Source organism: Halichoeres trimaculatus, unplaced genomic scaffold, assembly GCF_033239565.1.
Source record: "Halichoeres trimaculatus isolate MK-OKI-2021-1 unplaced genomic scaffold, fHalTri1.1 fHalTri1_scaffold_7, whole genome shotgun sequence".
Lineage (NCBI taxonomy): Eukaryota > Metazoa > Chordata > Actinopteri > Labriformes > Labridae > Halichoeres > Halichoeres trimaculatus.
This window is the reverse complement of record NW_027437185.1, coordinates 12,595,780-12,666,607: the sequence shown is the minus strand read 5'-3', so window position 1 is coordinate 12,666,607 and position 70,828 is coordinate 12,595,780. Positions and strand designations below refer to the sequence as shown.

Genomic DNA, 70,828 nt, shown 5'->3' with positions numbered 1-70,828 from the left:
ACGTCCATCATTACATGGAATGTAAGATTTATCTCTAATGAGATGGATGAGCTAGTGGTGCTAACCCAACACCAGAGAGAATACTGACGGAGTAGCATCATGCTATTCACAGACATTGCTAACACTGGATACACGCACCACATGGGAGGAGTTTCAGCTTCTGTGATCAGACAGGATACAGGAGAGTGAGCCTGTACAGACAGGTGGAGAGGTCCCCTGGACCCTGTGGAGAGTGATGGCCAAGCTGTCATCTCTGATGAATAACATCTCACCCCTATAAAAAAAAAAAACATCTTTTACCTTTATGTTAGGCTTAATATGTCCATTTTTATGGAAGTTGCTCTTACTATATTATTCTATTTGATGTATTCTTTTTATAATGCTTTTCACTATACAAATGAAGGTGTATCTTATCTCTTATCTTAATAGCCCAAGCAGAACAGGATCAGATTGTCTTCCATACATTATAAAAAAAAAAAAAAAATCCTATAACCAAAGAGTTTTTTTCTTAGAAACCTTTTGCTATGTAGCTTAATCACCTGGTTAGATAAAATATCACATTTGCTTAAATATGATGAAGTACTTTAACATGATTTCATGAACATGTATGGTCTTTTAAAGATGTAAAGAGATACTTTCTGTTTGCGCCCTCTGTGGAAAAAGTGTCAACTTTTGTATGTTTTTACTTTATTTTGTCCTGAACATAAGCAAGTTGAACCAATAACTCACTGAATACTCACAGAAAAAGTTTAAAAAAGAAGAATAAAAAGGCTGACTCTTTAACACAATGTAAATTATCTCATGAGACACCGAATCCCTTAAAGCTATAGGCCATACTGTAAGAGTAAGAGTGAATCATGTGCTTTAAAAAGAGGTATCACTGTTGGTTTCTGTTTCCTAACCAATGAAAAACCCTCTGATAGGAGCTCTATCAGAAAATGAAAAGCAAGAGAAGAGGGCAGCCTTAAATATCCAGAGGACAGACAGACCTGCCTGAGAATGGATGTTAGCTGCAGCGCTGCAGTAACAGACTGATGGTGTTGGAGAAGGAGAAATACAGTTAGAAACCACATACACTGGAGTCAGACACATTTCTGTTTTTGAGAACTCAGAGCCTTTCATGGAGGAGTTTCTGTGAATTGTGTGTGGGGTGGAAGTCACACAGGGCACCTCTGAGCGTACGGGGGTTAGCACAACAGCTCAGACCTCCTGCACTCTTTCATCTGGCTGTTTGAACATCGCTCCATCTCCTCCACTCTTTGCACTCTGAAACAAATCCTCTACTTTCTGACCATTTCAGTGTTCTCTCTCTCTCTCTCTCTCTCACACACACACACACACACACACACACACACACACACACACACACACACACACACACACACACACACACACACAAACACACACACACACACACACACAAAGAGCCCCCGGGCTAAGTGGTGACCTATTCAGACTTTGACCTGTGTGGGTGAAACAGTCAAAGTCCTCGTGGACCCAGATGTCCTCTTGGATTTTTAAACCACACAGTTTCTCCTTAACTTTCCTCCCCCTCCTCCTCCTCCTCCTCCTCCTCCTGCTCCTCGCTCACGCTCCTTTCCCTCCAGCCCCTCTCGAGACTCAGTGATAACCAGGGTGGACGGGAGGAGGAAGGGAGCAGAGGAAGGAGGGATGGAGGGAGGGGAGGGGGGAGAGGGAGTTGTGATGTCCCGACTCAGGGATATTTAATCCGCTCTGTGAGGGGCGCGCGTCTCCCTCCCTCTGTTTGGCTTTGGGAGATCAAAGAGGCAGTTCAGATCCTGGCGAGATCGTGAGCTCTCTCCTCCTGAGCAGACCAGAGACTGACTCTCTCTCTCCCTCTTTCATACACACACACTGACACACACACACACACACACACTCACACACAGTGGTGCACTTGGGCTGACTAGCGAGGACGTCTGTGGTGGCAGTAATGAGGCAGTGATTGATGCTTCTTTAAAGCACCGTCTCAAACCATCAGTATTTAAGTACACTCTAAAAAAATAACTCTGAGTGCAAACGACACAGTCTGCTTCTACCAAAAATATTATGTGATTTATTTTTTGGGTTGAACTCGAGCTTTTCTAACCTTTAAGCTAACTTCTGTTTTGTTTTTTGAAAATCTAATCTGTGACCCCCAAGTTTCCTCCTTTGGCCTGCCCCCTGATAAAACAAAACCCACGGCCCTTCACACCAGCTCTGTCTTTCTTAACTGAAGGCCAGACTAAACCTTAAACTGAAACTGGCTGGTCATCGAACGGTTTTATCTCTAACACTTATGCCTGTAATGCCTAATTTCCTTTGTGTGAAAATAACAACAGTGACACTGAGTGGTGAAATCATTGACCTCAACAAACAGAGATAATGGTATTGATGCAATTATCAGCCCGTGTGAAACACAAGAGCAGGAGTAGAAATCAAAGCTGTTAAACGTTTCTAGGAAGAGAGAGCAGAGGAGGTGCTGTAGACACCATCCTGATGCTTCAATCATCAGCTCCTCCTCCTTCAAGATATCCCATCCTTCACCTCCATCCAATCTACTCCCACCTCCAATCTTACGCCTCATCAGAGGCAGGAAGTTGTAAGTTTGAAACATCTCAGCTTGTACAACACAGTGCTGTAGAATACTGTGAGATTACACCTGTGATCAAACTGATGTGTTACAGCCACGGGGAGTCAAAGAAGAGACACTGTGGTCTCCAACAAAACTGTTCTGCAGCCAACACAAATTTTAACTCAGGAAACTTTGGAAAAACTCTGGATTGTTAAAGGGCATAGTGCAGGTTTTTTTTCTTAATAACAATAAACATGGTCTGCTAATGGCAGACCAATGGCAGAAGTCAATCACTGATTTTGTATGTTATTCAACAAAAAGGGCACAAATTTAGAGGAAGAAGTGGCTGTTTTTGGTTTGTTTTGGTCTTAGCTGTTTAAAATGCTTTTTTTTCCAACATGGCATCATCTGGCGTAATAAAAGGGACTCGCATTCCCTCACTCCGATTTGAGTCAATGTGAATAACAGGTTGTCATGAGTGAGATTGGGCATCTCGGGTCATGTTTATTGTATTTCTTCCAAAGTACTATTTAATTGGACCATCCATTAAGATGATTTAGCTGCGTTTGGATGGGTGGATACAGAAATACCAGCTTAACAGGACTCAATGAGTTAGCTTTCGTGCTCAGATCTGTTTTGTGCACCTGAGAAAACTGGACTTTAAAACTGGACAGTCATCCGTGGAGCCCATTTCTCAACAAGAAGATTGATATGATGGAGTCTGTTTTATAAAGTCCATGGATGGTGTTCATGATGGGAAACTGGAGCCAGGTCCAGGTGAGATTGACGCGGCAGCTCTACTGGCACCAGTAGCCTCAAACCTGGCTCCCGGTGTTAGACGTAAACAAGGATTGCCAGAGTTTCAACCAGAGACAGAAATGTGAGCTGAGCGCCATAGCTAAGTCTTGGTTTTCTGACTCTGGATCAGTGGATGGACCTCTGATAGACCTCTCTGTCTGTCTCTCTATGGGCTTTATCCTGACAGCTCAACGCACGTTGCTGTACGATCAGCTCTTAGACATACCACTTATTTTCAAGTCAGTGTATCTGATTTCAAGCTTTAAATATGTGGATGTGAACACAGCATTAAGCTACATACCACGGGCTAACAGCGGTCACTCACCGGGACACCTGCTCCGTCCTCCTCTGGTTCTCCTCATACCACACCTCCTCTGCTCTCCTAGCTGTTATTCCTCCTAATCCTGCTCTGTTCCTGGTCTCCATCTTTCCTAACAGGCTCATAATTATAACCCTGAAGACCATCATATGGATGAGAATGGAGATTTTCTTCCTCTTCAGTTACAGGAGTGACAGTCTGATCCATGTTTGTTATTGTGACGTCACGTTAAAATGCCAGTTTTTAATGTGGAAGTACAAAAACCCGTACTAAAATGTCTCCAGTGGACCCCATGGTATATTAATTTACAAATTTACAAATTTATCTCAGGATATTATTTCTAAGTTATTTTCCTATCAATTTCTTTACAGTTGGCTTTGACCTGCAATATGCCCTCTAAACGTCTTTAAGGTCAGAAAGAAAACAAATTTCCCATGTAGCTATTACTATGTTCATGTGGTGAGAGACAAAACAATTAATTTTTATCTCATTTCTACCACATTGTCAGTCCATTTTTGACAGTGACCTTTCATTTCACCACCACATTACCCAGCTCACTTAAACGGCCTTCTCCCACCTTAGAAACATAGCCTGCCTCCGTCCATTCCTCTCTTTCTCCGAAACACTTATTCATGCATTCATTACATCACGCTTAGATTACTGTAACAGCATCCTCTATGGTGCATCTTTCACAGTCTTCCATAACTTACAATACATCTAAAACTCTGCTGCACTCACCTGCTCTTGTGACTACATCATCCCTGTCCTCCAACATCTTCATTGGCTTCCCATCCCCTATATACAATTCAAAATTCTCCTCCTCACCCACAAAGCCCTCCACCAGCAGACCCCTTCCTACCTCACTGACCTCCTTCACCATCACATTCCCTCCCGTAACCTCCTTTCCTCACACACAAACCTCCTGTCTCCACCTCACAGAACGAAGCATCGCACCTGGGGAGACAGAGCGATCTCCATCGCTGACACCACCCTCTGGATCTCACTCCCCACTCATGTACAAAACTGCTCTCTCTCATCATTATTCAAATCCCTGTTTAAAACTCACCTTTTAAGTTAGCTTCTATTTTGTGATTGTGCTGTTGTTTGTTTGACTTGTGTTCATTGCTTGTTGCGATTTTAAAGCTGGGATCTACTCCCCACTCCCTCGCCACCTTCTGGCCTTGAGTCTTAAATTACTTTTAGTGAGGTTTGTGTTTATTTTGGAATTAAATGGAGATTGGATCAAAATAAATTTTCTTTGTCCAAAACAACTTTTTACTTGACACAATGCGCCAAGGTAAGGTTTTTATCAGTAGCGATACGATTTGAAAAGTGACATCAAGCAAACGTTTTGGTAGCCGGCCATACGTGAGCATTATCAACAGCCCAGTGCTCCGATGTATCTGTAGGCTAACGTGACAACAAGTAAACACTGTCAGTTTGTAAGTAGTTTTGAAACAACAATGTGTAGAGTTGAGTTTAATCCCTCTGTGGTGCTTTATTGTTAGTTGAGTGTACAGGTTGGTATTTTGGTAAACTTTGGTATACCTAAGTTTGTCTTTGAAAATTACACACTGACTCTGAACTGTAAACCCAACAAACACTACAGCCCCTGCTCAAATTATTACCCAGCCCCGTACACACAGCAACTCAACAACAGCACAGTAACAATGTTTGATGTCATCACACCTTTGTAATAAACACATCAGAGCAATATGAGTGTTCCAGTGTGTGTGTGATTTCACGTTACACACATAGACACACACACACACACACACACACACGCATGAACACACACACACACACACACACACACACACACACACGCACACACGCATGAACACACACACACACACACACACACACACACACACACACGCATGAACACACACACACACACACACACACACACACACACACACACACACACACACACACACACACACACACACACACACACACACATTCAGACATGATCAGAGCTAGTCGTACTGATACCTCTCTTGTCACTCAGCTTTCTTACCTAGCTGTGTCAAATACTTGAACCTGATTGGTCAAAAACGTTTTGACAAAGACAGAGGGAATCATTTCATGTTCAATATACTAAATCAACCTGCTGAGAGGCTGTCTGACTTCTGCATGCTCACACTAGGGTAATACTTAATTTTCTGTCCCCATGCTAAAAAATATAGACATAAAGATCCTGTCCTTCAAACGAAGCTGATATTTACTATGACATAAACATGCTAAGCACCTAATTTCTCACACATGATCAGCATACACTATACAGGCAGGGGGGGATTTTTAAAGTTATTATTTTTGAAGTAATTAAAACTACGAGTTTTGCCCAGTGTGAGGACAAAGCTGACTGGACTGACAGGTGGTCAGGTGTCCTGTAGCTGTCTGCAGAGAGGCTGAAAGGCCCTCCTCTTTACTTCATCCAAACTCAAACAAAGCTAATTTGAGTTCAGTGTTTTCACTATGGTACCTGTCAGCTATGGGCTTCAAAACTTTGTGTCAGAAATAAATATGTGTTGTTTCAGAGACTTAATCCACAAATTCATCAGTTTATACTTTTAACTTTACCATTCCCAATAAGAAAAAAAAAACATATCCTACTTTGAAATGCGAGGATGTAAGAGCCAGTAGTGGTGATGGGTGGTGGCAGGATATCCATCAACCACAATTTAAGAACAAATAATTTGATATCTACAGACAATATATGAATAATAAATGGGAAAACACAAATGGAAAAAGGAAAAAAAAAGTGTTCAAGAAAATTTTTATGCTTTTTTGTCCTTATATCGGCTTTGAGGAATTTCTACACAGATGCTTCTGCAGATTTGAAAAATAAACCATTTTTATTTTGATTTATTTTTTTATTTTTTTTAATGAACCAAAATTGGAGTATTGTTATCACATACTCTGATATGTAACAACCAACTGTAGCAGGGACATGCTTCCTTTAACAGGCCAAACTTTAACAAACTGAGTCGCTGATGCATGGCCATCCATCTAAACTATTTGGGTTTAAAGAGAAGACGCAGAGAGAAAAAGTGTTTGGGGGAATGAGAGAAGAAAGAAGCTTCTCTATGTATGCCCTGTAACATAAGACTGATCAGTGATACGTGTAAGGAGTGAAATTCAAATGCGGTTAGAGTCAAACTTGTTTTACCATTTTGTAAATGCATACATCAAAGGTCAGACACAGTTTCGCGGTTGCAGTATTATTTTATCAATGACTGAAATGCGTTTCACACCCACTGCTGTACTGCCGAGTGTTTGTAATGTTACTTAAAAGATATTCTCTGAGTCATGGAGTGAGCACGTTTCAGTGCTTTCTGTTTCATCACCCTGGAGGAGTGTGTGAACAGTGGGAGCTAAAAACCATAGAGCTGGAGATAACAAAAGTGATGATTCCAATGTTTCTTTTCTATTTGTATTTTAATTTTATACCAATCCCCTGAAACACACACACACACATACATACACACTGCACAGACTCATGCACTTACACACACAAATGTAAACCCACAGCTCCCCTGCCACTCGGCTTCTGAGCTTTGCAGGTCTCTGATAGGAAGCCTCTGAAATGGAAAAGAGATAAGAGTAAATAAACAAACAAATACAATAAAACCGAATTTGTGCTGGTTCAGTGCACACAGAAGGAGAGGGGGAGAGGGAGACTGAGGAAGCGCACTCTGCAAGGCCTGACGACAAACCTCACAAAGATGCTTTCTCAATAAAGCAAAGCAAGGTAAATACCTAAGTGAATTCATGCAACTTCCATTTATTCAGTGAAATCTGTTGAGACCATGCACTGATAGAGAGAGACGGCGTTTGGCTCTCTAACAATGAGGCTATCAGTTACTGCCTCTGTGCTTCCCCGATATGATCTCAGCCCATTTTATACAACCGCTCCAAAAAAAAGCATTTTATTTCCATCACAATGCTGCCATTTGGTGTTGTCAGCTAATTCTCTGTGGCATAACAAGCTTTCTTTCTGCCCCTGTTGATACCTTAGCAGAGGAAGCGTGCTAAACCAAATGTTCTGCACAGCCAGTCTGCCTTTAAAGCAGTGCCACAGGCTTTGATGTGCGCCCACACCAACATGCCACTCCAGCAGCCTTTCTTCTCAGATGTTGCTTAATTACACTATCATAGTCTGTTAATTACCTTATGAGTGCTGCATAATCCCATGGTCAGTGTCTGAACACCACGTATCAAAGCGGAGCTACGCTCTTTCATGTGGTTTCGGGTACTGATTAATGAATTCAGTTTCCCCAACGAGGAATGTTAAGACAACAAGTTGCAGTTCTGGGTTTTGAGTTGAAAGGGTTTCTTGATGAGGGGCAGCTTCATCTTTGGAGCAGCTAGAGTTTGGGTTACCAAGTGCTGTCTGGTTGACCAGTCTTTGGTTGTTGAACCTTTACAGGCTGGGTCACAACCATAAAACTAGTAGTTTATCAGTGATAACAAGAGACAGAAAAGCTGCACACAGTCACACTGAGAAAACCGAAAGCCAAGTGTTTCAAGATATTAAAATAAAAAAATGGTGCCATGAAAAATAAATCAATCTGCCAATGGGATGAGAAAAATTTGCGTGTTTCCAGTTTCATGGGTTCACTCATCATATCTCACCACTAGAGGGTGCTATCTCTGAAATTGTGGTATGGAAATTTAGAGACAACCTTTGACAAAGGATGTGGTCACACTGGCAAACTCTACCATGCTCAAGCGCTAAAGCCCAATTTGTTTGTCCAGTGTGAACACAAGTGCGCTGCGCTTAAGCGTGAGTCACTTCTCTGCTTTGGCACGCTTCAGAGAGGTGGGCTACAGCACAGTTTACTTCATGCACAAGCACAAGCACATGGACAGCGTGTATAATCCATGATGTATGATCGCTGTGACCGCTCCTCTTGATAATCATTTTAAACAATAGTGGGGTGTCAGAGGGCTGCGTCAGACCAAAACAACTCACTTAGACAAACAATAAACGTTAAATAAAAGCGCTATGGTTGGTATCACAGTAAGAAACATTTTGTAAGAGGCCATAGATGATGTCACCAAAAGGGTCTAAGTTACGCACTGGAAGGATATATCATAGTTTTGTTGTTGAGAGGGTTGAAGCTATTACAGGTTACTTCATGAAGCTAAGCTCCAGAAGTTAATGCTAGTTTAACTAGAGCCCTTTGGACAAAAGCAAACAATGATGAGTGATCACCAAAGAACAAACTTGAACAAACCAGACCGATGAACTCCCAACAAGCAAAGTGACATGATAAACAGTGCAGGTATGAGCTAATGTTAGGCTAACTCTAGCTAGCATTAGAGATGTAAAAGATAATTTTATATTTCTTTCAAGCAAATTCACAATAATCTGCCTCAAATACGATGTCAGCGTAGCTTAGAACAGTTGGAGACATCCTTGTTGATTTATGTGGTCTGTGATGTGGTCTAACACACAACTTTATCCAAAGAAGACATTTTTCTCGTTGTGATGTGACTTATGAAAGACTTCGTCCCCCAGCCTCCCAGGATACCTCATGTCAGAGCTCCATGTACCATATAAACACCATTGACCATTATTAAACTTAAAATCTCAGAAAAACTCCATTAAACCAAACAAAACCTGACTTTGTGCAATGCATTTCAATAGATGGCTGGGCAGAGAGTGTCTGAGTGTACAGGAATGGCTCTGTGATTGGCTTTTCATGTTTGAGGGCGGGACTTAACCAAACGTCATTGGGATCAGAGCTCATCAACATAGGCTGTTTTCGAATTTGTCTACTACATACTGCTTATAAGCAGTATGTAGTATGACTGTTCAGTTGGGTTAATTTTTGTAGTATGCTACGCTGGTCTTCAGTTTGAAGAAAACTGAAGTTGGCTACGGCTGACTTTTTTTTCCCAAAAAAACTTTATTGAAAGTGTTCAAAATAAACAAACAACGAGTCACTTGTTTGCAAATATATTGCCAGAGAGAGAATTTATATTGACTTTCAGTGGTGGAGATGATGAGGATTTAAAGATAACAAAGAAATGGCTCTTACATTTATATTCCTCTGCTACTGCGGTTGTTGTTGCTCCGCTCTCTGCCATTTTCACTTCTGATATGGGACCAGGCGCGTTGCATTGTGGGTAACAGTAGGCGAAGCAGACTGGTCCGATGCATAATGTGGATTTTTCCAGATTCAGTACGTCTTCTGGGTGTTTTTCTCATACTACAACTCTGACATTTGTTTGCATACTGCATACTGCATACTACATTTTGGTTGAATCAGTACGCACTGCTAGTATAGTATGCAAATTCAAAAACGGCCATTGTCTTTTCTGGAGTAAGACAGCCTAGCTAGAGGTGAGATGGCATTTTATGTTTTTCATGACAGATTGTAAATATTCTGTTCCTCAGTATTGTTCTTCCAGACTTTAACACATTTAGTTTAAAACAACAAAACAACTGTTACCCTCAAAAATGTGAGGGGTAAACTTTAGATTAGATTGTCATTAGCTAGCTAACTAGTTATTACACGGTTGTTAGCCTTGTTGCTACCATGAAATTCCTGTTGGGGTTGGCTGTCACACACTCATATTTATATATATATATATATATATATATATATATATATATATATATATATATATATATATATATATATATATATATATATATATTTACTGTATGCAAACAGTTAAGGCTGTACACCCATTGATGCGTACCACTGTATACCATAACCATAACCCTAATCTTGATCTAACACTAACCCCAACCCTAAACCTTACCAAATTATAGCCCAAACAAATCTAAACATAATCCGTCATCTAAACACGTCTACTCACTTACCGTAACCATGTCTCATTACAACGTACAGAACAAATTGTTTGGACATTTAACTACAGCCACCATTTTTTTTTTTGCATTTTAGTAAAAAGTATTTTAGAGGGTTGATAAAATTTGGGTGCAAAAAATTGCAGTTAGAGAATTTTCAGCAAATGTCACATTTTGTCTAATAAGTATAAAATTGTAAGGATGACTTTGCTAATGTGTTGCTGGCTGACTGAAAACACTCGACTGTTATTTGTAAATGTTTACCTTAAATACATCTGATGTGTTGTATATGTGTTGGTTATATCCCCACTCAGCTGTGCTCTGATGTGTAGATGATAATTAAGAAATAATTGGAGGGGCTAGAAGACGTTCCTCAACCGTGAAAGATGCATGCCTAAATGTTAATTCCTTTCAGAATATGTTAACGTATGCACAGATGTTAATGTAGACTCGGCGTCAGGCTCTTGTGTTGTGCACCTCGCTGCTTCCCCTGCGTGCATGTGTTCTCCCCCTCAGCTCTGCCAGCAGCCGACTGGATCTGTCAACTTGGGGAAAATTTCCATTTTGCAGCTAACTCTGCAGCCTTTTGATGGATACGTCTTGCCGACTTTTATCTCTTGCCGCGTCTGCAAACTAATTAATATTTTTTTCTCTCACTCTCTCCCTCTCCCCTTCAGGCAAATATTTGTTTCCTCAGAAGTGAGCGTGGGCAAACCTTCCTCCCAGCTCCATATGCTGCCAGCTGCCAATCAAGTGGGCTGGAACCCTGAAACCAATCGCAACCCCCTCCTCTCCCCTCTGTCTCCTCTTCTTCTCCTTCAGCAGAAATGAAAAGAGATGATGCCTGTGTGTGTGTGTGTGTGTGTGTGTGTGTGTGTGTGTGTGTGTGTGTGTGTGTGTGTGTGTGTGTGTGTGTGTGTGTGTGTGTAGGGGGATATATAAGGAAAATAAAGATGTACAGTCAAGAAGAAGAAAGGGAATGGTTAAGACACAAGCCCAAAGCAATGCCTCCTCTGTTTTGTCCATTCACACACACACACACACACACACACACACACACACACACACACACACACACACACACACACACACACACACACACACACACAGCCTCTTTGGTTAGCTCTATGTTTTTATGTTTACTGTTTTCTTGGAATGAAAATGGATTTTACCGTAATTAGAGCTGAGTTGAGTTGAGGATCCAGTTTTACTTTTAGATTTTTAGTGATCAGGTGTAGGTGAGTCATCGTTGTGTCTGACACCAAACATTGCTTATTTCAGGTTGACCTTGGACACATGTCCTTTCTCACATCCTTGTTGAGGGGTTTATAAGTTTGCATTATCCTCTGGTAGGGAACCCCTGAAGCAAACTCCTTTTAATGCCTCGTATTATGATGGAAATCACTAAAAATTAAATGTAAAACTTTTTAAATTAGGGCTACCAAAGTGCTTACTCTATGAATTACAGTTTTTAGTTTTGAGGATTCCACATTTAGAAATCAAAAGATGCAGGAATGTCTGTAAAAAATGTCCAGTGTGTGGTTATTCTAAGATAATTGTGATAAATTACCGACATCCTGTGCTAATGCCACAGGACTTGCACTTGTCAGTTCCAGTTTGGTTGTTTTCCTGCTTCATACAGTTCCTGCATGCATGAAGCTGTTAGTCCTCATAACCACGAGGCATATCACAACCTGCTGACCCAAAGATACACCTAGACCTACATTTTCTGAAAGGCTAGCACTGGAGTGAGCAGAGATTGGCACACCACTTAACCCTTTCAGGCCCAAAGTTTTAGTATCAGAAAAAGTCAGATATTTGGGGGAAAAAATATCATATGGGGTAGTTATATACAATTCTGACTTTTTTTGAGAGACCTTCATGTGCAATGCATTCTGGGATGTTGCAACATTGTAATAAAGCTACCCCTCGGGAAAAACCCAGAGGAGATAAAATCTACCAATCGGCGTGTACTGTATCTATATATATTCAGGATTTATCTTATGCAGTTTTGGTTTCAAATTAATGGAGGTTGGTAGTGAAACTTACATGAAATTGATGCCCAGAAAATCTGTCTCAGTGAAACCAAGGAGGCAGCCATGTTGGAAGTGACAAAGCTCTGCCAATTGGTGGGATAGTGGGAAACTGTTTGTTGCTAATGCACAGCTAAGTTCTGCAGTGGTTCTTCTGAGAAAAAAGGCTCATAAAAAGTGGATGTGGGGTAATTGGGTAACTAGCAATTAGCTGTTGCAAATCTGCAACGTCTGCTTAGAAAGGGTTAAGAGTGCTCAACTTATTTTTGTGATGAGGTCACACTTTTCTCTCTATCATTTATTTTTCAGAGTTACACCAAGGGATCCAGGAGCATTGGTTTGATGAGGAGTCTGTTGTGTTTTTGTCTAGTTTACATTTAATTCCAAGTATTTTTTATGATGTTTTTTGATGTTGTGTGCTTTATTGTAAATGTAACCTTGCTTTTTGGGCCCCAAACTTAACTTTGTATTTATCCTCTCTGCATGCTTATGTTGTTGGTTTGTTTTTTCTCTTCTCTTCACTCTTTTCAGAGTAGCTACTCATCAGGACCCTGAAGCCTTGGCTGAAAAGGAGTTCCTCTACACGCTCTTTTGTCATGACTGCAGACCTGTACATGGATCTAGCACCATCATACAGTTTGTGGATGACACCACAGTGACACAGTGACTGCCACATCAAGGACAAACATGAGTGGATCTACAGGAAGGATGTGGACTGCTTCACTGTGTCTAGTTACAAGAACAACCTGCTGCCCAACACCAAAAAGATCAAATAACTTATGATGGACTTTAGGTGAAACACTGAAACACACACATCCAAATCAATGGGGCAGCCTGGAACATGTGACTAGCTTCAGGTCCTCAGTGTCCACATCTTACAGGACCTCACCTGGTAAACTCACTGCTCCAATCTGATTAAGGAGGCTCACCAGTGCCTCTTTTTCTTGGGACATTCCCCCCCCCCCATAATCTCCCCAGCGTCCCCGCCCCGAACACAAACACAAACACACACACACATTCATCAACCCCCCAGACCCAACTGAATTTATCCAACTTCACTATTTAATATTCTGGATTGTTCTTCTTCTGTTTTCTGAACAGTATTTGAACCTTAAGTCATAAAACCTGGAAACTGGCTTTTACAGTTCTCTAAAGTTGCCAGCAGAGTGTGCGATCATGAACAGTTAGAGGTTGTTTTTTTTTTTTTTTTTTTTTTTTTTTGTTTTGTTTTCTTCTGGGGATCAGATTCAGCCATAAATAAAGATGTAAAATTTAAGACAGTTAAAACGTCTCACTGTGTGTTGTGCAAATTTTGAAAGTTTGACTCCATGAAGAGCTTTTCTATCCCTGCTTTTGTAGAAATAGTCAAACTTTACTAAACATAATCTGGACTATGAATTAGATAAACAGGGAACTTCTAAAATGTTTTCATCTCAAAAGGTATGTTTGGTTGTTAAAGGTCATTTGTGCTACTGTTAATTGATCAATAAGTTATAACAGTCCATATTTCTCTCAATGCGTTTGGTGTCAACAAGTATGTTGATCTAACTGTGCAGTTTTATTATAAGGAAAAATTTAAAAGTGCTCACAAAAAAGTGATAATTTAGCCAAGCAGTTTCAACTAGATATATTTTTACATATTCAGCTTCCCAAGACTTGAAAAAAGGTCAGTAAGTGAGCTATCTAAAAAAAGAAGAAGAAGAAGAAGAAGAAAAAAACATAGGGGGAATCAGCCCTTTTGGCCATTTGCTGGAGTCCTTTGAGAACTAACTTGTCAAGGAGAATTTATTTAACCAGCTTCATATCGAGTTTAAAGCTTCAAGAGACCAGAACGATTGGAAATTATTCAGGGATTTTTTATCTTTTTATTTTTTTTTAATCAACGGGCGTGGCTCTGTCAGCATGCATAGTTTTTTTTCCCCAAACACATTATTCATTATGAAAGTTTTGGCCTGAACACAACCATATGCTAACATTTGTTTATAGTCATAGCGCCCCCTGGCTGCAGTAGCAAATGTCGTGTTAGCATACTCAGAGCAATATTTTAAAGACAGAAATACATTTCTGCATCATTTTGGTCTCTTGAGAAGTGTAAACATAACAAACCCCAAACATTTACTTTGCTTTAGGGGAAGTGGTCTGCACAGAGCGGCGACTTTCAACTTTGAAATCATCTCTTGACGTTAAATTTCAAAATGATCCAGCACATCCCTCTCTGAAAGTTTAAAAAAAAATAGACAAACAAAAAAAAAAAAAAAAAAAAAATTCTTTGATATTAACGATTTTTGAAACTTGTAGTTTGCTTTTTTAACACCAAACCATATGAAAAAGTTAAATGATGATGATGATGATGTCTACAGATTATTTCAGGAGTCATATTTTCCCATATTTCCCATTAAATGCACATCATATAAATGAGAAAGAAACATTTTACTTTCTGCTGGAGCAAAGTGGTAACTTCTTTCCAATCCAGTTTATAAACAAAGACTAAAGTGAAAAATCTGAATTTAAAAACAAAACAAAACAAAACCAAACAAACAAACAAAAAAAAGACGTGCTTTTTTTTTTTTTTTTTTTTTTTTTCTTTTTTTTTTTTTTTTTTTGTAGAAGGAATCCCAATTTTGATACTGCCAAACAAAAACTCCTGATATATCATTTAGCAATTCTTCTCTCCCGCCCCTACAAAAAACACTTCCAAATCTAGGTGACTTTGTCCAATTTCCCTAAAAATTGTTTTGGTACATCCCAAGACACACCTCTCCTCTCTGCATATTGAGGAGATTATAATAATCTTCATCATAAATGAGCCCAGTGACACAGAAAGATATTTTTTAAAGGTTTGACTGGTGCAAAAATGTTCGCAGGAAAAATATGGGTGTGGTTAAATCAGCATTTGGGCCACACCCATATTTTTTCTGCGAATTTCCATGATTTTTCCTAAGAGGTTATCCAATTAACATCTTATATTTTGTACAGCCACAAGCCTAAAAAATAATATTTCACCTGTGCCTTGTGTACAAAATGTAAAGGGAGTGGCTGTAACTGCTCTTTAAATATGAGGTTTGAAAAAATAATGAGTTTCTCTGTCTTTCTTTGGGTTTATTTTATACGTGTTTGAGTGTACTCATGGCACAGACGCAGATTGGGAAAGCCTCATTCTGTAAGTTAACATGATATTATATTACAACATGAAAACTGTGAGGCACAAGTTGCTTCTCTGATTCCCCTCATCTTTCCTCAATTCTTTCTACTTTGGTCTGCTCGGAGATAACGATGATAAAGCTACTTCATGTTTTTTAAGAGCTCTGAGATGCAGGAAAAGTGTGTTTAGATTTCATATTACATTGAAAATAAGTTATCACTGTTCTTCTTCTTCTTCAGTGGCAGCAAACTCTGCTGTTACTTCACATCCCATCATGCACTGCACCTCGTCAGGCATGAGGCTGCAGGGGGCCGCTCTGTGCTGTCTGAAACCTTTAATGCTGACTGTTTTAATGCCTTGCTGTGTGGCTGAGGCAGTGTGTGTTGTATCGATATCTCACACTGACGTTCACACCTCTGCAGTGTTTCCCTCCTGCTATCAGCTATCATCAGATGTGTGTGTAAGTGATCCTGTCTTTGTGAGGTTAATTGAAGGCAGAAGCTCTGACTGTCTGAGACATGTGTGTGTGTGTGTGTGTGTGTGTGTGTGTGTGTGTGTGTGTGTGTGTGTGTGTGAGTGTGTGTGTGTGTGTGTGTGTGTGTGTGTGTGTGTGTGTGTGTGTGTGTGTATGCGCACATTAGGAGTGTTTGAGGAAAGGGTTGTGTTTAATAGGACCACACCAGTTATTTATATTAAAACAGAAAAGAAACACACACAGAAACTCTTCGTCAATCCCCCACCTGCTCCCTCTTTACCTCAACTACCCTGCAACACAGATTATCAGCGTGTGTGTGTACATGTGTGTGTGTTCAGAGTGGGTGCGGGGGGCTGTTCCTGGGGATTTGGGTTGTACAAAAGAAACAAAAAAAGCGAGAGTGATGCCATAAGGCTTTCTATTCTCTCATATCAGCTCTTATTATCCGTCATCTTTGACAGGAGAAAAAACCTTTATCTGGGAGAAACTGTGTCCGTCTGGCCCCGTGCATGAGCACACACACACACACACACACACACACACACACACACACACACACACACACACACACACACACACACACACACACATACATTAGGAGCCGTGTTTAGGGCCTGGTGCTGTGGGGCTCACACACAGAGCAGGTAATCGGCTCACTCGTCGAGTTAGGGAGTTAGAGAAAGGAGGTAAAGAGCTCTCACTAAGAGTATCCCCGTCTTTGACTGGATTAGAGCCCACCAGTGTTCAGTCCAGGTGCTCCAAAAGGGACAGAGGGGTGAGGGGTCCATGTAGGGTTAATTCACCTCACCAACAGTGAGGCCACATCCCGCTGTTTGCTGTCTGACGGGCCACATGTATGGGATCTTAAGCAAATAGTGGACGATTAGCAGCGAATTATGTGAGCAAGTCTGGAAAAAACAGATCTATGTATTATCCATCCACACACACACACTCCTGCAAATACACACTCATTACCCCTAATCAACAAGATGTATGCTCTTTGGGTTCTTTGGGTCTGCTGGGGTTAATTTGCAAAGCATTTATTACTTTATTATCATGTCGTGTCTTTATTCACGTGACGCTCGCCATGCCATATGCATAACATTATAACGCCATAATTGCTGACACTTCAAGTGCAAGATTATTTCTTCCTTAAATGAAGTGATAGTGTGTTTCCATTGTTGTGGATGACAGGGGAGGAGACATAAGAGTTAATTAACTATGATTAGGAAGAGCTACAGTCGCTGAACAAGCCCAGCTCAATGCTCGGCTCAGTAATTGCTTCCTTTACTTTCCTTTCCTTCACTTTCCTTTCCTTTCCACTCATTGCCCCCTCATATGTTTCTCCTCTGTCCATCCATGCAGAAAAGGTTTTCTGTAAGAAGAGGAGTGCTGGAGAGCCCTCTGCTGTGTGAACCAAGTAGTGCAGCGGCATAAGTTGTACATGTGGAGTTGTTTGCAGGCACTAAAAGTTCAAAAACAAAACAAAAAAATTGCCCCAAGGACCGAGAACTAGATATTAGCCTTTTGAGAATAATTTGTTTATACCTCATACAAAACCAAAGTGACTCTTTTTGTAGGAAAGAATCAGTCCAATAAAACACATCTTAAAATTTTAATTCCACTGTTCATTATGAAACCCTCATTCATAGTTTCACTTTGTTCAATCTTAGCTAATGTTAGAAGGACATATTGTTACCACTTTTGTTTTCTGTGTGAATTTAAAGCTGCTTGCTGGAGTTGTTGACTCTTCTTTACTAGAAGTGAAGCTCAGGTAGTTTGACGGGTTTTCATGATAATCTTGAAAATAATTACAAAAAGGTACAATTTACGCTGTGTTCACCTGAAGCCTGGTCATCAGAAAACACTCAGCCAATCAGAAAAAAAACAGTACTTTTTTTTTTTTTTTTTAGAGAAAGGCTTTTGAATTTTTTTTTTTTTTAAATAAGAAAACAGAACATTTCTTAACCACATTTTCTCTCTGCCAGTTTTTGATGTAGCAACATCTAACTGTTAAGACCCAATGAAAAAATTCACTCTTAACTAGCAGCAACACAAGACAGCATCCCTCTCTCATCTGCTGCTTCATTAAACTCTCCAAATGAACAAGATAGACCTGAAATAAGCTGCTCGTGTTGGTGACACTACAGCTCCTGCAGATTCTTGCTAACCTCTGCTTGTAGACGCTGCATGACATTTCTTTTGACTGGACTCTACCTGCTTCTGTGCCACCACTTTTTATGTGTTCATTAAGAGTTCAGTCCTCTTTTAATGCTGCTGACAGGTAACAGAGTTAACCACTGAGCTACAAGCACTGTTTGGTGTATAACAGTAAACACTCACACCTGAAGTTCATTGCTTTTTAACCATCTCTAACTTTTCTCCTTTTGTTATTTTTAGAGTCACACAGAGGATGATGTAATCTACAGCGCTGTTTTCCTGTTCTCCTGTTTGTGTAATTATTAAACTTTTTTTTAACTGCAGAAAGATTTCTGGCAGGAGCCCATGTGAGCTTTGTTTTTCTCCTCTCTTACTTTCTATATAAAACATCTAGTGTTTATGCAGAGGATGAAAACAACTCTAGAGCTCAGCTGTTATCTGTAGTCAGAAACAAAAGTATCACTATCTTTCATATTACATAAACAATATTCTGACAGTTTGGATTGATTCACATTTTTTAGTCAACAGATAAAACTTTTGTGAAAAGAAATTAAAAACTGTGAGGTTAGTGATCTACTAAATATTTTCAAAATGACACACTGCAAAGAAGGTTTTTAGGTCTTGATTTGTATTAATAAAAACAGATCATTGTGTCATTTATCCTCATCAATCTTAAAACGTACCAGTTCATCTAAAATCAGGCTTCTGAGGCCTGTTAGCTTTTCATCTCAGGGGGACAATGAGATATATATTTTTATTTTTTTATTAGAAAAGGACTAAAAACTCTTTAATCAAATATATATATATATATATATATATATATATATATATATATATATATATATATATATATATATATATATATATTCACGTTTTCATGTGTATAATTAAGTCAATCATTGTTGTAAAGTCAGACGAGAATAAAATAGAATTATGTAATGTTGTAAGAATCAAGTTTTAGAAAAGTCATAATAAAAAGATATCAAAAGTTCTTGAGCTTTATTCAACCAATTATATGATTAGAATTAAATCAAGGAGAAAACACAATATCAAAGTGAAAGTGTAATATATATATATATATATATATATATATATATATATATATATATATATATATTTATATAAAATGCCATAATGTAACAAGAACAGTAGTTATTTGAGTTGTTGTTAGGTCAAAAAATATGAGAATTAATTAATTTAAGAGTTATAATATTGTGGAGATTAAATTAAATTTGCATTTTCAAGTCATAAAATATTTTCCAAAAAATTAAGTCCTAAAATAGTCATTAAACAAGAAAAAGTTGCATATAGTCATTGTAAAACAAGCATATTTTACCAATGGTGAAATACTGAGTCTCTTGGTTCATCAGCACACTGCTGTATAAAGAATCTAAAAAGTTTCTGTGTCTTAAGATCACAACGTAGTTATGGATTATATTTTCTGACAGACTTCTGGTGCAGGGTCAGCTGTGTTTGAACATTTATCCACCATCATTTTCCTTCTGGTGTTCTGCACAGTTTAATCACAGCCAGAGAGTGAATGAGTTTGTGTGTTTGAACACATATTTTTACATACTTGATGAGTGAGCTCTTTGAAGGAACACAGAGGGAGATGATGAAAGCTGATAGGAGTGATGGAGAGTCCACCCGCTTGTCTCCACATGCTGCTCATTCATACGGATAGAAAAGGAGAATGATCTAATACTGTGGCTGTTATGATACCATCACAAGTCTCTGCTTCCCGTTTGGATAACGCTGAGGGAAGAATGGGTCGCTTTGTCTGCGTGGGTGACTGTCAGTGGATTGCCAGCTCCAGGCAGAGGGGGGAGTGAATTTCTAAAGTTAAGGTGTCTGTAAACGTGTGAACATAATAGTCCAAGTCCAGAAAAGAGAGAGTAGAAGGATCTGACTGAGGGGGTGAAATGTGAGGGGGTGAGGGAGGCAGGTGGCTGGCTTGCTGTACACCAACCCAACCCACAAACAGCTGTTCATTTCTCAAAGCCCCCCTCTGAGCCCCCCTACGAGCCCCATCAATTCACCCTCTATCCCCCTTATACTTAGCCCCTCCCCCACTCTCTATCTAAACCTACTCTTTCTGTCTCTAGTCCATCCAGGCAGTCCTCGCTCTGCTCCATCCAGCCAGCTTTGATAGCGTGCCAGGTCCAGGACCAGGAACACAGCTGGTTCATCCATACATCTCTCACCTTCATCTGTTTGGACTCATCGTTTGCAGAATCAGTACAACAGGCACCAAAAGAATAACAGCAGGATGCAACGCAGTGAAACTATATTTATACCAACACAATGTTGTTAAAAAAAATACAGTCTTTGCACAATAAATAGTCTTTTTTATCTCATTTCACACCATAAATATGATTAAATCCAACGATGACTTGTGTGGTTTTATGATTTTATCATTAGCTTTGTAGAAAACTGGTACAAAACAAACACAGACTGCATGCTACTTCACTTCCATAACTGGTGGTGCTACACTATCCATCATGTCATCCCCTCCGGTTGTTACATCCCACAAGTGCGTGGGGAGTCCAGGATGTAGAAAGGTCAGTCTTTTCTTAACATAGCAAGTGGAGAGCTCACTTGCTGGCACGCAACGCTCGGGCCACCAGCATGAACACCATCCCAGAGACGAGCTCCAGAGGCACACCAGCAGCTGCCACCATGAATGAAAGGCCATAAAGGACTGAAACGTTCACACTGACACAGGTGTCCCCTCTCTCCTGCAGGATGTAGCGCTTCACGTCCACCACCTCCATCCACAGCACGTAGAGCAGCAGCAGGAACAGGAACAGGCAGGCTGAGGAGAGACAGAGTGTCACTGACTGCTGTGAGTAACTCCAGAGGCACGCAGCTCCTACTCATCCCTGCTGCCATCACTGTTTAAAGCTGCTGTTGTTACAGAGACAGTTTGGCAGAGTGACGCCTGCTGCTCAGTGTGGTGTTTGTCATGTGACAGGTATGAACAGCTGACAGCAGCAACATGTGTTTGTGTCTGTACACTCACACAAATCCCTAGCAGCACATTCACCACTGCAGGCAAACACTATGAGCTCCACCCATGAACACACAGGCTATATTTTACCAGCAGCGAGGAGGAAAGCACCACCCAGCTTGTAGAGTCTGTGGCTGAAGAAGGGGACACCACAGACCAAGAGGAAGCCTCCAGTGAGAGCTGCAACCAGGGCGAGGATTATCAGCACGGTCCAGAAACCTCGAAACACTGCGAGAAAGAAAACCAGGACACCGTGAGAGCAGAAACTTCAGCGTGTGGGATGAGTCCACCGCTGGAAACACTGAGGACACGCAACTGAGGCAACATGAGGGACGTGATGATATACAATTATAGAAACAGTGTGATGTGAAATATACTTTCAGATCTTCTGTGAAGAAAGAAAAAAAATCACTAATCTCTGGGAAGAGACTTTTTTTTTTCCTTTCTGCTTTTGAATGTGCAATAAACACAGAGACCAAAAAAAACAGCACATTGATTCACTTAAGAGCAGCTTAACAGAGACAAGGAAGAGACTTCTCCTGCTAAGATCCCAGTTTCCATATTTTGAGCTGGGCTTAAACTGTAACTGGTGACCCTTTGCTTCTCACGCCAAGCCCCTTCAGACTGTGGTAGAAACCTCTCAGAGGCTGGGGGTATTATGTGAAGCTGAAATGAGTTCACAAGCTTACTCATTTAACAGATTTTTTTTTTATTAGTCTCAAAAACAATATGTAAATATAATGAAGTCACAATTGTTGCCCAGAAAAGTTGGCCTGAGGATGTGTGATTGTATCCTGAGTTGTGGTTAAGGCTGTATGGTTTTTCTTCTACATTATTTGTTTATAATTTTGTTGAAGTTAAATCAAGCAATCTAAGTTTGTAGAAAAAAAAAAGAAAGATTTATTTTGGTAAAATAACTAAATTACTAATGTTTATTTTGATACATAGCTTGATATTACCAGACAAATGGAAGTCAACTTGTTTGTGTAAACTTTTTAAATGAAGACTGCAGAAGTAAAAACTGCTTAAACAAGATAATTAATCTAACATGTCTAAATCTGACATTTTACTACTGGGCAAACTGGGAATCATTTTTAGTGCAGTGGGAGAGCTACGCTAAAATTAAGATAAAGACAAGGTCAGCTCTATCATGTGATTTTACTAGTTTGAAGAAACTCCAACCTCAAACACTAATGTGAAGGAAGTGAATGCTTCGCTTCAAGTTTTCAGCACATGACTTTGCTGTCATAGCCGTTCTTTTTTTAAACAACACTTTTACTGTTTTGTAGATACCCACATATAAGTTTTAGATTGTTCTTGTGATGCAATAGAAACAGCTCTTCATCATTGTTTCTTCCATAAACCGTATTATACACTCGCAGGCCAAAAAAAAAAAGGTCACACACTGTAACATTTTGTTTGACCGCCTTTAGCTTTGATTACAGCACACATTCCCTGTGGCATTGTTTCGATGAGCTTCTCCGATGTCACAAGATTTATTTCCATCGAGTGTTGCATTAATTTCTCACCAAGGTCTTTCATTGATGATGGTAGAGTCTGACCGCTGTCATTCAGCAACCAGTAAAATAAGGCTTCAACTTTCTAGGGAGCATTAAAATTGGACTCTGTTTTTACCCTGTTCCAGAGTGATGGGCCATCAGGGTAAGAAGAGAGGCAGATGAAGTGATCTCCCATCATGCCTAGTGCCTACTGTCCAAGCCTGTGTGGGGGCAGTGCTATGATCTGGGGTAGACACAGTTGGTCAGGTCTAGGTTCAGCAACAGTCTGTGCTCAAAGAATGAGGTCAGCTGACTACCTGAATAAACTGAATGGCCAGGTTAGTCCATCAATGGAGTTTTTCTTCCCTGATGGCACGGCCATATTCCAAGATGACAATGCCAGGATTCATTGGGCTCAAGTTGTGAAAGAGTGGTTCAGGGAGCATGAGACATAATTTTCACACATGGATTGGCCTCTACAGAGTCCAGACCTTAACTCTACTGAGAATCTTTGGGATAAGTAGCCCCAGAACAACAGCCCAGAAAGCAAACTGATGTAGCCCATTATAAACTCACATTATACAACCTGCATCATAAACTGTAAAATGGACTGCTACCCCCCCTCCCCCAGTTATTTTTTTATACCAGGCTGTGAAAACTTTTTTTTTTGGCTTGGTGTTTACGTTATTACTGGTACTTCAACAGCCAGCCCCAAGTGGACACTCAGAGAACTGCAGATTTTATAACTTCTACATTTTCTTATATTTTTAGACCCGAGGTTGTTGCTTGGTTTAAAAAACTTCAAATAATCGTCTACATAGATAGTTTCAATGAAGCCTCCAGATCAACAGCATTCTGCCTTTTATTAACTTTATTGGTCTGCTCAGCTGCTCTTTAGATCTTGTTGTTTGTTTCAGAGTCAGAGTGTGTGTGACTCACCTGCTGTAGCATCATAGCTTGGATGAGGCACCTGTCCAAGTGCAACGGGCAGAGGGAAGAGATAACCGTGGACGCACACCTTGGATTCTGGTTGATTTGCTAAACAGAAAAAGAACAAATCAAACAAAATTTCACTCTTTAAATGTGTTCTTTGAGGTCTTAACTTGGCCAAATGAACCAAATATGAAATATAGTGAAAAATGAGAAACATCATGTGGGAGTTACGCAGTGTATCAAGAGAAATGTTAACCCTCCATGCATTTCTGTCAAGTATCGAAGTCACAGACATTTTTCTCTCCTGCTCTTATTTGCATGTCAGGCTGACCACATGTCTGAACAGGAGACATGCAACACGTTGGAGCAGCCCCAACAAAAGCTTTCTGTCATCACAAGAGGTTTACATACTGAAGAGAGTGGCCAGGACGGCGTGTGCTGTGGGCTCCACCTGAAACACACATCTCCAGAAGAAGCCCTCATGGTGCAGGGTTAGAGCAGGAGGAGAAGCAGTGATGGTTTCTATGACCAGGATCTACAGGAGACAGAGGCACAGTCTGACATCAGAGGACAAACTTTTTTTTTACAGATGCATGGATGGATAAACCTTAAACTTCTGTCAGCTTTGTCATCATGTCTCTGTTAACTGCTCCGTGTGATTCTGTGCTTCAGCAGTGCCACAGCGTCAAACGTGGTTCTGATTATGGCCTGCTCGTCTGTGAGGTTTTGGAGGGGAACTTATGAAACACGCATGAGCGATACTCTCCATTTGCTTGTCAAAAATATGATTGATGGTGCTGAAAAACACACGGCAACTTTAGTCACCCTCTTTTATTGAAAATGAAAGACTTTGTTGTGCTGTGATGCTGAGGAGGAGTTCACAGGGGATTAGCTTTTAGAAATAGATCCCTAAATTTGCATTTTGGGCACTTTGTGTGGTAGGAGGATAAACCGTAAAAATAAAGGAGCATTTCACTGATCTTACACATGGCGATAACTTCACTTGTAGGGTATTAGTGTGCCTTTGAAAACAGTGAACACTAAACAATGACATATGGTTGATGCCATTATTTACAGTATATGTCAGGAATATCCACGTTATTTGTTGGATACAAGGTCAAGAGGAAACCTTCTTCTTCACTACACCAGAGAAAACGCTGGTATGGAAGCCCACTTTTGTCCAGACTGGAAAATCTCACTAAATGTTACATTCCTTGAAATACTTCAGATATAACTAATGCACTTGCAACAACAGATGCCATTCAGCCGCCTTATTGGAAAGACTTGCAGGAGAAACCCACTGCAAAAAGTCAAAACCGAGTAAGCGTTTTAGTCTTATTTCTACCACAAAAATGTCATTTAAGAAATAATTAAAGTTAGATTCATCTGGCAACAAGAAAATTACTCAGAGAGCGCAGACCTCCACCAAGCATACTGTGATTGTCACCAACACTTAAGTAGTACTTTAATGTTATACTCCCTTTCAGCAGACTGTCTGCTACAATTTGGTGTTAGTTACAGGTTTGTACCATAATTTGTTTCCTGACAGTGTTGAAAATAATAATGACCCAGTACACATTTAATATTCCAGATCTAAGTATCCAGAATATTGCCAGGATCTGGATCGTACTTCTACATCTTTTAGAAATTATTGTGACCTTGTCTTGTATTGTTTTGCAAAGTAATCCAAACATTTCTGGTGATCTGAATCATCTCCAGAATTTAATCACTTCTTCTTGATCCCATTTTGAACATTTCCTGAAAATTTAATCAAGATCTGTTTGTTACTTTTTGAGTTATATTGTTCACAGACAAACAAACGGACAAACTCTACCCGGTAAACTTGAAGGTAAATATCAGATAATATTCTATTTCAAGATTCTACAAATAAAAAAGGGTCTGAATTGCTTTAAATGATTAAAAAAAAGTCTGTAAGTGGAATAACAAAAAAATACAATAATACTTCAAGTTTCTTGAATTGGGACAAATTCTCTATTGGAAGAAATCTTAACATGTCAATTTTTCATTTCCCATTGGCAAAGTTTTATTTATTCATTTATATTTCTATTTTGCCAAGTACAAGCCAGGCCTTCTTTATGGCCTCTAACAGGAGCGATTTTAGGATCTGACTTTAGGGGGTACTTAGACCCTGGAGAGATTGCGATATGGAGGGTTTCGAGCAAGTATTTGAACCAAATGATCCACTGAACAACAACATACAGAATATTTTACCCTGGAAATGCTATCTCTAACAACAACAGAAAATATTTAGTTTTACACCACACAATATTGAAGAAAATAGGGTATGGAATAAGTTGTTTTTCAGGTTCATACACATACTTCTATTATTATGGGTATGATTTCTCTTTTTTCCACATAAGAGGAGGTAATGAAGAATCCACTCTGAATTAAAGCTACGTGAAGTAGCAAAATGCACTGGTTACTTTAATACTGTTATTAGTTACATTTTTCCTCTATTTAATCAGTAGAGAAATATCTTTAAATTAAACTCCTTTGGATTTACTTAAGTTCAAACCAATATGGCAATCAAATATGAAAATACCTGAATTAAAAAACAGTTTGAGCCATGCCTCTGTAATATTTTTTGGGGGTGCTGCTAGAAGAATTAGCAGTGCTTCAGCACTGACAGACATGGCCATGAATATCTTTGTATACATTTTATGGACCTGTTGAAGTAATGTGTGATATATTAAGTCTAGAATGACACTTTACAAAAAAATTAGACAAAAACACTCAGGTGTTCAAGTAATGCTTACCGCCGTAAGCCCACTTCAGAAATACTGAAATGTCATTTTAACTAGACTAAACTAATTTAATAATGCTGAAATGATCCTTAGCTGTACTTTTTATGATTGACAAATACACATTAAACACCAAGTTCATGAGGTGATGAAGGTAAAACCTTCTGAACATTAGCCTGTTAGCATCTTCTTTGCAATAGCATGCTGCTATTAGCATCTTCTCTAAACACTACTGTTTACAGAGCTGTTAGCATAACTGTAGAGGTCTGTGATATAACTGGGGGTTAACTGGAAGCAAAGGCATAAACCAGATCCTTTGCAAAGGTATCTTTTGTTTTGTGAGCTGAACTCTAATTCCCTAAAAGTTTGACGTGAGTGAGTCACTCTGTGAGATCGACCTTTGCAGTGGTTTTCTTTTCTAAACTTTGTAAGAGTGTCTTCCTCTTCTCATCTTTAGTAACTCTTTAAATATCCTGTAGTGGCATTGCATGCGAGCTGCAGTCTACTCGGCATGTGATCAAGTTCCACTTTGGTCTTTTTGTGGTTCTTGCATGTGTTGTTTCAGTGATAAAAATAATGTCATTGGATGTCACTGTGTAATTCTGAGTGTGTGTAGTGAGGGTCTGTTGTGTGGGTGAGTTTGTGAACATTGTGTTTATTCAATGCCAAATCTGGTGAGCACACATCTGTCCTACCTCAGTCCCATTGGCATCTTTATCACCACTCAGTGTTGTTTGTGTTGGCCATGTGTACGGTCCACAGTCTTCACTGGCCACCAGCCAATAGTCAGTTCCAAAAGCTACGAAGAAGCACAGCGTCCCCAATATGCCAAATATCCCCCCCGCCAAGGTCGCAGCTCCCACCCTCATAACTCTGGTTTATAACCTCCTTTACTGCTGTTTCTGCTCGGGTCAGTTAATCCTCAGCTCCTCACTGGTGTCCACTCTGCAGCCCTCTGCCCAGCCCCAGAGCAAGCAGCCTGGCTCCCACAGCCACTCCCTGGCATGCTGGGAGCTGTGGGGAAAAGAGGCTTCAGTAACTGAGGGGGTCAGGCGGGGGGAGTTGGGTTATTTTAGGAGGCAGCGAGCCTGTCCTTGTCAAATTACCGAGACTGTGCTGTGCATTATAAAGGAAATAAGGAGAGGCAGGATTGGTTTGTGTGGACAACCAGTATCAGCTTTTATGACTGCGAGGTATTTTTGAGGTAGGTGTCACACTTTGAACACCACTTTGAAAATGAATTGGACAAGGGACGCAAATGGCTCTGAAAGCTCCAGCAAAGGAGTTTTATTTCAGCAGGCAACCACTCAGACTGATAAAAGTAGAGGCTGAATTATTTCAAACACCTGACACTTTTAATTGAAGGTTATCCATGAAATTGCTGAGGCCTATTATCTAACACTCCTGAAACCTACAACTACGGCTAAATAAATACGAGGTATCACCATGTGGAGCCACGCTGCACCAACCCAACACACTCAACTCTTTGATGTCATTTCCTCATTTCTCTGCGTTTCTCCTGGCTCATTGCTCCTTCTCATTCTCCAAAACAAAGCTCAGGTGCTTCTTAGGGGCTCCTCCTCCTCCAGGTGCTTGGTGCTGAGGAGAAATCGCGTCCTCTCTGGGAGCTGAAGAAGAACTTAAGTCTGTTATCTGAGCGGAGGTTGTGGAAACCAATGGTTCCTGGGAGACGGCCCTCGGGCTTATGGAGCACACTGCAGAGAGAGGAACAGACAGGAATGAGAGACAGGAATGTCAAACTGGAGATTTCAGGGTCAAAGGTCAGGAAAAGGGTGATGAATGTGTTAAGCTGGTGATTGTGGCAGAACAATAATGATTAAAGAGTTATGTTTTGCGTGGACACTTTAAGTTATTTTAATGAGTTTCTTCAGTGAGTGCAGTGAAATTAGTCATCAAAACTTGAGGGGAAACCTTTATATTTCATCTGATGCATGTTTTGCATACTTTTTGCATTATAACACATATAAAATGGAGACTTTACCTGTGTGAGACCTGCAGAGTCCTTTTCTTACTCGGCCTGAGCCACTGGACTCTCCAACCTCCCCCTTTCACAATAAAAGCACACATTAAAATATGCGAGATGCAGATAAATCACATTGTTTTCAAAAACTCAAATCTTATCCAGTTTCTTTATCTTAACTTTACACAGGGATCTACCATTAGACTTAATGTAGACCATGCCACAAATTGTTTGTAATAACTAAAGCTACCAAACACCGAGCAAAACATGCACACATGTCTTGAAGATAGACTTTATCATATATCAAGAATGTACATTTTGCTTCCTGCATTAGTAAATATTTTTCCCTGTTGTAAGCAATTTCATTTTTTTTCATGCAATATCGCTTAGTAAGATTGAACAATTTAGTTATTTAATTCCTGATTAATTAACTGGGTTAAACCAAGTGAGATGATACATGACCATGTTCTTGACACAGAGGTGTATCTATATTTCTCTACAGTGAGACTCAAATTTTGCCCAAACCAAATATTTCTTTTAGTTATGTCTTCAATAAAAAGGAAGAATAAAAGCTTTAACTGTGTAAAAATATATCCAGACAGGACAGTTTAGTTGTTTCTTTAGTTTCAGGATAGAAACCATCTGCGGCATTTTGGAGCTGAAACTCTAAAAATAGACTGGACTAACTTTTTTTGTTGAAATGTAAAAAAAGTACACTACAAAAATTGAGATAAAAAAGAAATTAAAAAAGACTAAGTTTTGATGAGAAGATTTCATAAAGCTGGTGAAACTGTCTGTTCATTTAATTAAGTTCATTTTAATTCATGGGAAAACTGGAAATGAGAATTTTATATCTAGAAATGAATTGGCTCTGATAAGTTTTTCAAAGTGTTAAAACAGGAAGAAAACTTTGATTTTTGAATTAAAATACTCGTAAACAAACTTCCCGAAGCAGATTAATAAATAAAATACACTGAATACAAGTTAAAATAGTTCTTTTTTGTAATATTTAAGTTAATAAAATAATGTTAAGAGGCGGGAAAATCACTAATTCAGACCAAAAAAGTTTCATCATTTGAGAGGTATGGTCAAGTTATATTAAATAAAGTATGTTTATGCCAAATGTTGTTTCATTTTTTTATTATTAAAAAAATAGGGATTGGATATGTAACCATAAGGTGGGCTGTGGTTTGGTTTGTATTGTGTCTCCAACATTGTTTTACATGCCAGAGACATGAAATTGGTCAAAACTGTTTACAAACAATGTATTGTGTGTTAGTCATAAACTAAGCAGCCTCAGGGTGTTGCTGAATCTTAAAAGTTTTATTTAATGAGACTTTTGGTGAAAGAACTTAGAGTATGAAAACAAGTCGAAATACTTTTAAAAAAGGTTTTATATTTAAAATGTCTAAACCAAAGAATTCATGTTCTGAATCATTTTCACCTGAGTGAAGGTGTATCTCTCTCCCAGGCTCAAGTGTCTGTGCAGAGGCTTCTTGGTTCGGGCCCTGTTGGCATCCTGGTTCAGAGTGTGTCTGCTGTATGCTGGTGTCTGCTGAAGGGACGACACACAGACATGATCCAGAGAAGTAGATGAACAGGACCCAGCTTTATGTGATCTAATGTTTAGTGATCGTGAGTTTACCTTGTTGTTGAAGCTCTGTAGGTTCCTGGAGAGGATGCGCCGGATGCTGTCCATCTCTTCTGGGAGAAGGGGGCGGCTGTGGGAACGAGGGTCCACTCTAAATGTTAAGTGTGAATGAGCACAATGTTTGAAGTTTTGAACTTCAAACTGTTTGAAGGTTCAAAGTAGATTGACACAGTACAACACTGTTTTTAAACAGCCGCATCTATTCATGAAAGAGGCTCTCACAAAGTTACTTTTTTCTTGGGTCCAATAGGAGTTTTTAACAGATTTGAAAAGGTACAGATAACTATATATACTTATTTTTCTCCTGGGGAAAAAAAAAAAGTTTTTTTTTTTTAAAGAAAGAAAGAAGGTCTCACAGTGATGGTGCCTCTTCGTCAGCCCGTTGCTCCCTCCTCTCCAGCTCCTGGTAAACTCTGAGGATGCTGGATCGAGCCTGATGATCCTCTCGTATGAGAAAACGTCTAAGGTACTTTCTGTTGAACTGCTCAAACCTCAAACAAATAAAATTCACTACAGTAGTCAACAGACACAGTTTCAAGTGTGGAAAATGATCAGGAACTTTTTTAATGTGGTATCTGCTGCCCCCTGCTGGTGTTTTCAGGTATAGTATAAAAAGGAATAAAAAAACTACAGAGCAGAGGATAGAGTTAAGGTGAAACATGAAAAACTAACTTGTCTTTCCAGTAGTGCTGCCCCCAGTAACCAACCACATCCTCTATTCCTGCCAGCAGGTGATCAATGAGCTAAAAGGAGACACAGAGTGAGTATATCATTCAGAAATGAGTCTTGTTGTGTTTTTAGATTTTTCCATCCTGCAAAAAATAAAATCTAAAAAATATGGTGTCTTATTTGAGTTAAAATCAACCTAATGAGCATGTTTTTGGGCTGTGGGAGGAAGCTGGAGGGAACCCACACATGCACAAGTAGACCATGCAAACAGAAGGGATCCATCCAGGGAATTGAACCAGGAACCTTTTGCTATGAGGCAACAGCACTAACCACTGCACAACCATGCAGAGTAATTAATAAATAAAACAATATTAAAAGGAGAAAACATTCCATTCCCTAGTTACATTTTTACACCAACACCACATCTGACAATTATTGTTTAAACAGGATGATTCTGAAATTATAAATTGAAATAAGTTCATGAATAGCACAACAGAGTCAACCTGAAACTAAATTAAAGATTATTTGTTGCTGCACCCTTCCTCTTTCCACCAAGTGGGTCCCAGCTCTGGCTTTAGGCTGGTGCCCAACCTGTAACCAGTTCAAACTCTCTGTTGGTCTACAACACAGACTGCATAATATATGGATTTAATCTCTGTGACATCACCCATTAGTTTCTGAAGCACTGTTTTGAAGCCTGTGGTTGACGTTTAGCCTCCTTGCTTTCAGCTACTGCCTGCCTGCCCGTTAGTTAAGTTAACCATTCTCCTAATTGTGCAAAAATTATGAACTTTATGTCTTTATAAAGAACAAACAACAAAATACAATCCATGCTCCCAACAGAGTGTTATCAGAAAAAAAAGAGCTATTTGGTTCAGTGGTCTAGTTAAACTTGAGGGTCTATCAATAAAATGAAGAGTAAGGTTACATTAGCTCTGCTTGGTAGATGACTGGAAGGAGGATTTGCTAACTCTAAACATTACAGGCATGTCTCACGGCACCTGGCTGACAGTTTGCTTGTTGTCATGTTAGCCTACAGATACGTTGTAGCACCAGGCTGCTAGTAGCGCTACATTTAGCCAGCTACTGACGAATAGTACAAACTTACGACGTTTGCTTGTTGTAACGTTTCAAACAACAGCGCTGCATAACTGTACTGATAAATACCTTACCTTGTTGTGTTGTATCCCCTAAAAGTCGTCTTAAAGAAAGAAAATCTGTTCCAACACAAACACAAGCCTGGTTAAAAGTCACATCTTTACAACAGTGAGTGTGTGAGACTCGGGCCAGAGGTTAGTGAGGCAGTCCATTTAAAACAGATCCTCCTCATAGCATCTTTGACCTTTCTTTTTGAAACAGGCTGTAAACATGTATGATTTTACTGTAAGGCTAATTTCTGTTGAAATAGTGTCTATGTGGCTTTTGGTGCTTCCACAACTAGCTTCAAGTGGAGACACAAGGAGCTGTAGTTTTCACTACTTTTGCATAGCTCCATATGTTAGGATTGGAGGTGGATGCTTGGTCTACAAGACAGAACCACACAGCCTAAACTTTGTTGTGAACACATTTAAAAGAGTAAAAGGCAAAATAAATCAACTGAAACTAAAAACTTGTGTGAGGCTGCCATCTTGCTGTTTTAAGGTTTTAAGTGAGTTTGAAAAATCAGTGAGGACTAAGCCTGTTAGAACAGATACAGATGTATATTGAAAAAGATGTCTATTGTTCTCTGACCACACTGTAGATAAGGCGCCTGGGTCATAAGACGCTGTATGTTACAGGCCAAGCACCTCCCACTTTTCCCTTCCTCACCCTGCTGTGGATCTCCTCACTGACAGAAGGCAGAGCTCTCTTCTTCCTCTTTACGTCCAGCAGCTCTACCAGAGGCTTAATGGTCATCCCCTGAAAACAACAACAAAAAAAACTCAACAGACGTGACTAACCTTAATATTAATTCAAAGGGGTTGTTATTGTCACACCTGTACAAAGACAGTGAAGAGGATGACCACAATGGTAGTTGTGATGAAGAGTCTCTTCTTTGGGAAGTCATCTATCAAGAACACGAGGGAGAAGCAGATTGCCCCTCTTAGGCCTCCGTAGGCGATGATGAATTGGTCTCTAAAGGTCACAGCGTTTCTTCTGAGCTTGTTCACCACAGCAGTCAGCAGGAGGACACCTTCAGAGCAGAGACACACAATGATTTCTCTGGTTTGATCCTCACACGTCACTTCTGGGGGGGGATTGGGGAGCTACCTGTGGCCCTCCAGACGAGGCAGAGCAGCAGAGTGGAGCAGACGAAGGGCCAGCTCCACATGTGGACATCCTGTATGGTGGACACACCCAGGAAGATGAAGATGAGGGTTTCACTCACACTGCTCCACATCTTCAGGAAGTACTGGATGCTGGTGTTGCTGCGCTCGGAGACGTTTGCCTCTACGTACTGCTTCATGGTCACAGCACAGGTCACAATGCTGCAAAAAGAAATCATTAAACATAATCAAATGTTGCTAATCACTGCTGAAACTGTGTGGATGAAGTTAACCTGAAACTCACGCCATGATCCCAGAGAGGTGCAGCATCTCTGAGGTCAGGTAGGACAGGTAGGAGTAGAGGAAGACGAAGAGCGGGGCGATGACCTGAGCTCTGGAGGTAAACCTGGAGGTGAGGGCTGCCAACAGACCAAAGAAGAGGCCCACAAACAGGCCCCCAAGACCCACGACAACCACCCTGCAGCCCCCCAGCAGCACATCCAGCCCTGACACTGTCGGCAGGCGGAGGAAGGATTCAATCTGTTTGTAGAGCACCTGGAAGAAGAGACATTTAATGTGCATGGTGTTTTCTGTGACTCTGAGTCCAGCTGGTGCCCCTCTCTGCCCTCACCACAGTGACAGCATCGTTGAGCAGCGACTCTCCAAACACCAGGATATGAAGCTGATCGTTCACGTGCATCTCCTGGAAGACGGAGAGCACGGCCACAGGATCGACGGCAGCGATCAGAGAGCCAAACAGCAGGCAGTGCAGCAGAGACACGTCACCCAGAGAGCTCTGAGCCAGGAGACACACACCGTACAGAGACAGACCGATACCAAGAACGTTCCACAGGGTTCCCAGGACCGCATACCTGGAGGAGAACGATACGTGGGAGCATAGTCGGAGAAGATCATAAAGGTACTGGTTAGAAGATGATAACAGTTCAACTCAAAGTAAAAACTCCTTTATAAAGGTGTTTATTTTGAGGTGTCAATGTTCTTACTCAACTCTTGGAGCCTTTTATCCTTTCCAGTTAACAGTTAGTGAATAGCTCTGTCTGTCTGACATTTGGAGCTGGTTGGATGTTTGGAGTGAGTGTAGCAGACTTTAAGATCTTTTTATTCTATTCAAAGCCAATTTATTCTTCAGCTGAGAAAAGCTCTTGTTTTCTACTTCAATAGAAAACTTTTTTTTTTTTTTTACTTTAGACCAGTATCGGCCTTAAATAAAAAAAAACTCAATGTCAAAAGAAAAGAAAAAATCTAAAGAAAACCTCTCAAATACATTTGAAGTTCTTAAAAATGAAACACATCCTTCCACCGTCATGGCCTGTGTTATAATGTTTTTCATGTTGTTATGGTGATTTGTCTCTGTCAATCTCTTTCTCTCTGCATCTGTCTCACACCAACCCAAACACAGCCTCAGCAGATGTCTGTCTAACATGACTTTGGGTTTCTGCTCCTCAAAGGAGGTTTTTCTTCTCATTGTAACCAAAAGCTGCAAACTGGTCCACGCAGGGTGGGTTAAGATGAGATAAGAGTGAGATGATGTTGGGTTTTACAGAGTACCCGGTCTAGACCTGCTCCTTTTGTAAAGCACCTTAAGAAAATGTTTGTGACTTAATGCTATATAGACAAATAAAAACAGATGATTCTTATTTATTTCTCACTGCTTTACCAGCAGAGCTCCTAACATAGTCACTTCTTGGTAAGAGACAAGTATTAAATCTGCTTTTTTTTTCTCTCTCTTTTTTTTCCCCTTCCTTTCATAGAATATGACCCATAACACAGGCACTGAAAGTCAGTCTGAAAATGTGCTTTACTGTATTTGGAAAAAAAAAAAAGATTCTTAAAACTCATTTTTACAGACTTGTTTTTTTGTACAATTGCAAGAAAAAGTATGTGAACCCTCTAGAAATACCTGAATTTCTTCTGATCTTCATCTTAGTCACAACATTGGACAAAGTCATGGTGAGTTCAATGAAATCATTAAAACATATATTTGTTTTTGTGGTGTTTAACTAAAGCAGACAGTTTTTTTTTCTATCATTGAGATTTAAATAAAGATCACAACATATTTATTCTTTCTTAGAAGTGTAACTTTACCTTTTTATTGTATTATAGTTTTAATGTAATTAGTTAAACTTGTATCTATTTCTTATTATGGTTCTTTCTTCATTTTTTTCTCTTATTGCTTTGAATCTGTTTATCAAACCCTGACCTCCCCTGATCCCTTTTGCTGGTCCTATTTGTTTACATGTTGAGTTATTCATCCAATTATCAAATTGTCATACACTTTTCAATCTTTATCTCAGTGTTCCACACATTTTTAATCCTTTCTTATATAAGTTATAAATTTTATTCTTATGATAAAACCAACATGTGCTTTGTTTCTATCCTGACCCTGACAAGAGTAAGACACGTCCAAAAACTCCTTGCAGTGCCTTTAAAGTTGAACCCTTGGCTGAACACTGACCAGAGGATGGTGCCCAGGTTTTCAAAGAACAGTCTCCCTGGTAAGAAGTATCCTGCATCTAAGACGATGGGCGGGAGCAGAAAGAGGAAGAAAGCATCAGCGCTGAGAGTCGGAGGAGCTGAGTGGCGAACACCGTAGATCACTCCTCCAACTAGAAGGCCGACCATGATGAGAAGACAGCTCTCTGGGACCACAGCTGGGACTCGACCTGACCAGTGGAAGCCTGGAGGACACAAACAGAGACAGACAACTGACTTTGAGCTTCAGAGTTTGTCTGCATTGCTCTAAAAATACAGGAGTGGATGCAAACAGTTATAAGAGGAAACATTCACTGTGGGCAAAACTTAAGACTAACGTAGTCGGCCTCCATTAAAGAACATAGCCAGGTACTTTTAGGGCACAAGTCAGTAGTTCATGAAGTTAAGGCTGCAGATTTGTTCATCCTTTTTCCCCTGAGTAACCTTTACTGAGAGAATAAAAGGAATCTGAAAACATTTAAATAATAAACCACATAATAGTACTTATACAGCATTTTATAAAGTGACACAAAGACTGTTCATTTCAGATGTCAAATCTCAAACAACATGAAAGCAGCTCCAGCATCATCTGATCTCATGTTGACTGTTCATGTTTGAGCACACAGCCAAATGGAGCTCACCCAGCTTAGCCAGGGAGGCCAGCATGATCCACAGCACGATCTCAAAGGGAGCCTGCACATGGTGGTAGTCCACACTGAAAACTCTCAGAGCCATCGGCAGATCCACAGACGGGCTGCCATCAGTGCCGTTCAGACCCAGCACTGTTGGAGGGTTGTGGAGCTGAGGGAGGCGAGCGGCAGGGGTCAGGGCCCAACATGAAGGCCAAACCAGGCAGAATGAGAGAGTCCACAGAGTCCACAGAGCCGCCATCCTGCAGCCATGCTGGGAGAGCGGGGGAGAGCCAGGGGAGGCAGGGACAGGGGGTTTGGACACACACACACACACACACACACACACACACACACACACACACACACACACACACACACACACACACACACACACACACACACACACACACACACACACACACACACACACACAAAATAACCTGACTACAACTTCAGCCACTAATGTGCACAGGAATCCCTGAGCTAGCACTGATACCCAAACAGTGTAGAGTGCGACACACACACACACACACACACACACACACACACACACACACACACACACACACACACACACACACACACACACACACACACACACACACACACACAGTTTAGTTTTTTGAATGATGTTGCATATACTTTCCTTTTAATCTTAAATGTCAAACAGAAAGGTTTTTTTCAGTTACCAAAACATTTTACTAATATTTGAAGTTGTTGATTTTTTTCAGTCCTACAGATTGGTTTTGATCAGAGTTTCCTCTCTTTAATCTGCTCATAGGGATTCATAAATGAAACAATAACCTGCCTCAGATGAACCACACTGTGGCAGCACTGCAGCACCCTGAGGTTACTCAGGAGATGGTTCACCACATCAGATGTTGTGGACTGGATTGTTCTGCTTATTAAAAGCATGTAGGACATTCAAACCAAAGAATACAGAGTATTAAAACCAAAACTCACCTTTTAAACTTTGTGATTCCTGTTTTTTATCATTAAAGTATGGTTTTTACAGTCCTCTCACAATGGTTTAAACACAACTTCAAGGATGTAAAATAGCAAAACTTTCAGTCAAGTAAAACTGTTTATCATTTCTAAAGTAAACAGTCGCGATCATCTTTTTGATGCTTTTAAATCCTCTGGTCCACTTCTCTAAGACTCATCCTTCTGTGATAAATAAGCGAGAGACAAGGAACTGTTTCCCTCATGCCTCCAAAGATGATCAACAAACAAACCACGGCTGGTCTCAGATTTTTCGGCAGATATTTCTACATACCAGTGTTAAACAGAACATGTGTATTTGATAGAGGAATAACAGAAGGTCTTGTAGGGACACTGATACTGAAGCCATTGTTAGTTTAATTAGTCACATCTGTACTTTTTCCATCATTAAAACCAAGAGACGTCTGTTAAGGCTCATTGTTGTAAATGCTTCAGCAGAATAAAATGTTGTGCTCTCACTTAATGTGTTCACTGTGTTACTGTTACGTCGTTGCTGCTTTGCAGTAAAACCTGACATGGATCACACACACATGTAAAGTACAGATGACAAGGTGCTGAAGAAAGGTCAACAACAAACTTTCAAACTCTCAAATATAAAAGTTGTTCAGTCTCTAAAACCAACTGATGTAAGAGTGCTTCCTGTTTCCAGCTCAGGTAAAGGTCTGAACACTTACAGTGGTCACCAAGGGCAGTTTGTCTGGATCTCTGAAGACCTCTCATTTTTGAAGGTTCTGAGTTTGACCCTTTCTGTGCAGGCCATTTTCAGACTGACGTGTCCTAAAAGAGCCACAGCTTCTCTTGGTGAATTGATTTATTGTCTCTCTTTTCTGTTTTTTCTTTTCTTTAGGCGCGCTTTGACTTAAAACTGCTCAAGAACATGTTTTTTTGGACTTATAGCTCCAATTAAAGGTTGAATCCATTATAACAGACAAAGTTAGATTAAAAAAAAAGTATTTATATTTTTTTAGTCTAATCAGAGGAAACAGGTTAATGTACCTGACCACACAAATACTGATGTATGCATGAAGGTATATGCAGGTAAGTTTAAAAAAAAAAACAGAAAACAAATTTGATCATTATCTTTACTCTATGGACACAAACATTGAGGATTCAGCCTTTACAGGATACAAACCAACATTTATTACATAAATACAACACACGCCTTTAAACTACTTATTTATAAACTCAAGATGTATATCAGGCTTAATGTTCGCTCTGAAGGAGCCAGTATGGTGGAGCATCAATACAGTCCACAGTGACTAGGAACGTATCAGCAGTTTCATTCATTTATAATCCAAGGCCTCACACAGATCATCTGATTTTTCATGTTTTCTATGAGTTTATGACTGAAAGACTTTTAAAAAAGACTTTTGGTTCAGGAAGACTCCTGAAGGAGACAATAACACAGTTTTTCTAACAAATACAAACTCTGTGGAGTTGTGGTGTTGCATTATACGGCCCTGACTCGGACTCAAGCAGTACCTGCGTGCATAAGATGGAGAGGAAAACTCTGACGTCCTTATCACAAGGATGGTTTAAAAGTTTTAGGCAGTTTCTAAATGTTTTTTTTTTGTACAAGGAGCTTATTATTCATTCAGTTACCTGCAAGACCTGGCTCATGTGTTCACCTGGATGTGTGTCCATATACTGTGTTGTTCAGCTGAAGTTCCTGTCAGGAAGTCTAAAACAACACCTTAGGTAAAGGAGACTTGGATCATCAGTTTTTTGGCTTCAGGCTGAGACTTGAAGACTGGGGACTTTGGTGTCTGGTTTAAAAGACCACCTTTCAGAAAATTTGAAAAACTGACTTTTGAAAAATATGACTTTGGTTAACAATATTGAAATTCTTGAAGAAATAGCCTTCCTACTTTAGTAAAAAAAAACCAAACAGATGTGTGATATCTTATAGATTTTAGGATATAAAGTAATAAATGGGTAGAAATGGTTATGATGGAGAAAGCAGACTGTAATGGTCCTCAGAACTGTTTTCTTAATCTAAATTTGACCAGATGAGATAATTTACACGCTCACATCTTTCAGTTACAGCTTCACTGCTTTCTTGAGGCTCACACAGGGTCACAAGCTGCTTCAATGTTGTACAAATCTTAAACAATCCTTCTTATGTAAAAAGAACTGATGCTGATCCATGGCAGGTAGGCACAGGTTGATGTAGTACAACGGTCTAACAGCAGATGGCACATGTGAGCAGGTGACCACGAGGCATTATTTCCTCAAACCAGCAAACAAAGGCATAAAGAAAACAAAAATAAAAGCATGCTTTCATGAACTGAAACACTTAGATTCATGTGTTTCAGGAGCGTGTGAGTGAGCATGGGATGAAAGAGGAAGAAGCAGAGAAAAACGAATGAAGCATCACATCCACAGCTCCTGCAGGGAGTGTGATTCATTACATTCACTGAAGAGGAGTGTTGTCAGCCTCTGAAATCCTCAGCACAGGTGAGCTGAAGTGTGATGAGCAGGGAGCTAAGTTCTGGGTGCTCAGGTAACTGATCTTCTTGCTGCTTTCTTCTCCTTCCAGATTAACCTCCAGCGAGTCGGGCCCTCCTAGCTGGCTGCTGGGCTGTGGCGGGGGCACCAGGCCGTGCAGGAGGCTGTTCCCCAGATGTGAGTTGCATCGAGCCAAGTTATCAGCCAGGTGCTGCATGTACACCTCCTCCAGCTGTTTGTCCAGCAGCCCATTCAGCACCGAGTTAGACATGGGCTCCAGCAGATCCATGCTGGGGTTCACACTGGCCCCCATGACCAGATAACCCTGGTCTGGGATTGATGTCGCAGGCTCACCTTGAGACTCTTGATTGGCTGCCCGCTCAGGCCGATCAGAGACTTCAGGGGCCATGTTATAGGTGATGATGGCTCTTGGTTGGTTGTATGAAATGCGGCCTGAGTCAGCCACCTGCAGGTCTGGATACTGGTCCAGGAGGCTACAGTCCTCTAGGAAGAGCCCAATGTCAGGATCTAGTGCAGGAACAGGTGAACAGCCAGGGATCAAGAGGCCTGCAGGACCCTGAGGGGTCACTTTCAACCCCTGGAACTGGTCAATATCGAGCTCCTTCTGATTTGAATCTGATTACAGGAGAGAAAAAGTAATACTTATAATTACTTTTTAGTTTATGTGTTTGAAAGTGACAAAAGACGAATGTTTGACGAAATGGGGAAGTAAGAACATGATGCATGTTAACGTATAGGTTATGTAACATGTTGCAGTCAGCTTAAGTTATCAAACTATCAGAGTTTAGTTCAGACTGGATTATGTAATGTTAACCTGCTTCTTACCTGCTTCAGCTGCATCAGTCTGTGAGTCTGTGGAGCCTGAATCAGAGAAAGAGCAGCTCAGACGATCCGTGCAGTGCGTGTGTGTCTGTGAGCTCCTCAGTTTGGAGGCTGTAGCAAACTTTCTCTCCTCTCTGTAACGCAGAACTCTGAGAAAACCTTCAGCTAACATGACTCAGACGGACTTATCTCTGCATCTCTGCCTCTTTCACTCCACTTTGTGTCCTCTGATTCTCAGTCTGTGGCGCAAATGGCTTCAGAGTTTGTGTGTATGGAAAAGTCAAGTTAAACAAGGCTGTTTCACTTCTGCATCTGAGAGGTGGCCCCTCCGCTCCACAAACACACTTCCTTTATTGATGCGCTGTATGCTGAAAATTACACTCAGAGAAAAGAGAAGAGCGAATGAATCACAAGCTGAGACACTCCATGTAATACCCCAAGGAGAGGAGTTTTCCAGGTCCTCTCCATGGTTAAATTTCTGCTAAAACAAGCTCAGTCTGATAAAAGCAGATGTTGAAAGTGAAACAGCTTGAATTAAAGGTGAATAAAGAACTGAATGTAGCTTTGGTGAGTTTATTGGCTCCCTACCTTTGAAGGGTCAATAGGTGATGAGGCTGTGGCAAGAAACAACAAAATAAATGTGCTTTTTTTCACGAATTAAATCTTATCTCAGGCACTGAAAATGTGAAATGAAACCATGTGAGGAGGAAACCACAGAGTTACAGGGTAAGGAGCCTGTATCACACTCTGCTGGTTGAAGAGGGTCATATTTGATCTTCAGTTAGTCAGATCAGTCATGGGTGGCTCAGCGAAAGCACTGGTCAAAGCTTTTTGAAAGTGGGCGACTGTTCGGCAGCCAGGCAAAGCAGCTTCTGACATGAATAAGGGACGGTCTGTTTGAAAAGGTGAATGTGGCATAAAGTTACACCACACTGCTTTGACTGGTTAGATAAGTGGACACATTGGACCACTTCATAATAAAAGAAGAGTGTTTGATATTACTACATCAATCTGTACAAACGAAACGGGACACATTTGAATAGGAGCTTCTCTTTAATGATAATAATAATAACAATAATAATAATAGTAATAATAATACATTTTTATTTCAAGGCGCCTTTCAAGACACCCAAGGGCGCCGTGCAGGTGTCTTAGCTTTAGCCATCAGGAGGGCATGACTGTGTGAATGCCTGACAGAAAATGAACATTTTGCGCAGATTTTGGCTTTAGTGGCCTGTGGTCTTAAACTTTTGATCAGGTGATAAACAACCCATTTCAATTTTTTTTTTTAAAAAAAAGACAAGTTTCAAATGTTTTTTGTCACACTTTACCTTCTTGTTTTTGCATATTGTGGATCAACTTAAAACCTCAACAAGAAAATGGATAAAAGTTTAAAAAGAATTTAAAAAATAAGATGGATGGGGGGCAGTCAGGTTGAGTAGGCCAGGTGGAATAGATGGGTTTTGAAGCTGGATTTGAAAACAGTCAATGAGTCAATAGGTAGGAGGTGGATGGGGAGCAGAGCGACTGAAGGCTCTGGATCCCATGGTGGACAAGAGGACTGGGGGAAAAAAATCAGTTTCATATCTATCAGTGACAGTGCTCCATAAAAACTGTGCATTAAGACTTGTTTCACCATCATGGTTGATGGTGAAACAAGTCAAAACTGGAGATATCGGAGCTCTGAGAGAAGTGCTAACATGACAACATTTCAGAGTCAGTTCGTTTAGGATACAAATCTGAGTGGCAAATCAATTATCAACAGAGAAATATTTTAGGTGATTGTGTTTGTGCCTTTTTTGGTTAATGTGACAAGAATCTGATGCTGTGTAAACATCTTCTGATAGTGTCGTCCTATCTAGATTGGGCTATAAGAGCTTCAGAACCTCATGTTGTGAAACAGGGTCTCTCTTTTGTTCATTATTGCTCATTTAGAAAACCTCACTTTATTTCTTTCCTCTGAGTCGCTGCAGAGAGGTCCTTAATATAACATAACATAAATAGACACTCCCATATGAGCACCCATCTGTCAACCAGTACAGTATCAAATATCCCTTTTCCAATGAAGCGGCCCAGCAGCTAGCGCTAGCTCAGAGTCCAGAACTACAAGAACTAGCTTCCATTTATCACAGAAAGGCCTGTCCATATGTCCCTGAGTACGTCTCTTTGTGCATATAAGTTAAATCATCCCTACATTTGACCCCTTAACATGTACCTCTTTATCACCTTATTGTTAAGTATATATTTTATTTTTATTTTAGCTTACCGTTTAATGTTGTCTGTGCACATTTTAAACTTGGATATAGAGTGTTTGCACTGACATCAGTTACCCAGATGTGCGGCCGCATTGGAGGTTCACAAACAGAAATTTTGAACGAACGGAGATAGAGTGTGGTGAAATATGATTTTAAGATGTCTTATCCACCGATAAGTGTGGAAAACTGTACGGAGCCCAGTAGAACTCTTTCTGAAGGACTCAGCCAGCAAGAAGACGAAAGATATTTTGAAAAATTACTCCTAATAAGCGGGGAACGAGGAGTTAGCATCTTTATCATTATCTACCCAAAGGTGTGAAAACATAGATGTTACTACTAATACTTCATGGAAAAAGAGGTCCATGGTTCTTTTGGGGGAGGCTCACTTTAAAAAAAGAACCTGAAAGACGCTGAGTTTTACTTTTGTACTATTTCTTGCAGTGAATGACCTCTTTATCAAAGTTATACTCCATCATAATTTATTTACTTTTACTTAAGTGTGATTTTAAGTTGCTATGGACGGAGAATATGACCTACCTGATTGGAAATGCTGTGAACAGACTGTTGAGATTAATGACAGATTATTGCCTTGAAAATCCTGATGGAGTTTAGCTAGCCACAATGTTCTCTGTTCTTCAGAAAACTATTTAAGCTCCTCACCCTATGTGTGATCATTTTTGGTAGTGAAAAGCATATGAAGTGTTTTTTCTACCATTTTGTGGGACAACAATCCTGTATACCTGCGAGCTCAGTGCCATTCTGCTGTGAGAGTACCTCCAACATGGTTGAGCTCGAGTCGATTACGTCACATGAAAACACTCTATTGGTTCTTAGTTAAAGGGGCTGTGAGGAGTTTCTAAGTGATCCTAAAAAAGTCTCACTTCTACATATGTATCTGATGTTAATCCACAATTTAAAACAAGATGATCAGCACCAATACAGGTTCTTCCTAAATGCTATTTCCTGGCTTAAGGATCTGGTCAAGCAGGACCAGGTTGATCTATGGCATGTTGAAGCCTCTATCCCCGCTTTTCCACCAGTGCTTATTTGGTACTGGTGCTAGTGTCTAGTTGGTGTCTATAACAACACCACATCTGCTGACCAAGTTAAGCAGTGAGAAGAAAAATCTGTGTTTTTCTCTGCTGAAAACGATTCCCGTGATTTATTTTGTAGTAATGGTGGAAACAGGAGCCTAAATGTCAGACAGAAAAAGGACAGAAGAGCAGAAGAAAGCGAAATAGGAGACTGAAGACTGCGAGCTAAAGGCTAAACCCCAAGCTAAAGGCTAAACCACAAGCTAAAGACTACACTACAAGCTAAAGACTACACCACAAGCTAAAGGCTACACCATGAGCTAAGCTGCTTGTGCTAATGTTCCAACCCACATGCAGCAGTTACTCTGCAGTGGTCTGTTCAAACTTGAGAGTCTACAGTACAAACCGACAAAGTTTGCTTGTTGTCACGTTACCCTATGGATATGTTGTAGTACATGGTTGCCAGTAGCGCTACATATAGACGGCTGCTAAACTACAGTACAAATTGACAAAGTTTGCTTGTTGTCATATTTCAAACAGCGTTACATAACTGTTGATTAATACCTTACCTCGTAGCGTTGTTTCCGATAAAAAGTTGCCTTGAACAAAGAAAAGCACTGTTCAGTAGATGATTTGATCTCCATCCATTCATTCTCAGAACAAACAAACTCCTTGTTTAGAGTCATCTGCACACAACTCCAAACGCCAAAGGTGTCACTGCAGTCTATATCAAACAGATTCCCCAGTAAAATCTCCCCAGTAAACTTATTATATTATTCCAATTCATAAAATTTTTGAAATGTTTGAACTGAACACTTTGCTACTGTCACACTGTAATGTTCCCCATTGTGGGAGGAATAAAGGATTATCTTATCTAATCTTAAAAATAGTAAAATATACCTTTATTTGAGGTCTAATCTGTCACATTCAAAGATTAAAAAAAAAATCAAAATGGTGCCAGGAAGTTTCACTTTAACTATCAAAAAAAGGGTCATAATGTCAAAACTGACATTATTGAGGGAATTTTAAAAGAATAGTATCCATAAAACCTCACTGAGCCTGAATACAAGAGGAACTCCAATTCTTCAATATAATTTGGTGGAAGCATCTAGTCAGAAATACTCATAAAATCCCAAACACATGAATTTAAATTAAAAAAGTAAATTTTCTTGAGCTTTTTCTCATCATTGATGCAAACACTGTAAGTGGTGGGAAAATATCCCAGGGAGAGGATAATACTGCTTAATAAGAAAATAAGCATGTGTTGTCTTCAAAACTAAGCTAACGCTCTCTCTTAATGTGCTTCTCAGTCCAACCCAACAAAATCATCCAACCAGAGTCCTTGAATTATCAAAAAAAATCAGCATTAAGCAGTGTTCAATAAAAGCCCATTCAGACTTAATAAACTTAAAATCATTTATTATGCTGTAAAAAAACACAGTTATTTATGAGAAGGCAGATTTCATTCTGGTTCTGTTTGAATGTGTCACTGAAACATTAAATTTCATGACTAACACCACAGTGTAAGAGGAGTGAAGATTACAGTTTGCTTGTAGTCTCATTTTTGATTTATTTCAGGGAAGATATGAACTTGCGTAAAAGAGGAATTACCAACACAGTCTGAAAGAGGATGCTTTGAGCTCAACAAAACAGCTTTCCTTAACTTCAAGAAACAAATGCAGCAGACAACAAAACTCACTTCACATCCTTTCACGTGTTTACAGATTGGTAAATTTGGCTTGTTTTATATGTTCACAACATATTTCATTTTGTATAAAAAGATTGCCATTAAAACAGCATTAAGACAATATAAAGTAAATAACATTGAGAATGGAATTGTGAAAGTGAACTTTCAAAGAAGGTGCTGAAGTTTGTGTAATGACATGACGGGCAGGAGCACAACATGTGACTTTATGTTTCAGGACTTGAGATTAAGACTTGTTCTGATTCAATCAGTTTGGCTTGCATGGTGGTGGTGATAATAATTATCAAAATAATAGCAGTGATGTCATTGGATCAAATTTGATCAAAGATGGCGCTCTGTTGACCATGTGTGCACATTTTGTGGTGTCTGAAGGAGATGGCTGCACGTTTAAGCTAACGTTTGATTGACATGTCGTTAGAACAATAGTAATGGCAGGCTGAGGTTAATAGGAGGAAGCAGAACAGTCTGTAGTTACCCATAATGCTCTGCTGTGGTACCCCCATTCACAACAGCTGGCAAGGCACAGCTGAGCAAAGAATACAAAATAAAAAAACATACTTATAAAAGTAAATCAAAACCGTCCACGTATTTATAAGAGTGAAATGCTGCTTCTTTTTTCTTCCCGGATCACGTCCAGGTATGCCTGGGTCCAAGTCTGGGTCTGGGTAAAGGTATAAGCCTGAGGTCTCTGTGTGAAACTGCTACTGCTGTGCTTTCTTTTCGAGAGCCAAGGCTTCCTGGAGACAAAGGGAGAGGAGAGGAAAGGGAGAAGATTGTGTTATATTAAAATGGAGGATATTGGTTTATGTGTCCCCTGCCACAGCACACAGGAAAGCCCCACTGTTGCTATGGTAACTGGCACACCTCCCTGTAGTTCCTGTCACAACAGAGGGGAGGTGCCAGTGAGCCTGAGTAACAGGAGCAGCAGAAGAGGCCAGTCTGGGTGTTTGATTATCATGAACAGATGTGTTATGTAATACGTGTTCTTTGTATGAAAATCACACTGTGAGGGTAAATATATATTTAAGCACATAAGCTGCTTTTACAGGAAACATGGTTTGGCTGAGGGACTGCAGTTCAAAGCAAGGACAGACATCAGTGTGTATTTGTGTTCATAAGATTACCTTTGAGCCCGGGGGAGCAGTCAGACCCAGAAATGCGTACACGGCGTTGTCCTCTCTAGCATCGAAAAAGGCGTCATAGTTCTGAAACATCAGAGAAAAAGAAGTTTAGATGAAAATCAATCAGACAGATCAGCTGCTCTGACCTCAGGAATGATCATGTAAGTCAGGTTTGGACCAGCGCCTGAGGGTGAAAATCTGAGCAGCTACATCAGGAACTCTTTGTGAGACAGACTCTGTCACGGTTTGTTATTTGTCCAGGGACAGGCCTCAGTAGTCACTCTGACAGGAGGGTACTGTCTTTGAGAGTGTAGCCAAAAGTAAACAAGCTAACACACTCACCCATTTACTATTTATTCATCCACAGTATCTCCCTCCCCCTCTCTATTCTTGACCCCCGGCTCCTTTTCGTTCCTTTGTTTTCACTCATCTCCCACACGCATACCGAGAGACACACACACAGCTGAAAGTATCCTGGGAAATGCAGTTCTCTTTGTCTGTGACATTCAATACAGCCCATCCCAAATGTGCAATCTCACTTACAGGCATCCACCGAGTGCACAGCAGGACGCCTTGGTGCACCAAGACCACAGACCCAAGTCTCCCTGATAGGAAGACGTGTGTGTGTGTGTCCAGGGCTGCAGCCAGGACATGATACTATAACCTGTGCCCTCTGTGTGTGCCCTGTGATTTAATTATTCTCCTCCTCTCCTAAGTTACTCAAATCTTTAGTTTCCTGTGGATCTACCACCTGCTGCAGGATGATTCTGCTTCAGCCACAGCTTTGAGCTTTTCTTTTTGTCAAGTTTCCTGAAATATACTATTTTTCTTAAATTTGAAAAAAATGTTGAACACTGTAGATTGTATGTCCTCACACAATGTCCAATGAAGTCACCAAGCTGAGGGCTAATCTGGAACTATAACTTTCAGTATTTGCTCTTTAGCTAGCACCAGTCCCCATTTTGTAAAATCCAGCAGACACAGTTGGGTGGGTGTCCACATGTAAAACATTAATCCATCACTCACTTGCTTTTTAGCAAGTGAGTGATGGATTAATATCTGGAAAATCTGGCTCTTCAGCTGCCAAATGCTCAGCTGTGCTAACAGGCTACTTGCAAATTCTGTCTGTCTACACTCCAGAGCAGGACAGGTGCTTACAGTCCGTGACTAACACAATGAGAGAGTCTTGAACCAGTGTTTTACTGCTGCAAACTGATAAAACCAAAGCAATAAGCTGAAATGCACAAAGGTTAATACACAATGTCAATCTGAGGTGGAATATTAGCATCATTTACACCTTGTTCAGGCGATGCACAGAGGTCTGACCCTATCTTTAGCCTGGTTTACACTTCTGTGTTGACTCTACACTAGGGCTGAACGATTTTAAGAAAAGATTAAATTGCGATTTTTCTGGCAGATATTGTGATTTCAATTCGATTCACGATTTTCTTCAAATCAAGCTTTGGGATATTCACATGTAGGGCTGAACGATTTTAGGAAAAGATCTAATTTTTCTGGCAGATATTGCAATTCACAATTTTTTAATCATCAATAGTAATGATAAATAATCTGTTTTAATCAGCTTCTGCTCCTAAACAGAGGCTTTGTGTTGTTGACCTGCTTACCAGCACTTTTAACATATAGATTGTCTACAAATTTGTAAAACAGAATGTGTATAATACTTGACACAACAGATCCTGAGTCAGTCAGGAGTGCTGCAAAAAATTGCTGCTTTGGCGATCTCAAAATTGCATTGTCTAAAATTGCGATTTCGATCTGAAAACGATAAATTGTTCAGCCCTACTCTACACCCTAGTAGTGGTCACTATCATAAGCAGCACATACTTGTACAGCAGTGGCGGCTGCTGGTCAGTCAAGGAGGGGGGGCTCATTTTTTTACGGCCTACATCATAAATTTGTTTATTTATTTTAACATAAATTCTACCCTCTGTGTCAGCTTGTTAGCCACTGGAGCTGCTTTGTGAGACTTTAAGAAAAGTAAACTCTCTGGGGATCTATAAATCCTCCTGATCAGGCCAGAACAAGTAAATGTAGAACTCAGAAGATGCTCCGGTGTAGGGTTATACTTCAAGATCGCTGACTGACTCATTTCACTGTCAATCAAAAAGGGATTCGGCCTTAGACAGATCATCCAATCATCATGCAGAAGCCGAGCGTCCAGGCCAGCCCACTGCCTCATAGACCCCCAGAGACGCTCAGCGTCCAAGGGCGGGACAAAGCCCAGCGTTTATCCAATGACCGTCCAGTTTCCACAGTGGAACAACCCACTCTACGCTTCCCCGCTGAAGTCAGAAGACGCTCAGCATCCGACTGTGTTAAAGCGCTGAGACACTGCGGGGATGAATGAGAAGGAGGTTGAGCCAGTTACCTGTGATAGGAGCTGATTCTGAACAAAAGATGAAGGAATTCTAGCTCATATTTTGTCAATGAAATGTACACACAGCAGTACACATCACCACTTTTTTTGGGACATTTTAGGGGAAGCTGAGCTTCCCTTGCAGTCTTAGAGCAATCCTTAAACCCTTGTAGGTAGGTGACATGGTTTCCATGTAAGTCAGATTGCCTGTTTTCATTCCTGTGTTTTTTTCTGCCTGCCTTTAAAGAGGGAGCCTTGAGCGTATGTATAGTACGTAATGTACAGTTAATTTATGTGTTTATTTATGCATTAATAACGTTATATGCAGGAGAAAGCGTGCTGCCCAGCAGAACAATTAATGCAAGTTTGGTAGAAAGATCCAGTACTATTACTTTAGATCAGTAATTAAAATATGGGGCAGCCCAATACTCCCTCTTTAAAAGCATTATCAGTGGTGTCTTTTTCTTTTCTTTCTTTCTTTCTTTTTTTTTTTTTTTTGGGGGGGGGGGGGGGGGGGGGGGGGTAAGGACTTGGTTTCGCTATGAGCACTTGCACCCACTGTCATAAAGACATGACCTTGTTTATCAGCAGATCTTCTTCCTAACACTACTATTCTTTGTTCATAAAAAAAAACTTTTTCCCAGGATGCAAAGCAATTAAGTCATGGGTTTATTTGAAATTTGAAGTGTTTAGATTCCAAAAGGTGAAAATACTTTCTGTTTAGTGTTACAGCCCAGTGCTCTGAGACGTGCCCATCACATATAACGTAAGTGGACCCTGGCTATGTCATGCCAGTGCTCCTCTACCAGCTCCAACCTCACCAATCAGAGCTAACGTAACCTCACTCTTCATTTTACTGATAGACTCTCAAGTTTGAACAGACCACTGCAGAATAACTGCTGACTGTGGGTTGGAATCAACATTATCACAGTTTAACCTGTGTTTAAGCCTGTGCTCTAACACTCTCCTGTTTAGCTTTCTTCTGCTCCCTTTTTCTATGTTTTTTGTCACTCCAGCTTGAGTGTCCAACATTCGTACAAAATAAATCCAAGAAGTACTTTTAGTTAGAGAAAAATGAATTACTTTTCACCACTAAACTTTGCCAAGAAGAAAACGGTGTGGGTTTTCTGATAAGTGAATGCCTCATGGAATTAAGTTAAAAGCTTTTTTTTTCTCTTTTCATTGATCGATGTTGTATAAAGCCCATCGTTGAATGTTATGGGTGACTAAAAGCATTGTTTGATCCAAATATTAAGGTAAAGTTGGTGATGGGAGGGTAACAACTGTATGAATGAAAAGTGGACAAAAAAGTCATCCTCTATGGCACCATGATGATCGTCATTGAGGCCATGTCCACACGTAGCCTGGTCGTTGGGAAACTGCATATATTTCTATACATTTACGCCTGTCAGCCACAGGAAACTGCAGCTTTACGTCACTTGAAACAATGTTTTTGGAAAACTCAAGCCAAAGGGAAGACTTTGGAAAACTCCTGTTTCATGGTTTCGTGCAGACGCTGGCAAATGGAGTTTTCAGTTCTCAAACGTCACGGCTGAATGACAAGGGGCTCATTCTGATTGGCTGGCATGGGTTTTATGTTGAAAAAATACTTCCCATTATGGGTTTGGAATGCGTCGAGCTGCACTCACTGGCGGCTTTTCCCGCTACGTGTGGACAAAAGTATTTTCAAGAACGTATGAGGAGGGATATTCATTTTTGAAAATACCCGGCTACATGTGGAAAAGACCTAAGAGGCTCAGTGAGTGAGTACAAGGGTGTAGTGACGGCAACGTTGCAGAATTTCAACGTGTTGGTAAGCAGATAATTTCAGCTCTCACTTTTGGAATCTGAAACTTGTGCAAGCCTTCACATAATGCACAGTAAACATATAAATGCCTGTTGGTGGAGTCTGAAATTATGTATGAGTGTTGTTTCATGAACAATAATGCACCAATGATTAAGAGGATCAAAGTTTATGTTTTACTTACTCCACAATACTGGCTTTCATTAAATATCTGTGGAGGGAGCGGGTTCCCCGTAGCCGGTCTGGACTCTTCCGGAACGTTCTCTCTCATCCACTTCCTGTTGGCCTCGTTGGCAGCGATGTCACACTCCTCGAATTCGATCTTATTTGCAGCAAAAAAGCCTATGACATCCTGCTGCTGCTTCTTGATCTGCATGGAGAGGGGAGGGGGGGCGACAGAGGGGAAGTTGTCAGTTAGACGTGTGTTAACTTCAGCCCCACGAGGAAGCATAAGGGCCTCAGTTCAGCATACTGTCGTCAGTCTGCTGCAGAAATAAGGACGCTTCTTTTCTGCTGTGAGAAATTACACTTCAGAGATCGCTGGCTGCTCTGTTACCAAGTTACCACTCGTTTGGCGTCAAATGAATGAAGTGATACGGGATTACTGAAGAGGGTGAACTCCAGCAGGGCCGAGCAGGGACAGATTATGCTTTATCTGCGGGAAAACACTAGATAGTGAGCGAGATGGCAATCTCCCAAAAGTGGGTTATCGTCATCTGACTTAATTTTAACAGGAAATTTATCCCTGCTGTTCAAAGCAGGGGCTATTCTGAAGCATCTGTGACGTTTTCTGCATTTTTTATTTGTATAAATTTTCTTTTTTGTAGAAGAAAGTGAGCAAATTTCCCTCAGAGATTCACTTTGTAGTTAAAACACAACAAGCTTTCTTCCTCACTTTGGTAGACTTTAATGAGAGATTGATCTCAAGAGGCCTTACACTAGAACTACCCTCTATTAGCACATCCGGATATTTATCACTCGTGTCACTTTTGACAACTCTAGAATAGTCCTTCCTGCTCTGAGAAAAACTAAACGTTCCTCTATGAGACTGAAGAAGATGAATCTACAACATAACAGGAAACAGGAGTGTGTTCAGGCTGAACTCTGTATCGTTCCTGTTGTCTTCCATAAACCCACAAACAGGATGACAAAGAGGCGACAGAGGGGAGAGAACGGTGTAGATGTGAGGCTTCTTCTTCTTCTGTCTGTGTATGTGTATGAGTGTGTGTGATTTAAGGCATGAAATGGTGCTCCAATGAGCTCTCAGTGGGTGTGTTTAGGATGGAGGATGGCCGTACAAGGCCAGGCGGAAACAAGAGCTCCTCTGGGACACGAGAGGAGGTAACTGGTCAAACACGAGCCAAATAAGGCCTGCTGCAAGGAGACGCACACATCCAGCCTCAGCTGCACACACACACACAAACACACACCTAAAATCACACTAAGTGTTCTACATGGTTAAGTTACCACGAGGCTTTAAGGTTGGTCATTTAAGGTTGATCCTCCTCAGGTCAGACGCCTCGGTGTGGTGGCTCCGCCTAGCTTCAAAGCGAGCAGATACACAGGTGGATTATTTAACAGCCAAATTCTGAAACAACACTAAGGCATGATGGAAATGAGGGCAGACAATGCTGGCAGCTTAGCCCGGCTGCCATTTGAATCATTTAATGGCAGTTGCACTCCTGAGGCCAAAGTCCTGAAACCAGCTCTTTCCCCCACCTGCTCTGGAAACCAGTGAGGAGCAGAGCAGCAGTGTGGAACGCCATGAGCTCAAAGTCACTTTGACTCACTCTGTCCCTCTACAGAGACGCTCCTCTGTGTGGTGGAAGAATCTGCCTGCTCTCCTTTTCTCTTTTTTCACTTTCAGTTCACTTTTTAAGGGAGCACTGGCATCAAAAATACCAATAAAAAATAACTTTTACTTTGATTACTGAAGTGATAAGTGTATCCTTTTCGAGGGGGGTGTTATTCAGGCCATTTCCCACAGCACGCCCACATTTTGGTATTGCCAAGCAAAATTAATTTGTAGGCCAAGCTGGGCAGCTGCCATCTGCCCCCTTGCTCTAATTGCTCAGTGAGGATTCCCTGTTCAGCTCCTTTCAGTCTTTCTGGTTGCTCCTCGGCGTCTTGAGCTCCTGGTGTTTTTCACATGAAAACATGTGCCTTGCTTTGGGTGTGGTAATAAATAACCGCTACTCTCATCTTGCCTTGTATTATTCTTGCCTTATCTACTATATCTCCCAGGAATGCTCTGAAATCTCTCCTCAGCCCCTGTGAGAAAGACAACATAGTGAGAGCGGTGAGCCAGTGGCCGGGGAACTGACAGTCAACAAGCAGGTTTCTGTTCATCCCTGCTTTCTAACAACTTAGAAATAGCTTGTCTGGGTGTGGAAATACATTCTGACACTGAGCTAAACCAAAGGCTTAGGAAAGGAAAGCATCGCAGCTGTGATGCAGGTTTTTTTCCATGGATCAGGCGTCAACACTTAGGTCGTTTTATCCAGGCTCGCTGCATGGCTCTCTAGCAGTGACTGCAGTTTTTCAACCTCTTTAGCCCAGGCTCAGATACTAAGCACATTACAGATGTTCATCAAGTTGAGTCAAGACATCAACATTTCAGAATAATGAATTATGACTGTGAGAGGAGACACACTACTCTTGGCATTGGTGTGACACAGACTCAATAAGTAAGACCGGGTATCACAGAGGTCCAACCTATAGGACATATCTATTTAACTCAGTTCTATGATTTTCTATGTTTACAACAACTACATGCATGCATTATGTCATCAGTCACAGTGGGTTGATGCATTTTTTAACAACTCTGCTGGCAATGTGTAATATGTGCAAGTTTAATTTCTCACTGATCCACTGCTGAGGTTTATAACTAAACTAAAATTAATGTTGGGATTAGGGATCTACTCACCACATTTTTACACATTTTCCCATAAAATAACACGCCAGAATTGGACTTAAAAAGCTAGATGGTTGAGTCCCCAACTGTGGGATCTTTGTGACTTTTCCCCCAACTTGGAACAACAAAATGAGCACTATAATAGAAACATTAAAAAATACCATGCGTGATACTTACTTTGGCTCTGTAGTCAGGATGATATTTCTGGGTGAAATGTTTAAATGATAGCTCCATAACAAAAAATTCAAAAGATAGTTTTGTTCTTCTAAAGAAAACTTCTAATGATAATTTTAGGTTACTGCTTTTGTTTCTTCTTGAAAGATCAGATTTGATAACTTTTGCAAACTTTGGCACAAATTAAATTCCGAAGCCAAAAACACTGACACCAGCTTTAGCTGATCTATGTGGTTCAGCATTGATTAGCTAAAGTCTTAAACAGATAAATAAGGCATTAACATAAATATACCACCATGATAATATGAGCACTTGGCTCACAGCAGCACAGCAGAGTCCTCAGAGCGACTGGCAGGAGCGCACAGACTCCTGGGTGAGCTCACAGATTGACGTATCAAACAGACAAAACACTCAGTGGGTGTAAACACACGTACACCAAATGCAAGGTTAGAACGTTTGAGGATATTCTATCTTATGCACGTCTTTGGCAATAATCCTCTGTGCAGTGGGAGCAGTGGTTAAGGAACACAGGGTTAATGTTGAGTAACAGATCAGAATAATAAAATGCTGCTCAAGATGGTAAATCACAGCAAAGTGTTTTAAATTGATTTAAAAGTGCAGCCTCGTGATGCTAGTCGACTAATGTAGAAAACACTGCGTACTGGTGATTTAATTATCACTGAACTAGCTCTTTTTGTTATCAGGCAGGACGGTCCATAAACACACCCATGGACAAGCAGCAGCAGTCACAAGATGAACCAGTGTGGGCACAAAAAGGAAAGTCGGGAATTATCAAATCTAATCACAACCAACTTCTTTTTAATTATAAAAAAAGATGCAGAAACTGTTACAGGAAAACATGCAACGTACATTTGTTGTTGCTTGATCCTTATTTAGACTTCAAGGAGAACCTAAAAACCTGTGAACATGTGACAGGGATTTGCAACACATGCTCTCTTGTTTACATGATATGGTTGATAATGTCACAGTTATCATGTAAGAGCTGGATGAGGACACTGAGACTCAATATAGAGTCTGATCAATGCCTGAAAAAAAGGGCAGAACTTGCCTGACAACAGCAGGAATTGATTGGATCCACTGTATCAGGCGTGGATCAATACGGTGTGGACTGATCAGTGGACTCAGGGTTAGAGTTAATGCATTTTCAATTTACACTCTCAGGCAAAGGGAAAACAAATTTGAACAGACTTTAAGCAAAATTTCTCCTGAATTAAAGATTACACAAGTAAAACCCTTTAACTGAAGTAGAGGAAACAGATTAACCCCAGCCCCCTGTGTTTAGGAGGGATAAAGGTTTTGTCTTGAACAAATCTAGTTTGTTTTTTTCTTAAAATCTGTCGCTCACAGGAATTTTAGCAGCACCAGTGGCCTCCACCCAATCCTGAGCTCAGTCAGCATTACAACATTGTTACAAAAGAGCCTTACACTAATACTCTGGCTGGGTTCCCACACTGCTGCCCAAAGGTGAAACAACAGTGAACAGACCAAAAAAAAAGAGAAGGAGGGTGACTTGTGAGACACACTAACTGACTTATTATAGCAGCTTCAAACCTGGTCTGACCTCTGGACCCTGATGTCAAATTTACAGTTGAAGGAGAGCAATAAAGTCTGAAGAAGAGAGGGAAGACTTTGTTGTGCACAATCTATTTACTGTACACACTCAAACACGCACACACACAGGGTTTGCATAGTTATCTGGTTCTCGTGCATTTATTGCACAATGTAGAACTTAATAAAACAAAGTGTGTCTGCAATGTTTCAGGGAAAATGAGGCAGTAAATGTGTCTTGGTGCTGGCCAGTGCTCTGGCTCTTTCTACAGACTAAGCTACTTTCAGTTTTATATTGGCCTAATGCCCAGCAGTCTCAACGCACGGCTACAGGTGTCGTGTGTGTACTTACATGTGTGAGTTTAAAAGAAAAGACCTCATTGTTAGTCAAAGATTGTCTCATTATAACCCAGACACCAGGTAAAAGAAGTGAGTCACACCATACGATGGTATGCTCATATAAGGTTAGCATGAAGATGTGGGTAAATACATGGTATGACCTAATCTTTACAAAGCCACTGCTGGTAAGACTAGAGGTCTCTCTGGAGGATTAGCTGCGAGTCACAACACCATTTCTTCAGGTGACTCAAACACTCTGCTTCTCATTACTGGCTGGAAAAAAGATGATGTCAGCGCTCAGTCGGTTAGCACACATACTCGCCTTCACAAGGGACTTAGCCAGGGTCAGGGGTCAAGGAGTGACTAAGCTAGCAATCAGTGCTTTGCTCAGGGATCACAGCACGCAGTGACTGTGGAACAAGGGACTGAGGGACAAACAACCAAGACGGTCTGTGTCCACATGATGAAAGTTCCTGATGTTTGCAACATACAATCAGTATTATATGTCCTCAACAAAGTCTACATGAGACTGCTCTAAAAAAACATGTAGTGTGGAAGAGGAGCTTTTGGTCACACACAGGTCATCTTTTCACTGTTCATGCAAATAGGAAACATGGAGGGACAACTGTATTAATGCCAGCCATATCTGCTCATTATTATCTGCCATTTGCATGCTTTACTTTCCCTGAAACTGACCTGATATTATATGTATATGTATATGTGCTTTTTAAACAATAATTTGAGAAATTACAAGACTTATGGGTTAAATATATAAAATACTGAGGACATTTTACTTTCACGTGGATTAAATTCTGAATCAAAATGTGCACACAGGACAAACATTCAAGTTTTTATTTAAGAATTCTCATTGTTGTAGCTTGAGTTCTTAGCCTGCTACACCCCTCTGACTAATTTTCCACAGGCTGTCTCTTTATCACTGACTTGCAACTATTTCCTGAAGCAAATCTTGAAGTCCTGGGATGGAAAAAAAAAAAGAAAAACTTCAGCTTGTCCCCCTGATGTAGCTGTTGTTATTCACTTGGTGGACTAGATTAGAGTGATTAGTGTAGTACACACTGCTGGATGCTGGAATGCTTTCACATTGTTTTGTAGCCACTGATGCAATCAAACCACAAGCTGCAGGGCAGAGGGTTTCCACTATTTGTAGCCTGGTAGTTCTTACACTTCTGTTACATGTTTTCTTTAGAGACAGTCATTACATGAAGACAGATTATAACATTATGTAAATTAGATATGGGGTCCTGTAGGTCCTTCAAGCATATCATGAGGCTGCATGTTGGATATCTAAGTCAAAGAAACAGACATAAGCTGCTGTGGCAGATTGGATCAAGTTAGAGCCGACATAACGCTGCAATAACACCTTACTTCAGGAGTTTGCCTCACTGCTTTTTTCTGACACTAAAACAATATAGAACTGAGGCTATAGTGAATATGACCGTGCAGTATTTAGGACAACATGAGCCTGTCCGCTTGTTCTAGCAGACTCTACAAAAGACAGATCAATAAGAGGTAATGCATTTCCCAGGCCGGGTCTAACACAGTGATGGATTCATTGGCACTAAGCTCAGTCTGCTCTGACTCTACAGGATGCTCTCATCCTGTAAGATCACTGCAGGGCTTTAGCAAATGTCATTTGCTATGAGGGCCATAAAGTCACTTGTGCTGTCAGACTGAAGAGGGGCTCTGTGCTCGGCCGCTTCCTCTGTGAGTGGCGTGCTGCTCAATGAGGGTGAAGCATCTTTAAAGTGATCTCCCTGTGTTATCAAAGACTGTTTTCTACTATATCAAAAAGAAAGTGTGAATTTCTCCAGTGTGGAAAAGGTTCAATGACTCCTTTTGCTGTGTCATTCACAGCAAGCTGCACACCCTGGAAAGAAAGTCTTGGAGAGTCCAAGTGAGTGCTAACAGTATTTTGCATCTCTTAGCATGTATGAAGTAAATTCATTGAGGTATCTTAGAGCACAGTGTACTATCATTACAGAAGTTTACGCTTTATTCACTCATCTAATTATATTTTCCTCCTAATCCTGATCTCCAACAACTTCCAAACAGAGCCTAAGTGTTCCTGGGCTGCAGCTGCAGGTCTAATAAGGGGCCCTGGAGAATTGCATCACCATCATTCCTCTCTACTCTGAAAGAATGAAGCTGAAGGTCCAGACTGCTGCAGGACAGTAAAGGCAGCACTTAATATCATACTTTCTTTTACAAGTTAGCTCTCATCCTTGAGCTTGCACACCGTGAACAAACGTGCACTGCTATCAGGTAACAGGAAAGAGCACTTTGGGGACATTTATAGATTTTAGAAGGGTGCATTTCCGGATTTTCAGACTTGCTTTAGCAGCATAAACAAGCAACTGTCAGAGAAAACGTTGCAACTAACCACAGCTGAGGAAGAAGCGAGAAGTCTGCCCTACCCAGCCTCAAACTTCCTCTTTGTCTCATTTTCTGTCAGAGTTGAAGAAACTGTGGGAGCACAAGGGTCCCCATCTGTGTCTAAAGTCCAGGGGAGGGCTGCATGCTTACTGATGAGTCAGACCACTTCAGACTGAGGATGACAGCCGGATGGACATCAGTAAGTGAGTTCAATAAAAGTTCAGCTGCTTTGTCCTGCTTTTGCAATCTTTAAGTGCTGCACATGACCCTAGCTACATCCCATCATATCAGAACAGTAGATGTTTACTCTCTTACCGAAGTGGATCCAGAGGACGATGCTATGTACACTTTGATCACCATGTTAAATCCCTGATGCTGACACGGGTCCGGTAGGTAGCGGTGTTACGCCCTGCTCCTCGCAGACACTTTGCAGGCGGATTGCTCGGCTCCGGGACAAAAAGCAACAACAACAAACTTCCCTGCTTGATGGGCTGTGTGTCTGATGAAGGCAGCGCAGACTATCTGCGCAAATGCTCCAGCTCCTAGCACTGGATGGAGCTTTGCATTCCTCCTCCGCCTCTACGCTGCACCCCGCCCCTTCTAGTCCCTCTCTCCCCCTCTCTGTCCGTAAAGCAAGAGCAGGCACGTACGTGCACACACGCAGAGGTAACGGGCCTTTCGTGATGGCAAGAAAACAGGGTGATATTGTCTGAATTTTTCAGCATTGTCCCCATTGTCTGCACCCAGACGTCATCCATTGTCCTCCCTACTCTGCAAATGTGCACCGTTGCATGGGTTCTGGTAACGTCTGGGTGGTGGGTGAATAGAGGGGAAGACAAAATAAAACTGTGGCTGTGATTTTGAACACTGCTGGCTGGGTGCTTTGTGTAATGAGCAGCCACAGAAGCGCCGACTAGTTCAGTGATATCTTTAGACGGGCTTTGTAGGCCCCCTGCAGGCGTCTGGGGCAGACGACGCAAGGCTTTTCCCTGAAGCGAATTTAGGAAAGCCGACTGACAAACAAAAAAAATGTGTCGAAGAAGAGTGGGCGCCATATTGGACTTGTACACGAAGTGCATTTATGGTGTGATTTTTCCTTGCTGGCCGTTGCAGATGTGAGCCCTCGTTGAATAACGGTCAGCCTATGTGCATGGCTTTACACCGGGGCATGCCGCCTGCCACCGGGGCCTGTGAAACACTGCACGCCGGCCTACCGCGCGGCCTCTGTCTCACTAAAGGTGAACTCCCTCGCATGAGCGCAATATGTCCCCAAATGCAACCCTTTCTTTCTTGCAGGCTTCCTCCCATCTTTCCCTACAAGAAGCCATTCGCGCAGACCCCAGATCATCACCGGCTCCAAAATTCCAAGTGTTCTGCAGCTCCGAATGGCGTCACCTGATTGGCTGAGAGCCTATCAATCATGCCTTTAGCCGCACCCCTCCCCCCATTCAACCACTCGCCTCTCTGTTCCAGTGTGTTTACTACACTGCCGAGCATAGGGGAGACACTCGTCTTCACATGCACTGAACCCACTAAGAAAAACAGTTTTTAGTTAAATTTGTAAGAAAACCTCCAAGAGATCAACATGCCCAAGAGAAAGGTACGTATTTTCCAAATAACAAAAATAGTTTGAAGGGGATATAAGCTATTAATGCAATGCAAACGATTGAGAAGACATCCCTATGAGACATTACTTAATTATAACGCAGTGAGGGACCGTTATATGCCGCTGGTAATTTTTGCCTATTTTCTATATAAAATGTATATTTTTTATCTGTTGGAATGAATATTTTCCCGCTCGGACAGGGCTTATAAAACGCGGTTTCGTCTTGAAGCCGCTGTCCTTTGGGGAGTCAGAAGTCTCTCTCGGTCTCCATGCAGTTAAAGCACAAGCAGCAGCCATGCTTTGCAGCTCTTGTCCACCTTCGTCGCCGACCTACCGAGAACAAACGCTTCACTTATCGCCATTTCTCCACCAAACCAGCCAAAAGTGCCACCAGAAAATGCCTTGGTGCCTTTTCTTTGCATTTTGGCCGCAAAAACAAACCTTCGCCGTCGCGTTTTAATAAAATTTTATATTTTCTCTCTTTGTTCATAGTCCCAAATGGCTGCTATGACGCGGCTCTGCCGCTTGGGGGCGCGCGTGAGCCTTAAGAGGTCCCTCCCCCTTCTCAAAGACTCCCGCGCCAGCTTTCAAATCTGAGCTCCATGCATTGAATGAGAGAAAGAGATGGGGGAGTGAAAGGGAAAAGCAGCGCCTGGGCCCTCAAAATATGGCTACAGAGGCCCACATGGCTGAGCTCTCACAGCCTATAACTGAAATTTTACATTTGCTTCACACCTCTGGGCTCTAATCCTTTAAAAGTACCTGTATTTGAAATAAATTTTTGTTTCTGCATGATTCTGAAAAGTCTTTTCAACAGATTGGTAATTATTCAAAATATGTCCCTGAAGCTTTCAACAGATGTTTCTAGTTAATATAAGTAACCTTCAAACTTTTAATAATGCAATTTCTATTTTTTTTCATCTAACATTTCATATTTGTGTTTTTTGTCACAGGGAGGAGAAGAAAAGGAGGAGGTAAGAATGGGCATGGGAAGTAACACCCCATACATTTGATTAAAACAACATTTAGAGTAGTGTGTGGGAAGTGTGAGGGAAATAATAGAGAACATGCTTAGTATTGAAGTGAAATGTTATTTTTTCTTAAATACTGTCCCAATGAAAAAAATGAAAAGAAAATCTGATAACGGTCTTTGATATTTTTCAGCCCCAGAGGAGATCAGCTCGGTTATCGGCGGTAAGAAGAAAACTCACATTCATTTACATGAAGTCAGATAAAAACAATGTTTAACATTAAAAATAGTCACAAATAGGTGAATAGTTGTAATTACCCCAGTGGTTTATAACTTACCATTTAAAGATAAAACAAGGAACAAAATGAGATTTTTTGGGCAATAAGAATTTAGCAATAGTCCCTAACATATCAAACTTGCACTAATTGTGAAATTAGCATCATCGTTTGTTTTGAATATATAAATAGCCCAATGTGAAGGTGAAGGTGGGCATTACAAACTTAGATATGACGTTATACACATACTAAAGCCAATTTAACACAATTTTGGCAAATATCTGTAGGTAAGAAGAAGAACAGACTACATAGGTAAACACTGACATAGACAAGGTATCTTGTTTTTTCCCCATATTTTATATTACTCCAGCAACTGTTGGTTATTGATGTTACCACTCAGAATACCTTTAATACATCAGATAATTTTAATCTATTTTTTTTTCCCCAAAAAAATAATTAATAGTCAGCTTACAGTTCAAAAGACGCCTCTGAAAGAAGCAAAGAGGAAAGAAAGTTTGTTCAGAAGAAAAACAAAAGAATTACATCAAAGTTTCATACAAACTTTTTTGATTCCTTACATTTTGCAGAAACCTATCGCACCCAAGCCGGAACCAAAGGCCAAGAAGGCAGCAAAGGTGAGAGAGACTTACTGTAAATACCAAGCATGAGACACACGTTAATGTGTTGGTGTCGAGCAGGCTAACCCTCTTTTTGTGCCCCTCACAGAAGGAGAAGGCTGTGAACGATAAGAAGGAGGACAAGAAGACCAAGAAGGCAAAGGAGAACGCAGAGGCAGAGGCTAACGAGGAAAACCACTCTGAGAACGGAGAGGCCAAGACCAACGAGGTGAGTGGAGTCAAAGCTGAAGCTCCTCACAGCTGGTAATCTGTAGAAACTGAGCTGGGGAGGAATTCAAAGTTCTGACCTCTTTTTGTCCATGTCCCACAGGTGGAGGCAGCCCCAGAGGAGGCAAAGGAGGAGGCCAAGTCCGAGTAGCACCACTGCCCAAGCTTCCTCCTCCTTTACAATCCCCTTTCCCCCCCTGAACCCCCAACCAGCCAGCCAGCCCCCTCAAGTCTCTCACATGGTTTCCCTCCAAGGCGTATTGTTAACAGAGGAATATTTTTATCAATGATTTTATAAGTATCCGTACAGATTTTTAGCACAAAAAGCAAAGCTGATTATGGAGCGCCTTGCAGATTTGCAGTGGTCATATCAAGTGTCTGCAAGCAAGATGAACACACTAAAATCTTTTTTAAAAGGCATTTCATGATTGTTGAAGGCTTGTGTGGTGTAGAAAGTGCGTCCCTGCCGGATTGGCTATGTTGTGAGTTGTGTACTCCTGTGTTTTCCCTCCTTCCCCCATCTTCCCCTTCTCCTTCCCGCTTCCTCCTCCTCCACAGGTTAGAGCTCCCTCCCTCTTACAGTTCAGCCTTTATCCATGTTTTATTAACGGTTCAGCCATGTTAATGTGAGTGATTCTTTTAGACCTCTAAATGTGCAGTGAGTTCCCTTTGCTTCTGTCTCTTGTTTTTTTTTTTTTTTTTTTTCATTGAAATCGTGTTTAAAAGAAAAAAAAAAAAGCGTGTTGAAGTGTGTTGTCCATAAGAAAGAGGAAGATGAACATGTGAAACATTCCGGGAACAGCGATTGCCTCCGACCTGTCTCCTAGACGACCCTGCGTGTAAAACAGCTCCTGCTCCATCCACGCTGTCATGTCGGCTTTTCTAAACACTCTGGTTTTTTTAAACAATTGAATTTGGAAACCTTCTCTGACAAATGCAGGTGTCTGGTCCCTCTCTTATGTTCTAAAATTCTCTTAATAAAAACAAGTCCTGGGAATTTTCCTCGAATTTGTGTCTCCAGTTTGTTTCTTCAAGAGATACTCAGGGATAAATGTTGCAGCTAGCACATTTCCAGTTTTATAATCAAGCAAAAGAAGTAGCTTAAAGGCCTGGCCTTACACTCGAGCAAGCTAAAACAAGAAAGTAGCTTCTGGAACTAAGGTGAAAAATTGATAATGTAACCTGCAATTTTGTCCTTATATTAGGAGTAGTGCATCGTCTATTTACCAATTGTGAAGGTTTTTCTGTCTTTGTGAACATGGAGGTGTTTAAAACCAACCCTCCAATGCATAGGTTGCACAACTGAGTCCCTTGCAATGAACTCTGAATAAATAAGCATACCTTTAATATAATCTCTGCCCGGATAAACACAGCACATCCTTGTAATCACAGCAGCAGGATACAGGTTCTTTAATGGAGTCAAATTATCCAGCTAAACATACTTTTCATGTGGCAGTTTGGTTCCTCTCACAATACGTTGGTGCTGATCCATAGAGAAAGGCCCAGAATGCCATTGGACAATTCCCATATTCAGAGTGTTTCTTTTTGTAAAACATTTCTTCCCAAAGGTAAAAAATGACTCACCTGTTTTATTAACCACTGTAACATAAAGTTAATCAACGTTTCATTCCCTAACTGAGCACAGCAGGCCTCTCCAGAAGCCTTCACCCTCTGTAGCCTTCAGCAGAGAGAAGGAGGTGGTAAAGCTCTGTAGGCCTATATATATATATTTCTACAAAAGCCTTTACCCTCCAAAAGAGACGGATAGTCCACTCATCCAGCATCTTTGTCTCCCTGTGGGCTCCAAATGTGCACATTTAACTCTTCAGGAATTCAAGCGTGAGCGCTGTGACCCACATTCACCTCAATCCTCAAACAACAAACCCTGGTTTTATTTAGCGACATCACATAAAGAGAGCTCCATGTTCGGTTTCTGCACACAAAGCAACACTTATCTGCTCATGTAAGATGCCTAGCAGGGGACAAAGTGTGTCGACTATTAAGCAAACACAAAAAGATTAGAGTACTTTCTCAGAGCCTTGGTTCTGTGTCTTTGCCCTGAGCTCTGCTGCTCTGTCAGTTTGAAATAAGTAGCCTGTGTTTCTGTGCTGAAGCTAAAGACAAACCTCACACTGCTTTGGCTCAAAATTGGGGGTGAATGTATTTAAATGCATTGTGCAAACAATGCCCTCATGACTAGAGGGATTCAGGGTTATTAGCTGCTAGTCTCTGCACTGGGCCTTCTTTAATGTTGATTTAACCTCAAATAGATGCCTGTATGTCCCATGCAGTTTGTAGCTCTGTTGAATTCCCTCTGCTCCACATTGCAGCATTTGCAGCCCCTCTGACCTGCATTGTCATGGCCGAGCACCGGGCTCCATTTTGTCGATATTTTCTAGTCTGGTTATTTAGACGCTATTGCAGTACTCCTCCACTAGATGGAAGCATTGTCCCACCTTTGATCCCGCCGAGCCAGGCGCTTATCCCCCGGCATCCTGTGGAGCTTTGATTGCGATACTTTTTTATTTGTTTAGCTTATATTGCACACCCTTCAATAACAGATACCAGATCATTATATAAAGCATTTCAAAAACTCTTAAACCATCCAGGCGTTCAAATGACGCTTTTATCTTCTCTTTCTTTTAACTTTTTGTCAGCATAATCTTTTGAATGTGAGGCCATTGCAGCTTGTTTACAGACAGAATGTTCTGCATCTCTTGTTTTAGATCTCAGTGAAATGAAGGGGAATAAAGCAGATGTATTGATCAGAGAAAAAGTTCCCGATGTTAATCAGTGTGCTCACGGTTACTTTTCGCGCCACCTTCTTTCATCAGTGCACTTCATGAGACACCCAGCTCCTCCACCTCCATCGATCAGTCCATTCACCCTGTCTCCTGTGATCAGCTCTCGGGCTTGTTAACAGCTTTGAAAGCCCACTGGGGACACAGACTCGCGCACGCGTATACTCACAACCCTCCCGATGCTCCCTGACATCAAAGAGCCAATTACTCCAATATTGTCTCATGTGTCGTCTGTGCATGCTTACTGCCTGAATCCCATGTTTGTCTGCCTGCTTTGCTGTCTGTGTAACCATATGTCAGTCTGCCTGCCTGTCTCATCTTCTTCCTCCTCTTCCTCTGTCTCTAATCTTCTCGTGTGCCCTCGGTCTGCACTCTCCTGTCCTCTGTAACTGGTTATGATTCGTACATTTGAGCCTCATTTCCCTTTTTGAGTTATGTGCATATCTTTATGTATCATCCCACGCAGCCAGTGTCTCCTCCCCGCACTCATCCATTCACAGCCACTGCCCGCATCATTCTGCTGGCACGCAGCGAGCGCGTGTGTGTGCGTGTGTGCGCGCGCATGTGTATGAGGAGGGGCGTAAGAGATGAGGATGACCTTTAGGGAGGAAGTGATTTAAATGATGTCCTGTCGTCACCAGGGTTACCAGTGTGTGCATGTGGATGAGCATGTTGTGGAAAAAACAAGTCATACTTTTTCACATGCTGACATGATAAGCAGTAGTAACACACACACACACACACACACACACACACACACACACACACACACACACACACACACACACACGAGCTGTACCAACAGGTATTGACATTCTGAGGGAAAAAAACCTGAGACATATGTCCTCCCTCCATGGTGGACCGTGATGCCTGAAATGAACAGATGTTTCGTGGCAAGGTTCTCAGATATGCTGCTCCGCTGTCTCAACGACTTAAACTGTTTGTGTTAGACTCTCTCGTATGAGGCTGGCTGCTCTACGGGGGTGGGATGCACTACAAACATGAGTGAATGGAAAGAGGCAGGGTGAGAAGGAGAGTAGGAGAAAGTGCCAGGAGGTGATGTGGGGGGGTAGGGGGTAGAGGAAGTGTGCAGAGGGAGAAAAGCTGGATGCAGATGGGGATCTATTCTCTCTGCACACGCAGACAAGATGGAAATGAGTGGCTGTCTGTGACGTCAATCAGTGTAGACACACACACACACACACACACACACACACACACACACACACACACACACACACACACACACGCACACACACACACACACACACACACACACACACACACACACACACACACACACACACACACAGTGAGACACTCCCCTCCTCTAATAGTCCCATGCTACTACATGCTTCATTGCAAACAGCAGCAGTGCCACGGATCACAGTCATAAACATCAGCACACACAAACATCAGCCTCCTCCTCCTCCTCCTCCTCCTCATGTTCAAACAGGAACACACAGTACACACAGTACACACAGTACACGCAGACACGCAGACACGCAGATCTGAGTCTTATCTCTGACCTGGCATATGATGTCAGGCTCTCTCATTCATACAGTGATAAAGAGAAAAGCATTTCCGTGCCATTGGCAGAATTAGTCACTTGAAAGAAGCAACCTTCAAAGTTTTTCTAAAAGGCAAAGATAAGCATTTGTGTACGTCTGAAGGAGCTGTGATTATACAGGAAAAACCCTAAAAGATGGAAGGAGCTGACAGATTTTTAGTTCATCTCTACTTTACTCACACTGTTACTAATCTTTGGTTATTTAAAGGGTATTTAATAATAAATTCTGAAACCCAGTCAGAAACAACCAATTTTAACAGGATTTTGCTGCGACATTTGCAGTAAAATACTAGGAAAGGACTTATTTTGGTATGTTACTTTCAACCGTAAGGATGGGTACCTTTGACATTTGACACGATATGGTACCAATGCCCAGTACCTGGTCATCAGTACTCAACGGTACCCATTTTTTGTACTTTTGTGTGTTTATGGTAATAAATATTAATTTGTTTGATAATAAAACTCAAAGTTTTTTTCAATTTAACATATTTATTCCTCAATATTCAAACATGCGATGCTGTGTTTAAGTCCAGCATGAAAAATCACCTACTCTTCCATTCCCTCACAGCCATAAGAATGCGTTTAGGTACCTAAACATGGTACTGTTTTATGTTACGTACATCAGTACTCGGTACTACAGACGGGGTTCAGTCAGTACCTATAAGTACCTAATTCAGTACCCATTCCCAGTCAGCCATCAAGGATTGTGGGGATGCTGTACATGAAATACAGTAATGACACTCTCAGTATACAACTGTGTAAACAGTGCAAAAAAATTATGTTTTAGACTGACTTATAAATTCATCAAAGACTGAAAAAAGACAAAAAAGGTGCAATTTGAAACAAATCTAGTAGCAATAGCTGTAAATAATAAGACCTAAAAAAATAAAAAACTTAAAAAGAGGTGCAGTCCAGTTGTTCACAAGTAAGTTTCCTTGTGTAAGAGTCATAAGGTTTAAAATTAATTTTAGGTTATTTATATGTTAACTTTAATACAGGGGTGGCCAACCTGTGGCTCTTTGCCTTTCAGTGTGCGGCTCTTCGATCCATTCATAAAAAATATATAGAGATCTATATATTGTTTTGAGTAGTGGTGTGCTGATCAATCTAAAATATTGATATATTGATGCCTATGTTGGGTTCAGTATTGATCAATACTTGGGTGATGAGATTGATACTTAAGTTTCGGTTTCTCTTCTCTACATGTACATGTCTCAGTTGCTCACGTGCATATAGCTCTCTAGATAGATAGATAGATAGATAGATAGATAGATAGATAGATAGATAGATAGATAGATAGATAGATAGATAGATAGATAGATAGATAGATAGATAGATAGATAGATAGATGGAAATGTATTGCTTTTCATTTTATGTCATTTCCTTTATGTGTGAGAGGAGGTGTCTGTAAGACCACGTGTGTGATGTGGCTCTTTGTAGTACCACAGTAATTTTGTGTCTCTTAGTCTCTGACTGGTTGGCCAACCCTGCTTTAATAGCACATTCAATTAATTAGTTGGTGTCCTCTGGTGACGAATCAAACAGTGAGGAACAATTCAGGGAATTTTGGATAGAATATGTTTTTAAATCAGGATAAGCTGTTCAGAAAATGAATGAATGAATGAATGTTTTTAAATCCTAAATTGTTATTTTATGCTGCTGTTGTGGAAGGAAAATATATCCAAAACATTTATTTCTGTTTTATTTTTTATTTTTTAGTAAAAGTAATTGACTGCTACAATTTCATAGAGTTGGGAAACTTGACAAATACAGTTTTTGAAGTTAATAAAAAAGCGTAGAAGGTTCACTTATTTTGATTTATAGTTTGTTGGATGGGTTGGATTAGTAGATATTTTATTTCCCACGTTGTAACAGTATCACATCAATAAAATGAACTGTACTGGTTTTATCACGTACAACCTGCCAAACAGTCTTTCTGTAAAAGCATGTCCAACCAAGGCAAGATCCTTGTTTTGCAAGTTCCTCACAGCAAGCAGCTATTTGTAAAATCAGATGACATATTTACTTTTAAGGACAAATAAAGCCCTGCATAGATTATATATATCATTTACATTAAACATAACTTCTGTGTTAAAAATAATACATGTGAACCCTCTACTGCAGCCAGCTGTGTGGCAGCTGGACTCCTTGTCTCTGTACCTTGTTCTTCGCTCTCTGTAAATCTGTTTGCCTGATTGATCTCCTCTTACGTAAGCTTGTATCTTAGTCACACGGCTAACATTATGATCCATTACGCTGCTTTTAGTTTGCATAATTAACAAAGAAAGGTCTCAGTGACCCAGTGACTGATGAATAAATGGAATATGAAAGAGCCAGGCAGACAGAAAGCACGACACCATTCAGGAAACATAATCATCTCCCACTATTTTCTGCATCATTGAACAATATGGTAAGAGGAGTTCGGTAATGACCTCACACTTTGAGCCTAATTATAGCGCAGGCAGGCTGAATTTGGAAGTGAAATAATAAAAGTGGATGATGGACAGGTCTGATTCCTCAAGGGCTTCTGATCAGGGCTCCATGTGTGGCAACTTCGCCTTTAAGAAATCATCCATCCATGTCACAGAGTCGTGACGACACACACTTCTGTCTGGAGAAATGAAAAACTATTTTTGAAACACTCCACGCTGCCTCCCCAATTTGGATGTTAGGGATGAATTAACAGAATAAGTAAGAGTGCATCATTTTCAGTGTGGGGGAGGTGTGTGTGTGTATTTCTGATGAGTGGGGACTGAAGGTGTGTGTGCCATGGGTGGGATCAGAGCTAAAGATGCAGCAGCCACTTGCCTTGCCAATTGCTCTATTTCTTTGAGTAGAATGTTTTTTGGCTGTTTGTCATCAAGGTTTTCATCCTCTTGTACCCTCAGCTGGGAGAGGACTGAGTCATAGCAGTCAAGGAAGCAGGTGGGAGGGAAGCACACAGTGGGTGGGTGGGGGGCACAGAGGATGTGGGTGGTACAGGTTAAGAAGGCGAGGTTGTAGTGAAGGAAAAAAAAATATGAATGACTAATACTATGCAGCCATTTTATTACCTTGTTCTCATCAATCACAGGAACAGCAATTATGCCTCTTGAGGCTCATTGAACCCCCTGAATATAATGGCTCTGTAGTGTTTCCAGTAGCAGGTTCAGTGATGTTTAAAACCAGCACGGCTCTCACTTCAGACTTTAAATGGACTGTTAACCAAGCAAAAGTTGCAGAGGTATTCATTTGAACAAAAAAACAGGAGGAGAGGGTGGAATAAATTGGCAGGAGCTGTAATTACCTGCATTCACACTTTAGATGGAGCCTCATGTTTAATGCCTTAAGCCTCAACTTGAAGCTTTTGTTTTCATTTACACTGCAGAGGAAGCATGTGCCCACAGACCATCGCTATTTTAACTCTATGGTAACATGGCGTCCACATAAAGATACTCTGCTTTTTGCTTCCAACCTGTAGGAGAGATTATAGAATGATAGCGAACAGTCAAAAAGTCACATTGAGTGCGTTGGCCGGAGCATGTGAGAGACAGAACGACAGATGTGTGGGTGACGCTCTCTTTTTGTCTCACTGAGTTTCAAACTGTTTGTTGAGGGTGGATGGGTGGGCAGGCCATTAGGAGAATTGATGTGCATGTAGCTGTGTATGAGTGCTTGTGTACACACATACTCACACGCACACTCCAACATATATACATATATGTGTGTATGTGTGTGCTCCTCCTCTAACATCACTGCTGTCGTCACTGCAGCCACCTCACAGTGACTCCCCTGTGACTGAAGGCCTGACAACCTCCCACGCTCTCCCCATCAACTCCCTTGCTCCTCTCCCCTCCCTTTATCTACACTCTCCCTCCACACTCACTCACTCAGTCACTCTCAGTCCTTGGCTTTTTCTCCCCCTCCGCTCTGTTTCCTCATCCATCCGTCTCTCTGTCTACTATCTTCCTCTGTTGTTTCACCCACCTCCCTTTTCTTTCTGACTTGTTTTCTTCTCCCACCCCCTCATTTGTTGTGTGGGTCTTCCCTGTCTTCAGTCATGCTCTCTGCGCCCACTGTGCTGCCTGTCTCTGTCTCTATGGAAACCCTGAGTGGACAAGAGTGGCTTAGAGGTCTGTGAGACGCTGATACAGACCCTATTAGATCACACACTCCCTTCTTCTCCCAGTGAGCCACACGTTTTCTAACATTGGGCACACAAGTGCAAACCCGAACTGTGTGAGAAGTGATGGTTTATCACACACACTCACACACACACCATGACGATGCCTTATTTTCCCTCGTGCCCACGACTTATCAGCGGTGTGAAGTGGGAGGAGGAAGGATGGAGGCAGTGGTGGAGTAAGGAGGGATCCCTTTTGTTGGATCATAACATTTTCAATTACATGGTAAAAAAAGGAGACCACCTGCATATGTTTTCATTTGAACACGCACGCTCGTGCACAAACACCCTGTGGTCCTCTCGTGTTCTGTCTCACACCTCACGAACCATATTCTCCTCACATTAACACATTGTTGAGCCTGCTGTGTTGCGTAAAACGTGCGTCATCCAGGTCCAAACATATCTAAAGGACA

General features: G+C 40.9%; 5 protein-coding genes and 1 long non-coding RNA gene across 6 annotated transcripts; 2 read left to right on the top strand and 4 right to left on the bottom strand.

Moving 5' to 3' along the window:
- Positions 1-20,925: 20,925 nt before the first annotated feature.
- On the bottom strand, positions 20,926-27,432 carry LOC141793204 (transmembrane protein 182-like). Its single transcript, XM_074673699.1, has 5 exons — positions 27,231-27,432; positions 24,185-24,308; positions 23,780-23,878; positions 21,432-21,569; positions 20,926-21,146 (listed from the first exon to the last, which is right to left on the bottom strand). Exons 1-5 carry the CDS (start codon positions 27,402-27,404, stop codon positions 20,926-20,928), a joined length of 756 nt encoding a protein of 251 aa, XP_074529800.1. The 5' UTR covers positions 27,405-27,432.
- Positions 27,433-27,801: 369 nt separating this feature from the next.
- Positions 27,802-36,466, bottom strand: LOC141793202 (sodium/hydrogen exchanger 2-like). Its single transcript, XM_074673696.1, has 13 exons — positions 36,217-36,466; positions 35,559-35,781; positions 33,714-33,954; positions 33,387-33,637; positions 33,087-33,304; positions 32,813-33,009; positions 32,646-32,735; positions 30,840-30,910; positions 30,524-30,658; positions 30,162-30,258; positions 29,961-30,071; positions 28,538-28,601; positions 27,802-28,250 (listed from the first exon to the last, which is right to left on the bottom strand). The coding sequence occupies exons 1-13, from the start codon at positions 36,464-36,466 to the stop codon at positions 28,060-28,062; spliced, it is 2,139 nt and encodes a 712-aa protein (XP_074529797.1). The 3' UTR covers positions 27,802-28,059.
- A 3,072-nt stretch (positions 36,467-39,538) lies between these two features.
- Positions 39,539-58,508, top strand: LOC141793207 (uncharacterized). The gene is made up of 3 exons (XR_012598396.1): positions 39,539-39,666; positions 39,749-39,834; positions 58,266-58,508. It is a non-coding gene; the product is annotated as an uncharacterized LOC141793207 (long non-coding RNA).
- Positions 39,615-40,738, bottom strand: LOC141793203 (uncharacterized). Its single transcript, XM_074673698.1, has 2 exons — positions 40,504-40,738; positions 39,615-40,293 (listed from the first exon to the last, which is right to left on the bottom strand). Exons 1-2 carry the CDS (start codon positions 40,670-40,672, stop codon positions 39,623-39,625), a joined length of 840 nt encoding a protein of 279 aa, XP_074529799.1. The 5' UTR covers positions 40,673-40,738; the 3' UTR covers positions 39,615-39,622.
- Positions 45,192-58,641, bottom strand: sh3bgrl (SH3 domain binding glutamate-rich protein like). Its single transcript, XM_074673700.1, has 4 exons — positions 58,502-58,641; positions 50,981-51,166; positions 46,619-46,699; positions 45,192-46,231 (listed from the first exon to the last, which is right to left on the bottom strand). Exons 1-4 carry the CDS (start codon positions 58,544-58,546, stop codon positions 46,196-46,198), a joined length of 348 nt encoding a protein of 115 aa, XP_074529801.1. The 5' UTR covers positions 58,547-58,641; the 3' UTR covers positions 45,192-46,195.
- A 1,004-nt stretch (positions 58,642-59,645) lies between these two features.
- hmgn6 (high mobility group nucleosome binding domain 6) lies at positions 59,646-62,890 on the top strand. Its single transcript, XM_074673701.1, has 6 exons — positions 59,646-59,786; positions 60,746-60,766; positions 60,957-60,986; positions 61,625-61,672; positions 61,764-61,883; positions 61,986-62,890. Exons 1-6 carry the CDS (start codon positions 59,772-59,774, stop codon positions 62,031-62,033), a joined length of 282 nt encoding a protein of 93 aa, XP_074529802.1. The 5' UTR covers positions 59,646-59,771; the 3' UTR covers positions 62,034-62,890.
- The last annotated feature ends 7,938 nt before the right edge of the window (positions 62,891-70,828 follow it).

Excerpts from the sequence above, each read along its gene's own strand:
- LOC141793203 (XM_074673698.1), bottom strand. The coding sequence starts at position 40,672 with ATGTTAGCTGAAGGTTTTCTCAGAGTTCTGCGTTACAGAGAGGAGAGA. Across the intron at positions 40,294-40,503 it reads GACTGATGCAGCTGAAGCAG|ATTCAAATCAGAAGGAGCTC; the intron begins GTAAGAAGCAGG and ends TCCTGTAATCAG.
- LOC141793202 (XM_074673696.1), bottom strand. The coding sequence starts at position 36,466 with ATGGCGGCTCTGTGGACTCTGTGGACTCTCTCATTCTGCCTGGTTTGG. Across the intron at positions 35,782-36,216 it reads GGCCTCCCTGGCTAAGCTGG|GCTTCCACTGGTCAGGTCGA; the intron begins GTGAGCTCCATT and ends TGTGTCCTCCAG. Across the intron at positions 30,659-30,839 it reads CAGCACTACTGGAAAGACAA|GTTTGAGCAGTTCAACAGAA; the intron begins GTTAGTTTTTCA and ends TATTTGTTTGAG.
- LOC141793204 (XM_074673699.1), bottom strand. The coding sequence starts at position 27,404 with ATGAGGGTGGGAGCTGCGACCTTGGCGGGGGGGATATTTGGCATATTG. Across the intron at positions 24,309-27,230 it reads AAGATGCCAATGGGACTGAG|ATCCTGGTCATAGAAACCAT; the intron begins GTAGGACAGATG and ends TGTCTCCTGTAG. Across the intron at positions 23,879-24,184 it reads CGTCCTGGCCACTCTCTTCA|CAAATCAACCAGAATCCAAG; the intron begins GTATGTAAACCT and ends TTTTCTGTTTAG.
- sh3bgrl (XM_074673700.1), bottom strand. The coding sequence starts at position 58,546 with ATGGTGATCAAAGTGTACATAGCATCGTCCTCTGGATCCACTTCG. Across the intron at positions 46,700-50,980 it reads ATGAAAGCCAGTATTGTGGA|AACTATGACGCCTTTTTCGA; the intron begins GTAAGTAAAACA and ends CTGATGTTTCAG. Across the intron at positions 46,232-46,618 it reads CTGCTCCCCCGGGCTCAAAG|GAAGCCTTGGCTCTCGAAAA; the intron begins GTAATCTTATGA and ends CTTTGTCTCCAG.
- hmgn6 (XM_074673701.1), top strand. Across the intron at positions 60,987-61,624 it reads GATCAGCTCGGTTATCGGCG|AAACCTATCGCACCCAAGCC; the intron begins GTAAGAAGAAAA and ends TACATTTTGCAG. Across the intron at positions 61,673-61,763 it reads AGGCCAAGAAGGCAGCAAAG|AAGGAGAAGGCTGTGAACGA; the intron begins GTGAGAGAGACT and ends TGCCCCTCACAG.